General features: G+C 44.0%; 1 protein-coding gene across 2 annotated transcripts; it reads right to left on the reverse strand.

Annotated features, from left to right (window-relative positions):
- Positions 1 to 15,487: 15,487 nt before the first annotated feature.
- Positions 15,488 to 47,300, reverse strand: LOC144681671 (uncharacterized). Of its 2 annotated transcripts, none has more exons than XM_078543489.1 (7): positions 47,247 to 47,300; positions 31,059 to 31,201; positions 25,993 to 26,146; positions 25,767 to 25,841; positions 23,815 to 23,954; positions 18,602 to 18,754; positions 15,488 to 18,201 (listed from the first exon to the last, which is right to left on the reverse strand). In XM_078543489.1, exons 1-7 carry the CDS (start codon positions 47,251 to 47,253, stop codon positions 18,190 to 18,192), a joined length of 684 nt encoding a protein of 227 aa, XP_078399615.1. In that variant the 5' UTR covers positions 47,254 to 47,300; the 3' UTR covers positions 15,488 to 18,189. The 2 variants fall into 2 exon arrangements, with proteins under 2 accessions (XP_078399615.1, XP_078399614.1); XM_078543488.1 differs by lacking the exon at positions 47,247 to 47,300 and adding an exon at positions 33,375 to 33,567.
- Positions 47,301 to 60,581: the final 13,281 nt, after the last annotated feature.

Below are 60,581 nucleotides of genomic sequence, written 5' to 3' on the forward strand. Positions count from 1 at the left end.
TTAAATTAAAGCCCCTCCTGTACTGCGTCCGAGGACCTTGGAGCATGCTCACTACTCTGTTATGCAATATTCACTCTTCTTGCAGCTTATCTCTTCTCCATCCACTTGCAGTACCTGCTACAGCCATAATGATACTCTCGTTTATGAGGTGCAGGCTCGCTTTAAGTAGTGCTATTGTTGCCCAACTGGAATAAAACAAGAACAGAAGATGCGAATAATACACAGTAGGTTTCAAAGTATTTGTACAGGAAAAAGAAAGGCTAACATTTTGGGCAGAACATCAATTCAGAACCAAGAAAACTAACAGCTAGGCACTCGTCAGACAACAGAGGGGTACAGTGCCCCGCTGCCCTACCCTCCTGCAGCGACCTGGGGAGCCCTTCTGTGGGCCACGATGAGCAGAATTTGCAAGGCTGCCTGCACGCTATTTGAACAGGCCGCCAGGTCGCCGTTGGACCCAGTGGTCATTGCACTCCTGCCGCCGCCCGCCCACTCCCGCTATCCTCAGGGGCCGTGCTTCATGCTAGGCGGGTCTTAGTTGGCCCACCCATGTAAAATGGCAGCACGGAGCCTATCGCAAGTGGAGATTGACTCCACGCCCGCCCATGCCCGCTCCCAAACAGCCCGCCCGACGGGGAGAAAATTCCCCCCAAAATATTTCATTTAGTTTAACATAAAACCTCAAGAACTAGTGGCCTGATTCCTGAGTTTAGAGTCGCATCTCAAACATAAAATTATTGGTTATGACAGTTGTTTAAATTTTCCCTCTGGAATTTTAAAAATAACTCCACTTTACCAACTGCATCGGCCATAACAAGAGGGAAAACAAGATACTTCAATGAGGGGAACTCATGGCTTGCAGCCTGCTCAAAAACAGATAGTTTCATTAAACAAATGTTACGATGACGTTAAGGAAACAAAGATCGTGAGGGAAAGAAAATGAGGTAGTTGAAGGGGGAAGAAAACAGAAATGAAATTAAAATACTGGAAGCAGAGTTGTATCAGTTCTGCAAGGAGTAAAAGCCACAGTAATACTAAAGATGCTGAGAATCAAAGATCTACATCTTTCCCATCTCACCAGATTGTGTTTTGAGGTAAGATTAACAATCAGGCTGTCAATCCTCATTCCCGATACGCCACCACCCACACCCCCCTACCTCCCCACATCACTAGAATAACTTGTAGTATCACAAATGATTGCCACAAGTATGGTCGTGTTAATAAAATCAATGTTTCAGAAAAGGCTGTACCTCAAGAGAAAAATTTGAATTATAATTCCCGAAAGATATGGTGGAAACAGTGTTGCTAGATAGATCAAAGTAGAGATGGAAGGGGCAATTAAGGCGGTGAGGACAGGATGGCCAGGGTAATACTCAGCTGGGCGGGATGCTATGTGGTATCTACGATAGGCTCAATTGCATCAGATGCTGTGCAGTCTAATTCGTGGTCCTACTCAGTGCCCCACAAAGCTGTAGTGGCACACTGCCAGAGTTGGATTCTCAACTGGCACCAACTGCCCACTGGTTCTGTGCAGGTGTCAGGTGAATTTTGGCCTTCCAATACTGGCAACTGCAGCAGAGTTCAAACGAGGCCTGAATCTGAAAATGGTTCAGATCTCCTGACAATATAACAGTGGTTATGGACAGGCACCATGGACACACCACCAACTTCACGTCCATTTTGGGCCAAAGTTAACAATTACCATCAGCATCTCATCTTTCTCCTGGCACTCTTCAGCCCTCTGCTCTGACCTGACTTCAACATTAGCTTTCTCTCCTATTCCTTATACTGCAAGGGATGTTGGTGGCTGGGGAGATGGGTCAACAGCCTAGGTGAAACCTTTGGCAGAACACATTTCTTGAGGGGGGTGGGTGGGGGGAGAGAGAGTGGGAAGTCTATGCCTTTAGTATTTCTGTCCTTTTCGTCGAATTATTGCTTCAGTTGTGGGTTTCTAACATTCTAGTAATTTTTATCTTTCAACTTCCCCATTTTCTTTCCTTTGTGTTCGATTTGGATCTACTTATACTGCGCTATGGAGATGATCTTTTGTAACACTCTCTTTCTAAGCAAAATACAAATAATTCAACCCATTAATTTGCTGAGTGACTTTTTTTTAACTCTGCTCTTCTTCCTCTCTTTTTCCTGATGTGTTACTTCCCATTTTCTCAGCATTGAAGGGTTCTGCTTGAAATGTTAAACTTTCTTCTCTCTACAAATGGTAACTGATTTGTATTTCTCACATTTTCCTTTGTTGTGTTAGACCACTGGCATTTCCAGTGCTTTGTGCTTTTGTTGTATTTGTTGATTTAAGTGTTCCAGCTGATTAAAGTGAAATATATGCTTTCCTATCCCATATCTACCCATTTATCTGCCGTATTAAGTTCATGCTTATTCAAAGAATCTTCAGATACTAGTTACATAAATTTAACACGTAAACAGCAACCAACAGAAATGGAAAGCAGTCAATATGATGCTACTTGGGATTTTCAAGCTTGAAATTGCATCTATTTTTTATTTCTATCATCCCCAGGACATGTAAACATAGATTAAATTATTTTGGCATGATTTAATACTATGTTCTAGTTTCAACATTCAGTCCATGTCAACTACAATTACAATGTCAACAGCTGTGTGTACCACAGTTTTCAGGCACAAATGGACAGTCATGCCCATATCCACGAATCAATAAATAGAGTCATTCACTTGACTGATAATATGACAAATGGGAAATTTGAACTGTCTTTCCTGAGGGGACACACTAGGGCTATAATAAGCTGCACCATGAACTGGTTTGCACTTATAACATCTAACACATGAATCAATGACCTTGACTATGCCACCTTAGTGAGGAATTGGACAAAAAATATCAAATAAGTCTTCCCAGGTTGTTCTCTAACACCTCATGACCATCTCAAAAATAGTGCTGGTTGAGAACAGGCAGCAAAGTTCTTTCCCAATAAGTGATGCTGCATGGAAGAGAGAACAAAAACAAGAAAATAACATTTGAAAAAAGAAATTAAAATTAAATTTATCCCCCCCAAGATAAGGTCAGAAGTGGGGATGTTTGCACAATATTCAACTCCTCAGATATTGAAGCAGTGCGTGTCCATATGCAGCAAGACCTGGACAACATTCAGGCTTGAGCAGATAAATGGCAACTAACATTCGCGCCACAAAAGTGCCAGGCAGTGACCAGCTCCAACAAGAGAGAACCTAATCATCGCCCCTTGACATTCAACGGCATTACCATTGCTGAATCCCTCACTATCAACATCCTGGGGGGTTACCATTGACCAAAAACTGAACTGGACTAGCCATATAAATACTGTGGCAACAAGAGTAGGTCAGAGGCTGGGAATTCAGCGGCGAGTAACTCACCTCCTGACTCCCCAAACCTGTCCACCATCTACAAGGCACAAGTCAGGCTCCACTTGCCTGGATGAGTGCAGCTCCAACAACACTCAAGAAACAGTCCACTTGATTGGAACCCCATTTGCCACTTTAAACATTCACTCCTTTCATCACAGGTGAATAGTGCAGCAGTGTGTACCATTTACAAGATGCACTGCAGCAACTCGCCAAGCCTCCTTCGACAGCAGTCTCCAAATCTGCAACTTCTACCACCAGAAGTGCAGCAGAGGCATGGGAACACCACCACCTACAAGCTCCCCTCAAAGCCACACATCATCCTGACTTGGAACTATATTGCCGTTCCTTTACTCTCACTGGATCTTTGTACCTACAACACATGGACTGCAGTGGTTGAAGAAGGAGGCTCACTACTATTTTCTCAAGGGTAATTAGGGATGGATGACAAATGTTGGCCTTGCCAGAGAAGTTCGCATCCTATGAACTAATAAAAAGCTAAAAACTGGTTTAAAGAATCATTGATACACAAACATTAAGTGTGTCATGAAAATAATGTTTCACTCTAGTCATGACACCCTTATGATTTCTTTACTGTCGACCTTCAGGGGCAATTCTGACATCCTAAATAAATGTGAGCAGAAAAAATGAACAAGATAAACAAAATTCCTGACTCCGTCCATTGGGTCCGATTCCAGTTTGGATGTCAATGCCAATGTCTGTTACATCTGGTTAGAATTTGTGCAGTATTAACTGTTCTTAGGAAGCCTTCTGTCTGGTGTGGATCTTAATGTAGCTCTGTTCAAAAATTGGCACGACAGCCATAACTGTTTGGTCAGACTGGAATTTAGTGAAGCAGCAGGCCTAACAGAGCTCTCCAGTATTTCTGCAACACACCTTGTGGATTACTAGAAGTGGATCTTCTCAAAATATTTTATACACAATTGAGAAAAAGACTTGATTTTCCCACCCTCTTATATTAATGTAAACATATATTAATGTTGGCATTTCTATGGTTACTCTGCTGCAGTGCTCATTATTTTCTCTCTTGATTTGAATATATATTGCTGATCTATTGCAGGAGTAAATAGCAAGTGCTTAGGGGTCTGATCTAATGGAATTGTAAAAGTGAGTTACATGGGCCATCTGTGTCACGTAAAAAAAATACAACAGAGAATTCTCCTATAAACTAACAATAAAGTGTCGACAGATCTAACATCTACGTGAATTTTTAAAAGCATTCATTTGGAATTTGTCATTTCGCCAAAGCTGCAGCTTGAAGGAAGGCTAGGGCAGGGAAGGGGCTCTTAGTTTTAATGTGTCAGCAAGCTCGGTGTCATTATGGTTGGAGAAATGGTTCAAAGCCAACCTCAAAGAAATCAAAAATAAACTACCACCCACAAAATGCCACATGAAGACTAATTGAGAGAATTTCGGTACATTTTATGTGATTCCTTTCAGTAGAGGAGAAGTCTATACAGCCTCACGTATGAGATATCAAAGACTGTGACCTGGGCTTTCCGTGTTAAGATGTTAGCAGTGGCCAACTTAAAAATCCCATATTTAAAGCAGGTAAAACTTCAGTACTCGAGCACTATAGTGAGTGACCAAATAGCCTGTCATACTAATGGGATCTGATTTGTCACTGTGGGGTAATGATTCTTCCCACATGACTCCAAGTAGTCCTCCAAAGCAATATGCCAACTGGTAGGGTGATATCTTTGATGTACAAGCTTTGGTTAGGCTCCTGGATGGTATCATGTTTCTTGAGTTGTTGTTGGCAAGTGGGGCATATTCCATCACACTCCTGGCTTGTGCCTTGTAGATGGTGGACAGGCTTTGGGGAGTCAGGAAGTGAGTTACTCGCAGCATGATTCCTAGCCTCTGACCTGCTCTTGTAGCCACAGTATTTATACAGCTGGTCCTGTTCAGTTTCTGGTCATTGGTAACCCCAAGGATGTTGATAATGGGGTTTCAGCAATGGTAATGCCATTGAATATCAAGGGAAGATGGTTGGATTCTGTCTTGTTGGAGATGAGCATTGTCTGGCACTTGCCACTGGTCAGCCCAAGCTTGGATATTGTCCAGATCTTGCTGCATGTGGGCATGGACTGCTTCAGTATCTGAGGTGTTGCGAATGGTGCTGAACATCATGCAATCATCAGCAGACATCCTCATTTCTGACCTGATGATGGAAGGAAGGTCATTGTTGAAGCAGCTGAAGATGGTTGGGCCGAGGACACTACCCTGAGGAACTCCTGCAGTAATATCTTGGGAGTGAGATGACTGACCTCCACCAACTGCAACCATCTTCCTTTGTGCTAGGTATGACTCCAACCAGTGGAGAGTTTTCCTCCTGATTCCCATTAACTCCAGTTTTACTAGGGGCACACTCAGTCAAATACCACATTGATGTCAAGGACAGTAACTCTCGCCTCACCTTCTGAATTCAGCTCTTTGGTCCATGTTTGGACCAAAGCTGTAATGAGGTCAGGAGCGGAGTGGCACTAGCGGAACCCAGACCGAGGGCGGAATTGTCCCAGATTTGCACTAAGTGTGGTAATGGGCACGTAAAACAACGTTTTACCCACCGGCCATGATGGCGGGTTTTCACACCGTATTGTCACAATCCTGCCACATTATTTATGCATTCCCAGGAAACATGCTGTTTCGATGGGGGGCAGGCTCTCATTCACCCGCCTGCCCGCCTTCACCTCGCTGCTTCATCACTTTGGGCCCCATATTTAAAGTCCAGTTGCATGCACACATCTCAGAGCTTCCTGGCTATGACTGCTGCAGGGAAGATGTCCAAGAAAGGCAAGAAGACTGCAGCCCCCAGGTTTAGCGACACATCACTGGAATGCCTTTTGGATGCTGTGGAGGCCTGCCGTGAAGTCCTATACCCCCACTCTGGCCACAGGATGGGCAGTGGCATTACCAATCAGGCTTGGGAGGCGGTGGCAGCGGTGGTCAGCGCCAATGCCCTGCAAAAGAGAACAGCTGCCCAGTGCCACTACAGGATGAATGGTCTCATCCATTCCACCAGGATAACTTACTCTTCTCATCACTCTCAACTCACACACTCACAAACCCATCACACATCCACATGGATCTCATACCTCAAGAGACAACACCACTAAAACACACACAGACCCTCGCCTCTCCATCAGGCTCATATCCTCTCCAGCTCACATCCTCAATCCTATCCATGGCTCTGCTCACCACATAAACATTCCACATAGTGCCACGCCTCCTGCTCTCACACTCTCCATCTGTTTTTATGCAGGAAAAGCTGGCTCACAACAGCAAGGAGAGGTACTAGACCAGGGGTAGGGTGGACTACATTAGACCCCTCACTCATTTTGAGGAATGTGCCATCGTGCTGACTGGTGAGGATGTGGACCGTGCCTGGGGTGTCGGTGAGGTCGGCGGCGAACACCCATGTGAGGGTCCTGCACCACATCATCCCTCCCTCAACACAACTGTGAGTGCTCTCTCTCCTACCACCATGCACTACCTATCTCTATTTTGGTTCACAGGGACCGCTGCTAAGGAACCAATGCCCTTAGCCAGCCAGTCCCTCAGCTCCATCCACATCCTCATCTGCAGCCAAGAGGATTCCTCCTCCAATGAAGAGGTGGAAATAAGCAGCCTGAAAGACCTGTCACCACAGAGGGAGCAGCTGGCCCACGAGTGATTCTGGAGGGAAAAGTGTGTGTGTGGCAGGGCCTTTCAGAACCTCATACAAGCACTCTCATAGGCACGCGGATCCTTCACATTTCACCCTCATCTCAATATCCTGAGCATTTTGAATGCTGCTTGCCGGGATTCACTTTCAGTTGTCCATCTGAGCTGCCCTGCATCTCCGTCCGCCCACTGATCACATTCCCATGTAGCACATGATCTCACCCACCACGACTCTCGTTTCACTTTTGATTTAGTAAGCATGGTCTGGCTTCACTGCATTGTCCGCTCCCCCATTTTCTCCCCTCCCCTGGTCACCCATTTCCTCTCCCCCATCACAGTTGACCGCCCCCCAGCATCACCTTCCACCTCCCATCCGTGTCCTACCAGCCTCAACCCTTTCCCTTCAGGGATGTCCAGGTGAACGTGTGCATTCCCTTGCTTCCCGAAAATCCCATCCCCATCCACATTCATCTCCCCGACCTCCTCCTTCCCACCCCCAGGGTCTGTTTCTGTCTCCAGTCCCCGCCAACCACCCTCACCGTCCCTTCTATTGCTACTGTCGAACTCTCACCCTTCCACTCTGCTCTTGGTCATTCTCACCCCCACCTCCATACCACATCTAACCTCAGTTTGCTCCCAGGATGCAGGCATGGACCTATCCAACCCCTCCCATGCGTGTTCACCTGCACATTGCCTGCCTCCGCACCCCTTCCACCCTCCGCACTACTTCACCTTCACCCTTGGAACCCCTTCCCCCCCTAGTCCTACCATCCCCCACTCCACACCCCGGACACCTTCCCCTCTCTGCACCCCTTTCCCCGCTGGACACTCTCCCCTCTCTGCACTCCTTCCCTTGCACCTTCCACTCCCTTACGCCTACCTCCACAGTTGCCATCTTCACCCCATTAACCCTTCCTCCCCTGTTCTCCCTGCCTCCCAATCTCCCTTCCTGACACCTTCATTCCCTCTCCCATCCTCACCCTCCTGACACCACTTCCTCTCCCACCCCCTCAACCGTGTTGTGAGCATCAACGGTGACTTTCCAACTTCCATGAGCTGCTTCGCGGCAGAGCCATATCCATGAGAATCCACCCAGCATGCCATGGACATTCCTCCAGTGTGCCATTGGTGTTAGGCTCCAGCATCTTCTGCTCCTCGGATGTCCGCAATGTGAGCAAAGCCCTGCTGGGTAAATCCTGACTTCTGCACGTCACAGTTGTCAAGACGTGCTCTACACCGGCGTGCTTTCCCACCGACGTGGGCGGACGACCAGCGGAGGGGGAGATGAGGGGGAGGGGATGATTCCGGAGGGCAGGCCTAATAATGATACGCTGATGTATTACGATGAGGCTCCAGACATTCAATGGCAGAGAACATGGCCTGCCATCGGTGGGCTGAGCGGACGATTGCAAACTAGTTTCCCAACATCGTGAAACCGATCGCACCATATTGTCCGCTCAGGCCACTGAACACGCCCGATGCTGGCAGGCACAGAAGATCCCGGTCTGAGTGTCAGTCAGCCAGTTATTGCTATGTAAGTGCCATTTGATAATACTGTCGAGAATATTGTCCATCGCTTTGCTGATGATTGAGAGTTGACTGATGGGCGGTAATTGGCTGGGTTGGATTTGTTCTACTTTTTGTGGATAGGACATACCTGGGCAAATTTTCACATTGCTGGGTAGATGCCAGTGTAGTAGCTGTGCTGGAACAGCTTGGCTAGGGGCACAGCTAGTTCTGGAACACAAGTCTTCAGTACTATTGCTGGAATTTTGTCAAGGCCCGTGGCCATTACAGTATTCAGTTGCTTCTTGATATCATGCGGAGTGCGAGTTGGCGGAAGACCAGAAATAAATTTGCAGGGCTAGGGGATCGAATGGGGGAGCAGGACTGACTGGATTGCTCTACAGGGGGCTGTATGGACTTGATGGGCTGAATGAACTCCTTCTGTGCTGTAAGTGAACTCTATGACTAAGAATACGAATGGTTTGAGCTAATAAGTTGCATACAATTAACACCCCAAATCAAATCTGCTTTTGCGGGGTTTGGTGGCGGTGGGGGGTGGGATGGGATGGGAGATGTGAGGGTGCGGGTGCAGGGCAGTGTCCTCAAAGTTTGGCTTTTTCAACCTGCATCTAAGCTTTCTGCATTTATTATCATGGTCCACATTTGGGGGAGAATGTGGCTTACATGGGGAAAATACAGACTCTAGAAGGATAATTTTCACCTCCATTGCTTGGACAGTAATCTAGCGGAAATAAAGGTCAACCAGGTTCCATAATGGACAAAAGTCCACTCTAACAGTATTACCGCAATGAAGGCAAAAGTTACCCCCATTTCTCAGTGCAGGTTGGAATTTCCTGCTTTCAATGTTCTTTCATGATCAACAGTCAAAACTTCACTGGAAATGAAAATAGGGCAGCCATCTAGCAGGGAGCTGCTCCACAACCACTTATTTTGCACTCCTCCTAAAGTTGATCTTTATTTCCAGCATACCTGTCTGTAAGAGAAGCACATTACACCCTGCTTATCCCCACACAAACTCAATTGATCCTACAGCATAGGGCTCTAGTGACTCAGCCATAAACTGAAGCAAATAGTGACAGATTTGGGCATCTGATGGTTGTGAAAGAGGCCACTGATGACCCCTTACCTTATACAAACTCTTTCAAATCTCAGATGTGATTAAACTCAGTGAATTGGATTTAAAATATTTTCCCACCCTCAGGGCATATTTTGCAAAGTGAACACAAATCCTATTCATTGAACAACATTGCCAGAATTAGAAAGAATGCTCTTGGCTGTGTTATTTAAGGCAGTTTGTTCAGACATAAGGACCAGGCACATCAAGCGTTCGCTTTTCAATGAAATTCATTAGCAGATAAAACTAGATGATATTCAGAGCAACCTAACCTGCAGGGTATCTTTGGTAAAGTCTACAAACTGCAGTAGATTCTGAAGAAGCAAGTTAATATAGACATATAAGGTCATAGAAGCACTGTATTTAAATTAAGTTCAATAAACTTGCTGTAAACCTATAAACAGAATGCACTATTGTGAATTTATTTGTCCTATTTCCTTTAAAAGTGCCATTTTGAGGTAATAATTGCCTATTCTCGAGGAGCTACACCCATCCTGGTTTCCACAATGCCACATGGCATCCCTGGGCAAAGGAACATACAAGGAATTAACTTTCATGCATCTACTAATGCTGCTTTGAACACCAGAGCTTGGAAGTTTACAGTGATGGCCCTTTCCTGTAGGACAGTGTAGTTCTCCAATGTATCAGGGTTGAAATTGGGAGCTCAACGTCTCTCATTGTTGACATGGGTGCCCCACGATGCTGCATGCACAAACAACTCTTCCTTCTAACTTGTAAGAATAGGACCATTCTCATTATGTAATTACCTACAATTCTATTTTAGTTACGTGGAATTAGGTTACACAGAAACACTGGTCCATGCTGTTGTTTGGGCCTCCCAAGAACCTCCTCCCACTCTATTTACCTTCTCCCACTGGACTCCTGCATCCCTCTATTCCCTTCTCTACGCATGCACCAAGCTGTCCAATGACTCAGTGGCCTCCTTATTCCCACTACCAAATGAACCATCTCACAATTTGTTACATTGAACTTAATGTCATCTATTCACCCACTCTCTGAACCTGTTTATTCTAATCCAGACCTCATATATCTGAGTCCAGTGGCAGACACAGAACAGATTTTTGCAGAAAACCATTTTCCAGTTCAAGAAATTTTCCTTAGCTCCTGTCCTTTGATTTATATTTCTAAAGCTACCTTTCAATGCATTCTTCTGGCCGGTCCCTGGCTCCACACGTCCTGAACTTGGTCGTGATTCTCTCATGTGGCACCTGATCAAAAGCCTTCTGAAATACCAAGCACACCTTATTTACTCTTGCTATTACCTCTTCAAAGAATTCAATAAAGGTTAATTAAATATGACCTTCCTTTTGGAAATTGGAACTCAACTTTGATTTCAATAATAGCCTGGATTTTATGGTCAGTAGTGAAGGAATGGTGCTTACCATTCATATTGCTGACAGCTACCCACAAATTGAAAAAAAAACCTTATTTTTTATAAAATCTCCAATCCTAATTAACTTGTCAAGGAATAATACTCCATTCCTGGTACAAGTTTATTTTCAGGGTCAGAGAGGTTGTTTGTTGCTAATTATCACTTATCACACTGTTAAAAATACACATACTCCTGAATGCACCAGCACTAACTTGTTTTGACAGGTTTCATAGCTAACTGGTCGGTAAGTAATACAATTTAATGCCAAGTCAATTTCAACGTTGAGCCTATTGACAAGGTACTGTTAAAGGCCAGTCCATGGAGCAGCAAGATAACCCAAACCACAACGCTGGACTCCTGTGTTTAATTGCACATGTGCCTATGCCAGAGGTTGTTAACTGATTTACACCATAATAATGATGGTCACTCTTAATCTCAATATTAGTATTAAAGCAAAATCCAAGGCAATAGTTTTTTTTTAATACATTCATGGGATGTGGGTGACGCAGGCGAGGCCAGCACTTATTGATCATCTCTAATTGCCCTTGAGAAGGTGGTGGTGAGCTGCCTTCTTGAACCACTGCAGTCCCTGTGGTGTAGGTATACCCACAGTGCTGTTAGGGTGGGAGTTCCAGGATTGTGGCCCAGCGGCAGAGAAGGAATGGTGATATATTTCCAAGTCAGGATGATGTATGGCTTGGAGGGGAACTTCCATGTGGTGGTGTTCCCATCTATCTGCTGCCCTTGTCCTTCTAGATGGTAGCGGTCGTAGGTTTGGAAGGTGCTGCCTAAGGAGCCTTGGTGAGTTCCTGCAGTGCATTTGTAGATAGTACACACTGCTGCTACTGTGCGTTGGTGGCGGGAGTGAATGTTTGTGGATGAGGTGCCAATCAAGCGGGCTGCTTTGTCCAGGATGGTGTCAACCTTCTTGAGTGTTGTTGGAGTTGCACCCATCCAGGCAAGTGTAGAGTATTCCATCACACTTCTGGCTTGTGCCTTGTAGATGGTGGACAGGCTTTGGGGAGTCAGGAGATGAGTTATTCGCTGCAGGATTCCAAGCCTCTGACCTGATCTTGTAGCCACAGTATTTAAATGGCTAGTCCAGTTCAGTTTCTGGTCAATGGTAACCCTCAGGATGTTGATTCTGGGGGATTCAGTGATGGCAATGCCATTGAATGACAAGGAATGATGGTTAGATTTTCTCGTGTTGGAATAGAATGAATCTCTTGCTTTTTTGCAGCAAGAACTTGCTGCCCCATTTTATTCAAGCATTACACTAAATAGGTGGAGATATAGCATTAATTTTCTGATCAGGTTAATCCACTTTATGTCCGGCTGTCAGATGAATCCATTGGAAGATATACCCTTTTATCTCCTGCTGATGAAGGCCCTTGTCCACTGAAGATGTCCCATGACTATTAACTGTCAACTTTTAGACTTTCCCTTCGATAGCAAGAGATTATTCAACAGCTAATTTAAAGAACAGTTCACTGTCGCCCAATGAAAAGTTAATGAGCTCTGTTAGAAATAGTTGCAACATCACACGGGGAAGAACACGAAGATGGTTTTACCAGAAAACTGTTCTGATTACTTACACGCAACAGGTATTAGCCAATCTAAGCCCTGGCCTGTCTGTATTCTGATTATTGCACATTCATAAGTCATAGTTGAAAATGTATTTTCTTCTCTTTAAAGTGCAGTGGATCTTTGGTATTGCAAGATTAACAGTGTAATCAATTGTTATATCATAAGGTAGATGTGAAAATATTCACTTACAATAACCACCATGTGTTAGTAACATAGAGGACACTGGACTGAGGCAGCATCACAGGATGATGAATTGCACCACCTAGTGGCACAAAAAAGCAGCAACAAGATCCTCTCATGTGAAGCCCACAGACAGCACGGCCTCCCAGTCCTTCCTGTCCTCTATCACGGAGGTCTTAGACGACAGTACACGGGAGAGCCTGGACAAACCGCTAACTCCTGACGAACTGACTAAGGCCCTTGAGTCCTTCGAGAAGAGTAAGACTCCCGGAAGTGACGGCTTGCTGGCAGAGTTGTATTCGGCTCTGTGGGACTGGATCTGCCCAGATCTGCTAGAAGTGTACGAGAGTATGCTCCTGGCCGGCATCATGTCAGAATCCATGAGGAAAGGCATCATCACCCTCATCTACAAGCACAAGGGGGGAAGGGAGGAAATTAGAATTTGGTGACCCATTTCACTGTTGAATGTGGACTATAAGATTCTGTCCAAGGTCATCGCCAATCGGGTCAGATCCACTGTGGAATTGATGATCCACCCTGACCAGACCTGCACTGTGCCGGGCAGGAAGATCTCTGACAGCCTAGCGCTGCTCAGGGATACGATTGCCTATGTGCAGGACAGGGGTGTGGACACCTGCCTCATCAGCCTGGATCAGGAGAAGGCCTTTGACAGAATATCACACACCTACTTGGTGGATGTGCTCTCCAAAATGGGGTTTGGGGAGGGAATTCACAATTGGATCCAACTGCTCTACACTAACATCAGTAGCGCAGTCTCAATCAATGGGTGGGAATCAGATAGCTTTCCTATTAAATCTGGAGTCAGGCAGGGCTGCCCTCTCTCGCCTGTTCTTTTCGTGTGTTGCATAGAATCCTTTGCTGAGTCCATCAGGAAGGATCCGGGCATAAGAGGAGTGACGATCCCAGGCAGTGGAGGCACTCAGGTCAAAGCCTCCCTGTACATGGACGATGTTGCCATCTTCTGCTCGGATCCGCTGTCGGTGCACAGACTGATCCACATCTGCGACCAGTTCGAACTGGCCTCGGGAGCCAAGGTAAATCATGGGAAGAGCGAGGCCATGTTCTTTGGGAACTGGGCTGACCGATCCTTTGTCCCCTTCACCTTCAGGGCTGACAGCCTGAAGGTGCTGGGGATATGGTTCGGAGGGACCGGGGCATGTGTTAGAAACTGGAAGGAGCGAGTGTCTATGGTGAAAAGGAAACTGGGCATGTGGGAGCGACGCTCCCTCTCCATTGCGGGTAAGAACCTGGTCATCAGGTGTGAGGCACTCTCGCTGTTGCTGTACATGGCGCAGGTCTGGCCCATTCCACACTCCTGCGTGGTGGCGATCACTCGAGCCATCTTCTGCTTTATCTGGAGGTCAAAAATGGATCGTGTCCGCAGGGATGTGATGTACAAGCTTCTAGATAAAGGGGGAAAAAACGTGCCCAACATCGCCCTCATACTGATGGCCACCTTTGTGTGTGGCTGCATCAAGCGGTGCGTAGAACCTCGGTACGCAAACACCAAGTGTCACTACGTGCTGAGGTTCTACCTGTCCCCGGTGTTGCGAAGGATGGGTCTGGCCACGCTGCCGCGGAACACTCCAAGTAGTTGGACCGTGCCGTACCACCTGTCCCTCGTGGAAAAATTTATGCAGAGAAACACCTTTGACCACAAATCCATCAGGCAGTGGTTGGCACGTAATGTCTTAGAGGCCCTGAGGGAAAAGGAGAGGGTGGATCCTGTGGGTTGGTTCCCCGAGCAGACTGTCAAAGTCATTTGGCAGAATGCCTCATCGCCAGAACTTTCCAACAAGCACCAAGATGTAGCTTGGCTGGTGGTGAGAAAGGCCCTCCCCGTCAGATCCTTCCAACGCGCCAGGAGTCTCACCCCCTCCGCATGTTGCCCTTGAGGTGGCTGTGATGGGGACGAGACCGTTGTTCACCTCCTTGTGGATTGTGCCTTTGCAAAGAAGGTCTGGAGAGAGATGCAATGGTTTCTGTCGAGGTTCACCCCGAGCAGTTCTGTGACACAGGACTCTGTGCTCTACGGGCTGTTCCCAGGGACACGCACCGAGACAAACATCAACTGCAGCTGGAGGATCATCAACTTGATGAAAGACGCTCTTTGGTCTACCCGAAACCTATTGGTCTTCCAGCACAAAGAGTTGTCCCCGACCGAGTGTTGCAGACTGGCACATTCCAAAGTCCAGGACTACGTGCTGAGGGACGCACTAAAGCTTGGGGCAGCCGCCGCAAAGGCGCAATGGGGAAAGGTCGCTGTCTAAGACCTTTCTGCCACAGTGCACCGAGGGGCTGGGAACTGTTGAGAGCCCCTCGGGCTGTACAGCTCAAAATGAATGTATGCAGTGAATACTAATTGTATTATAATTGTATTGAAGCACCTCAGAGTGCAACATGATGTATGTTGATAACTCCAATCCCATTGTCTGCATTGACCATACTGAAATGATTGTAATATTCATTGATTGTATTGATGCACCTTGTGATCCATGTGTAAAAGTTGAATCTGATTGCACTTATGTAATGGTGATTTTGAAATGGTTTGGAATGTTCTTCCAGGTATTTTATGAATAAAGTATATTTTTCAAAAAAAAAACAAGATCCTCTCATCGATATTTAATCTTTATTCTACATCACAGCATTCAAACACAAAAGCAGATGCGAGTGTCTAAAATGGCAGCCAAAATTTAAGGAATTCTGCTTATAATTTGAGCTTTGAAAAAGAAAATACAGCTTTTTTTCACTGGCAGGTGACTGAATACTACATGGCATGTTGTTAGTATGATCACAGTAAAAAATAATTCAAACTCAAAAAGAGTAAATGCAACCCGAAGAGGGATTGAAATGAGGAACTGTAGTATGGGCTTACATGGTTACCAATAGCTTGTTAAATGTTAAATGTAAACTGCATCATGGTAAAACATAAAATACAAAGACCACCAATGACTCCGGTTCCCATTGAACAAAATGACAATAACTGCTAAAAATCGAAAATTCATTATAACTTCTGTGTTCTCAACCGTATCTCTCAAAACTGCATAAAAAGCATTTCGTAGAGCACAGTATATGAGCTGACACAAAAGCCAAGGGGTTTGAAACTTTCTACAGCCTGGATGGTAAGGGTTTAATCGTCTTTTGACACAATGTGCCAATAGGGTTGAACCCAGAACAGAACAGCTACCAAATTAATTCCAGTTACCTGGTCGACATTTTGTATTGTTTGGCTTGATTCCAAACCAGTGAATCTGTCACCCACAGTAAACGAAACACCTGCGTCCTGAAGTTGCTCCACTGCAGGGTTAAAATGATCTCACAACTTGATCAAATGTCAGGAATTTGAGGCCCAAAATTCCACTGGAAGTGGGGGTGGGTGCTTCGTGCAGCCAACCACTTCTATGTAAACACCAGAAAAAGTGGTGGAGCTTGCGGGCGACTTCATGGGGATGAAATTATTCTTGGATTGCCCTCAAAAGAAAATTGAGTGGAGTGTAAAACACGCGACCAAATCACTGGCGCCTGTTTTGCATTACTTCCTGAGAACAATCTGACCCCCAACGTGTTAAAAGTCCCACCAGCCCAATCGGCATGGCCCTCAATCCCTTACCCAGCTGCATGAAGCAGGCAAACCACAATGAGTCAGCAAGTGATTGCGGCCAAAGTCGGACTTGCTGGCATTTCAACGTCTATTTTTCGTCGATGGTAAAATAGTCACGGAGCACTGGGAAAATTCAAAATCAGATGTGTCCAATTTGTCCTTTTAAAAAAAAAGTCTTGCACGTCACGGTCCCCGGCTTTTACTGCGGCGAGGTGTCGCGGCTATTTTTCCCCAATCTGCTGAAATAAAGCACGTACCTACCAAAAACACGTTAACGACTCCGATGCCAGGAGTTTGGATGGGGTCAAAGACACAGGTCTCAGGTTTCCTGATCACACAGAGATTTTGTTATTGAGAAACCAAGAGGTCAATAGATAAAAGCAAAATACTGTGGATGCTGAAAATCTGAAATTAAAAGCAGAAAATGCTGGAAAAGCTCAAGCAGGTCATTCTTCATAGATGCTGCCAGACCGGCTGAGTTTCTCCAGCATTCTCCGTTCTTATTTAACCAAAATGTCAAGTTACCCCAACTAATTTCCCTTTGGAAACTCTAACAAAAGTATGAATGAAGCAAATCTGCCTGTTGGCAACTTTTCCAACCTCTACTCAGAGTTTATAGGTATTGAATCACATTGTGACGGAGGGAACAATCCAGTAGCAACACCACGTCACTGGGTCTGTTTTGCAAACCAACAGCAGTGAAGATGATCCTATCACTGTGTTTAGATCAGATTTACTGTCACTAAGCCTTAGCAACAGAGGGCGGAATTTTACAGCCCCTCCCGCCGGCAGGTTTTCCGGTCCCACTGAAATCAATGGGCTTTTGAGCGGCTCATCGCATTTGACAGCCCCGCCCCCACCATGATGGGGCCATAAAACTCCGCCAGAACCTTCAGTGACATTTCCTGGATTTAAGCAGGAAGGCTTGACGGGCTAATATTTCTGGTTCCTGGGGGAGGCGGTATCGTCACTGGACTGGTATTCCAGAGACCCAGGGTAACGCCCCCGGGACCCGGGTTCGAATCCCGCCACTTCAGATGGTGAAATTTGAATTCAATAAAAATCTGGAATTAAAAGTCTGATGATGACCATGTCACTAATTGTCGATTATTGTAAAAACCCATCTGATTCACTAATGGGGAGGAAATCTGCCACCCTTACCTGGTCTGGATGACGTGTGACTCCAGCAATGTGGTTGACTCTTAACTGCCCACCGAACAAGGGCAATTAGGGATGGGCAATAAATGCTGGCCTAGCCAGTGACACCCACATCCCACGAATGAATAACACCAGCAATTTACTCAAATTTCAATCACAACTTTTCAAGCAAAAGCTTTTTATGTACAGAATGTTACTCATCCATCAGATAAATAAGGTTCAAATAACAGATTTGTGCAATTAGTGAAGCTGGTGAGACAGATAAGATGACATTTGGGAAAGATCTGGAGATTTTTTATACTCAGAACATAAATCAGCTGCTTCTGTTCATGATTTAGAAATGAGACTTTAACATAGTCATTTTAATTGTTATGAGGCAGAAAGAAATTGTCAAGTACAAGAAAGTTGGTAAAATGCATAAAATTATTTGAGATATCATGCACAGGTCTTCAAATGGTAATCCACAGTGATCAGTAAAGGGAACATAATACTGCACTGAACACAATTATAACAACTCTTAATGCAAAACGGGGTCCTCTTGGAGAAGTTAGACTTCTAGTTCTGAAGCTGTAAAGAGAAAGATGACATTACATTACCTGGTAAGAAAACAGGCATAGACACTTGAGTAAATTCACCTACAAATCACTGCACAATAAACAAGCTGCAGAGATCAGTCACTATTACAGCAAGGAAGTGATGACCTTGCAGCATCTTCTAGAAACACGAGGAATTTTAGCTAAGTCATTACGGGTGAATATCGAGGACCACTCCCTAATTGTCTAATTGCTATATTCTCAAACTGGGTTAAAGTAGTGAACGACAAGTATTCAATTTCTTGTTAAAATATTAGGTTCCCAGCCAACAAAATGCATCTTTACGTTTTTGGATCTTAGATAACTTCTGCTGAACTGATCTAAAAAATTAGACTGTTGGGAGGTTTTCACATTTTAGTTTGAAAAAGGGTTACCTCTTTTTTAGTGCTTGGTAATTCCATGTATCCCAGCGGATTCAGTTTCTTGTAGGCGGCATAGAAGAAGACACAAGCTTCTTCTCCCTTATTCACTAATCCATTTAGCATGTCTGTAACCCGAAGGTGCAAGTCATGAGCATCATTTAAAAACTGTGGAATAAAAAGATTTCATACAATAGCTACAGTCATAGGGAACACTGCATCAGGAAATTGTACAATAATTGGTCGAGATAAAGCTTTATTTGTATTGTGCAAAATATATTCTTCATGGTTCAACTGATACTGAATACTCAACCGATACGGATATTAAAGCAGACCATGCCCATAAGCAGCAAGACAACATTCAGGCTTGGGCTGATAAGTAGCAAGTAACATTCACACCACACAAGTGCCAGGCAATGACCATCTCCAACAAGAGAATCCAACCATCTCCCCTTGATATTCATGGCATTACAATCGCTGCATCCCCCCAAAATCAACATCCTGAGGGTTACCATTGACCACAAACTGAACTGGACCAGCCATATAAATACTGTGGCTACAAGAGTAGGTAAGAGTCAGGGAATTCTGCGGAGAGTAACTCACCTCCTGACTCCCTAAAGCCTCTCCACCATCTACAAGGCACAAGTCAGGAGTGTGATGGAATACTCTCCACTTGCCTGGCTGAGTGCAGCTCCAACACACTCAAGCTTGACACCATCCAGGACAAAGCAGCCTGCTTGATTGACACCCTATGCGCAAACATTCACTCCTTCTACCATTGATGAACAGTGGCAGCAGCATGTACCCATCAACAAGGTGCACTGCAGAAACTCACCAAGGCTCCTTAGGCAGCACCTTCCAAACCCACGACTGCCACCATCTAGAAGGACAAGGGCAGCAGATAGATGGGAACATCACCATCTGGAAGGTCCCCTCCAAGCCACTCACCATCCTGACTTGGAAATATATCTCCATTCCTTCCCTGTCACTGGGAAAATCCTGGGACTCCCTCTCTAACAGCACTGTAGGTGTATCTACACCATAGCAACTGCAGCGGTTCAAGTAGGAAGCTCACCTCCACCTTCTCAAGGGCAATTATGGACAGGCAATAAATGCTGGCCTAGCCAGCGACGCCTAACTGAATTTTTAAAAATTTCCACAACAAGATAACTCTAAAATTTCTAAGCTCTGGATTTTCAGCTCGATGGGCCTGAGATCAGCTTCCCAGCGACTGCGATCAGCCTCCCCACCGCGATCTGCCCTCCACTGTGATTTCACACTGGCTGGCCAATTAACAGCCAGCCAGTATAAAACGGAAGCCGAACAGCTCAGCGCTGCCCGGGTGGGGGGCGGGAGGAGGGCGGGCGATGATGTCGATGTCGGCGAGGGCGAGCGCTGACAGAAACCTCCCTGAAAGCAGAGAGCTGCCTCAGGGAGCTGAAGACCCAAAACCCAGGAGATAAAGTCTTTAAAATCAGGAAAGAAATGCCCAAGTATCACAATCAGGCACCTGAACATACAGATTATAAAAGTGCTGCCCACAGATTTCTATTTCTATTTTATTTAATAGCGGAAACCTCATCCCGCCCATTTTGCTGATAAATGTAAAGGCCGCCTGGCCGATTCGCCCGTCCATCAATCGTAAGGTTGGACGGGCTACATAAAATGACAATTGCACCCTTAATGGGCTTAATTGCCGTCTTAATTGTTGGCGAGCACGCTTCCGACTTTTGCGCGCTCGCTGACTGAAATATTGCGCGATTTCACGCCCGATCGGGTCGGCGTCGCCTGCCTGATCAACGTAAAATTCAGCCCTAAACGTCCGATTCCTGTCTGGGGCCTCCCAAAGATGAAAAAATTCTTTAGAGTGGAAATGCAAGTGAAAATTAATCTATTATTGCTGGACGTGTAACATTCAGTGATCCCTCACATCGAGCCACCAGCCCAGTCCTGATTCCACTCATCGTTCAGTCAGGTCAAACAAGAATCAACCTTACTCCCCACAAAGTGCAGGGGGTGCTTCACAAAATGATTCTGTAAATTTCTCTTTCCTCACATGCACCACAAAGAAAACAGCAAAGTTGTTCCATTATTTCCTTACTCTGATAAAGATATTGATAAAGATATTAACATGTGAGTTTTCACACGTATCATCCCAAACTCACCACATTACTCATGCATTCCTGGAAAACATGCTGTTTCCATGGGAGGTGGGCTCTCATTCGCCCGCCCGCCATCACCTCGCCGCTTCATCACACCAGGCACCATATTTAAAGTCCAGCCACATGCACACATCTCAGTGCTTCCAGCCCACGATTACTGCAGGGGAGAGCCCACGAAAGGCAAAAAGACTGCAGCCCGCAGGTTTAGTGATGCATCACTGGAATGCCATTTGGACGCCATGGTGGCTTGCCGTGATGTCCTCTACCCCAGCTCTGACCGCAGGGCGGGCAGTGGCATCACCAATCCAGAATGGCAGGCGGTGGCAGTGGTGATCAGTGCCAATGCTGCACAGAAAGAGATTGGCCATCCAATGCAGATAGATGATGAATGATCTCATCCGTGCAGCCAGGGTATGGCAACCATCTCATCACTCTAAACTCACACACTCAGTGGCATCTCACTCACTGCCAGCTCAAGCGACATCACCGCCCAATCTCACACACACATCCTCACATCTCCATCTGGCCTCATCTCTGGAGGCTGCCTCCTCAGGCATCACCATCTTGAGGCCACTTTCATAGATCAATACGTGCCCCCCACACACACCCTGGGATACCCTGCTTCCCCAGTGCAGCTCTCGTCCTGCAGCCTCTTCCCTTGCCTGAGGTATTTCTCCACCTTCCCCAAGCAAGGCCCTGCCCTGCCCTGCAGCCATTAAAAAGCCACCCACATGTGGCTGGTCTGGTACGTAGAGATGTGCCCATGAGCCCCCCTAAAAGTGATGTGGTGCTGTCTGTGAAGCCTGGTGCTGATGACTGTGCATGCTGACCGAAACAAGGTAGGAAAACAAACCTTGAAGTCCCGAGCGAAGTGCAGGCTGCCAGGTGCACGTCACTTATGTGCTATTGTGAAACATGTTGGTGTGTTTTCCCGCCAACATAGGTGGACGATCCAGCGCGGTGGGGGGGTGTAGGGGGGGAGAGTCTAGTGGGCTGGTACATGCTAATGTATTACAATGAGGTTCCCAGCATCCGATGGCAGGAAACACAGCCCGCCATTGGTGGGCTGAGCAGATGATCGCAAACTGGTTTCACGCCGTTGTGCATGGGCCATATTTACACCGGACATGCCATATTCTCTGCTCAAGCCACCGGCCATAACTTTTATTCAGCAACCAGATCAAGTACTTTCACAAAGATAAAAACAAAAAGCTAAAAGCTACTGCGGATGCTGGAAATACAAAACAAAAACAGAATTACCTGGAAAAACTCAGCAGGTCTGGCAGCATCGGTGGAGAAGAAATCAGTTAACATTTCGAGCCTTCGCTTCGTTTCGAAGGCTCGAAACGTTAACTGATTTCTTCTCTACCGATACTTTCACAAAGATCCTAATTAAGCAGAAAGGACTTTTCTTCAATCACAAAAGGAAATATCATTTTCGTTAATGCAATGCAATGTTACATGTTCCATTTATTTCTTTCTATATGTGTCTTATTTACCTACCTGCTGTGTATGCGATGTCAAGTGTGGCCATGTTGGCACACTGCTCACTAAGAGTACTTTGCTTTAACCAAACTCTGTACCAAACTGCAATGGCAGAAAGACAGAATCCAAATTGTAGAAAACATTGGTTTACAGCATGGTTTTTGTTGGACAATCTCATCCATACTGAAGAGAGATTTGACAGCAGAAAAACACCATTTGGCTTGTGTTAGGCACACATGAAAGCTAACATTTTTCATGGTCAGAAAGGAATTTCAGGGTAAATGCCTGGAAATGTGAACGCACAGGTGGAAAGAAAAAGGAAACAGTCCAAGAACTTATAAACAGGAAAACCTTATTTATCATTTATATACCAAGCTAAGGATGGAAATATTAACACTCATAATATTTGGACACTTGTAAATAATCTTTCCCAGTGGGTCAGCTGGTTTATTCTGTGCAAACATGAGTCATACAACCGGGAAAGTCCCAAAATCATGTCCAGTTTGTACTGATTTAATGGAGCTTAACTTTCCACTGTAAATTGGCCCATGCACGCTCAGTGAGATCATCTGTGGCAGGCCTTGGGACCTGAGAGTGGGGGAGGTGCATTAGGGGAATGCAGGGCAACTGAATAGTGGAGTCTGAGAGGATTGGAGTGTGTGAGCGTTAACAATTGGGTCTAAAACTGGTGAGGGGTATGAAATGTGGAGATGCTTGGGAGTCTGAGGTCTGGCAACCTTTTGATGGATGGGTTGCAGGAGAATGAAAATAAGTCTTCATTAATTTCCTGCCTGCCATCCTCTCTCCAAACTTTTCCAACAGTGAGGTTTCTCAAATTTTGCTGGGAATTCAATCACGGATTTTACGATTAGAGGCTCCTGGGCCAGGTCAACATTAAAGTGGAAAATAATCATGGCAGGCATCCCAGAATCCTATTGGAATTCCAGAATATTGCATAAAATTGGAAACATTCCTTTCCCACCAAACCTCCCCCACCCCTCCGGCCACTCCCAGCCCACCACCATTTTGTTTTCTTTCTTCTGGAATTTGTACATGGCAACGCTCGGACAGCCACAGCACAGGCCTCCACTGCAATCGGAAGGTGCATTTCTCCCACATCCATGTCATTTACATCAACCCGCATGGAACTGGGAGAGCAATTTTCCATTCTGTCTGTCCTAGATCCAGTGAGAACACATCTGGAGCTAGCCAGAAAATATAGCCATCTTAGCCCAATTAGTGTATTTGGACTGAAGTACAAAAGCAAGGCTTTTTAATGCTGAGAAAGCTGTTGATGTCCATTCACCTTGCTCCTATAAAGGCATAAATAGCTCTTTTTAGGCCAAGACATCAGGAACTGGCTATTTTTTTTTCTTAAGTGCTTACTTTACTTTCTTTCAGTTCCTGGCTCACAACCAACACAAGGCAATGTGCAAGTATAGGGCCAGTGGAAACCTGAATTACTGAGCAGGGAGGAGGAAATGGTACTAGCTCTTGAGTATAATGCTCCTCTCTTTATGAGCATTGCATCTCCTGATTTTCTGTGACCAGTAGCACAGGAAATTCACTAATCCATTGTACCTTGTCGGCCTCGGTTCTGTTAAGTACTGGTGGTTTGTGATTTCGAAGTTCATTTATCACTTGAAGCAAGTTTTCCTCGCTGAAGCACCCATCATTTGTAAAATGTAAATGATCAGCTTTTAATTTTTTTACGTAGATGTCTAAATAAAGTAAATAACAGACAGCAATGTATTAGCATCGAGTTTCATTATTCAAAGACACTAATTTTACATTTCAGGTTGAGCAGACCCATTGGGGAACAGTGTTATGTTCGCTATCTTTGCTAAGCATGTTTTTAAAACATCTGAACAGGCATCTCCCAACCCAGATAGTGTCAGACAGAGCCATGAAGGCTCACACAGTAAACTTGTATCATCTAATATTTTCTCTTTTCCCTTTGATGATGCTTTATTAGCAAGGTAACACTTTTTATTTATCAAAGATAGGGATATTTGTTCTGGAGAGTAATATACTTGCCTACTTTAACATCTAGTGTCAGAATCAGCCGCTGCCACACTGGGAAGAACATAACCAGGTCTAACATACTGGAAGAGCCCGACACCTGTAGGACACTCCAGTTGCCCACGCCGATCCTCTTTGTGCCAATCATGACCAGCGTGGTGTGATAGGCAGACAGCTGTAAGGGACTAGATTAAATTTTGGGCAATATCAATTTACTTTGGGCCTTTCCAGCCTTGGAACACTGGGAAGGTTTATGAATCCAATGGCAAGGCCCAGCTCGTCATGGTGAATTGATCACTTTTTTAATCTATATAAATAATAGACTTTGAAAAAAATGATTGAATATAGGTTGGCATCTCATCTGTCTCTTATATTAAAAACGATGAGTGGTCCAAAGGTGCTGTGCCTGTAGTTAGTGCTGCGAGTACAATACTATGTACCTAATTTAGAATAAAGTGACAGCAATTAACAGAACGTGACAGCGCCAAAAAGCGGCTTTGGCAGTCCCAGGAAATGACTAGTGACAGGAGAGAATGGCCCGGAATTTCCTGAAACAGTATAACCAGCACGCTCAGCCAAACTTTATGCCAGTCTGTACATCAAAATCTCTACACTGCACTGGTTGGCTGGTACTTCTGCCAAAATTTTCTATCAATCTAATTAATTCTGGCAAAAACATAAAAATCAGTGGAAACAATTGTGATCTGAGTGAAAGCACTGAACTTACACTTTCTTTAAAAGCATCTTTATATATGAAAATTAAATTCTGAAGCTATCAAACAATCCTTTATGCACATTATGCACAGCATATCTAAAAAAATGCAATCATGGAAACTTTCAATTTTAACACAATTCTTTCATAAAAATGCAAAGATGCAAAATATAAAAAGCAGATCTTAGTGACCAAAAAAATCAGTACATAGCACCAGAAATGTGACTGGGTCCCACTGCACCTAACATGTTGAGTGTAAATTTACAGCCCTTTAGGACTGGTGTAAATACAGGAAATTCTCATTCTCTTGTCTTCTGGCTTCCTTTTGCGCCATAACAATTCTGTGATACTGCATGGGGAGGGGCTATGCTAATGAGTGGCTTTAAAGTTTTGGGCAGAGTGATCAATGCAAATAAGGTCGAGGGAGACATGGCATAACAAATGGCAGAAGTTATTCAGGTGTGAATTTCCTGTACCTTTTCACTGAAAATCAGCATTAAGTCACTGTTTCAATGTAAGTTTCATAGAAATGTGAGGCTAATAAATCCACGCACTTTTGCACTACAACCAACATGTTCACTACAAATCCTAAAGGTTGTGAATTTGTGTTACATTCCCCTACATTTAGCATGCACTAGCAGACTGAAACGTCTAGTAGAGACAGTGCAGGTTACCAAATCCACTTTGACCAAATAGACAAACCAAAGAACTGACTAGTATGATTGATCGAAAAATTCTGTAAAATGTGTGAAGCTACCATAAAGGATCAAACTTACAAAGACTGCACAAAATCAAGTACCTTCTCTTTGCACAGGGTGAGGACATTTTTCAATTTCTGCTGCACTTCGCTTAGAGACATAATTAAGCTCATTACCTGCAATGACATTGGATGGCCAAGAAATAGTTTTTTCTTTAATCTCCACAATTTTCAAATACAACAGATAACATTTCCACAATAAATCATGCCCTTGAACAGTATGTTAAAAATAAATATAGTTTCTTGTTCAACATTAAGAGCATTTTACCTGTCCTTCTTTGGCTTGGCAGCTGTTGGTACACATATGAATCATACATTTTTAATGCTGTATAGAAATGACCACAGCTTTCTTCACCTTTTTGTGACAAAAATTGGAGGAGTGTGGCTGAGCGATTGTGCTTTCCCATTTTAGCGTTTTGTAACTGTAAAAATACAAGAGACAACTTTACAGGTCACTTATTAAGTTACTTAATATCATTCATACTCACTTCCCCACTCACCTTGTTGGTGAGCAGTTGGAGAGGCGGACACGCGGGAGATACACGGAGCGGGGAGAGAATAAATACAGCCCGGGAACCTGTCAGCTGCTCGGAACCAGCCCACGCTGAGTTCCAAAGGAGAATGAAAAAAAAATTGTGACATCACAGGAAAGATTGGTTGAAGAAGCTAGCTGTTTGGTGAGTATCTAATAGGTGTTTAAGGTTTATTCTATTCCTAAGGTTTAGAATAAAGTAAGAACTGTACTTTTTGGTAAGGTTTATTAAGTAGGATTTAAAAGTTTAAGTGATTTAAAAGTTTAGGGTTAAGGCATGGCAGGGCAGCTCAGCCAAGCGGAATGCCCATCCTGTGGACACTTCTCATGACCCCGACTTGACCGTGTGCAGGAAATGTCACCAACTGCACAAGCCTGAGCTCCACGATTCAGAGCTTGAGCAGTGGCTGCAGTTACTGAGGTGCATCCGTGAGGCAGAGAACTGCATGGATAGCACGTTCAGAGAGGTGGTCACACCGCAAGTTCGGGGAAAGCAGGCAGATAGGGTACGAGTGACAACCAGTCAGTCCAAGAGAAACAGGCAGGTAGTGCAGGAGTCCCCAGAGGTCCCTAACCGGTTTTCCATTCTGGATATCGGTGAGGGCGGTGGATCCTTGGAGGGGTGCAACAAGATCCAAGCCCAAGGCATCAAGGGTGGCCCAGCTGTACAGGAGGGGAGGAAGAAGAGCGGGAGGGCAGTACTGATGGGGGATTCTTTAGTTCGGGGAGCAGACAGGTGTTTCTGCAGCTGTCAACGTGACTCCAGGATGGTTTGTTGCCTCCGTGGTGCTCGGGTCAAGGATGTCACAGAGCGGCTGCAGGATATTCATGTGGGGGGGGTGGGGGTGGGGCAAACAGCCAGAGGCCGTGGTCCACATTGGTACTAACAACATAAGCAGCAAGGGGGATGTAGTCCTGCTTTCGGAGTTTAGGGAGCTAGGTAGAAAATTAGCAAAGAGGACCTCTAAAGCAGTCATCTCTGGATTACTCCCAGTGCCATGTGCAAGTGAGTACAGAAATAGGAAGATAAGATGGATGAATGCTTGGCTGGAAAGATGGTGCAGGAGGGAGGGCTTTAAATTCCTGGGACACCAGGACTGGCCCTGGCGGAAATGGCGCCTGTACAAGCCAGACGGGCTGCATCTGAACAGAGCCGGGACTGAGTTCCTTGTGGGGCATTTTGCTAGTGCTGTTGGGGAGAGTTTAAACTAACTCAGCAGGGGTGTGGGAACCAGAAAAGACTATTAGAAAGTAACACCAGGGTAAATGGAATGCTGGGAGAGGCAGATAGCACTAAAATAGAGGATAGTAAGTTAATAGATGGAGTCAGAGTAAGGGAGCAAGTAATGACGTCTAAATCAGGATCACACTGCATGTATGTGAATGCACGGAGTATAGTTAATAAAATTGGAGTTACAGGCACAGATTACCTTGTGGGATTATGATGTTGTGGCGATAATGGAGACCTGGCTTAAGGAAGGGCAGATCTGGGTGTTAAATATTACTGGTTACAGTGTGTTCAGAAAAGATAAGAAAGGGCAAAAAGGAGGAGTGGTGGTGTTTTTGGTTAAGGAGAGTATTGCAGTACTGGAGAAAGAGGATGTGTCAGAGGATTCAAGGATAGAATCAATTTGGGTGGAGTTGTGGAATAAGAAGGATAAAATTACATTGCTCGGTGTAATATACAGGACACCAGCTAGTGGGAAGGATATAGAGGAACAAATCTGCAAGGAAATTACAGAGAGGTGTAAACATCATAGAGTAGTTATAATGGGGGACTTTAATTACCAGCATATAGACTAGTAAGTGTAAGGGGCAGTGAGGGACAATCGTTCCTAGATTATGTTCAGGAGTATTTCCTACAGCAGTATGTGTCCGGTCCAACAAGAAAGGAGGCACTGCTGCACCTGGTTCTTGGGAATGAAGTGGGTCAAGTAGATCAAGTGACAGTAGGGGAACATTTAGGGGACAGTGATCATCGTATCAGAAGGTTTAGGATTACGGTGGAAAAGGATATTGGTCAATCCAGAGTAAGAATAATCAACTGGCACAGAGCAGACTTCAATAGGGCAAGAACAGAGCTGGGCCGGATAGACTGGAACCAAAGGTTGGCGGGAACAACAGTAGCTGAACAATGGGCTACCTTCAAAGAGGAGATAGTTTGGGAACAGTCAAGGTATGTTCCCTCAAAAGGGAAGGGTAGGATAAACAAATCCAGAGCTTCTTGGATGACGAAGGAGATAGAAATTAAGTTAAAGAAGAAAAAGTGTGCTTACGACAGGTGTCAGGTAGCAAATACAATTGAGAACCAAGCTGAATACAGAAGGTACAGAACGGATGTGAAAAAGCAAATACGAGAAGCAAAGAGGGATTATGAAAAAAGACTGGCAGCTAACATAAAAGGAAATCCCAAAGTATTCTATAAGCACATCAGTAGTAAAAGGGTGGTAAAAGGAGAGGTAGGGCTGATTCGGGACCAAAAAGGGGATTTACATATAGAGGCAACAGGCATGGCTGAGTTGTTAAATTAATACTTTGCATCTGTCTTTACCTACGAGGCAGATGCCATGGTGACAGAGGAAGAAACTCAGTCACTAGAAAGGTTTAAAATTGATAAGGAGGAGGCATTCAATTAGCTGTTGGTACTTAAATTTGATAAGGCACTAGGACCGGATGAGATGTGTCCAAGAATATTGAAGGAAGTGAGAGTGGAAATTGCAGAGGCACTGGCAATAATCTTTCAATGCTCCCTGGATTCGGAGAAGGTGCCGGAGGACTGGAGAATTGCAAACGTTATGCCTTTGTTCAAAAAAGGCTGTAAAGATCTGCCTTGCAGTTACAGACCAGTCAGCTTAACTTCGGTGGTGGGGAACCTTCGAGAAACAATTATTCGGGATAGAATTAATAGTCACATGGAAAAATGTGGATTGATTCAGAACAGTCAGCATGGATTTGTTAAAGGAAAATCGTGTCTAACCAATCTGGAGTTTTTTGAAGAGGTAACAGAGATGGTTGATGAGGGAAAAGCTGTTGATGTGATGTATATGAACTTCTAAAAGGCATTTGATACAGTGCCACACAACAGACTTGTGAAGAAAGTTATAGGTCATGGAATAAAAGGGACAGTAGCAACATGGATACAAAATTGGCTGAGGGATAGGAAACAGAGAGTAATGGTTAATGGGTATTTTTCAGGCTGGAAGGAGGTTTGTAATGGAGTTCCCCAGGGGCCGGTATTGGGACCCTTGCTCTTCCTATATTGCGAGGAGGACAGTGTAAAACTTGAAAAGGACATTGACACACTGGTGGAGTGGGCAGATAGGTGGCAGATGAAGTTCAATGCAGAGAAGTGTGAGGTGATACACTTTGGTACAAAGAACCTGGAGAGACAGTATAAAATAAAGGGCACTATTCTAAAGGGTGTGAAGAGCAGAGAGGCCTGGGTATGTACACAAGTCATTAAAGGTGGCAGGACAGGTAGAGAGAGCTGTTTCTAAAGCATACAGTATTCTAGGCTTCATTAATTAGGGGCAAAGATAACAAGAGCAGGGAGATTATAATGAATTTATATAGGACATGGTTAGGCCTCAGTTGGAGTATTGTGTACAGCTCTGGGCGCCACACTATAGGACGGATGTCAACGTATTGGAGAGAGTGCAGAAGAGGTTTACGAGAATGGTTCCAGGGATGAGACACTTCCGTTATGAGGAAAGATTGGAGAAGTTGGGACTGGTTTCCTCGGAGATGAGAAGGCTAAGAGGAGACTTGATAGAAGTTTTCAAAATAATGAGGGGCCTGGACAGAGTAGATAGGGAGAAACCGTTCCTGCTTGTAAACGGATCGAGAACCAGAGGGCACAGTTTTAAAGTATTTTGCAAAAGAAGCAAATGTGAGGTGAGAAAAAACTTTTTCTTACAGCGAGTAGATAGGGTTTGGAATGCACTGCCTGGGAGTGTGGTGGAGGCAGGTTCAACTGAGGCATTTAAGAGGGCATTGGATGATTTATTTAAATAGAAACAATGTGCAGGGTTACGGGGAAAAGGCAGGAGATTGACACTAAGTTAAAATGCTCAGAGAACCGGTGCAGACACGATGGGCCGAATGGCCTCCTTCTACACTAACAATTCTGTGATTCTGTCAATCGAAGGTAAATATTAATCCACTGCATCTGATTTTTCTTAATCAGTTTCTTTATCAAAGAATGAATTGAGTGCATACACAATTCTCCTTTACTTATAATCCATAAAGAGAATTTTTACATAGTCAGGTTGCTTATATAGCATTCCACATAGGACACCTGACACTACACTGCTATTAAATAATCAGTGTAATGTCGTATTGCTTTTTAAATATTAACTGGATTAACATAAGTGCTAAATGATATGATTATACTGAGTTGGATTTTGTACAATGAAGAAATGTGAATGTTTTATATTTGAACAATCAGGTAAGTAAATAATTTATGTACAAATTTATTTTCAAATGATCTTAATTTTAGTGTACAAGCAGCCGGGTGGGACTATAAACACAAGTAAAATCAGACACAGAGCTGGGTTCCATTGGGTCCTTATGCAATGTACAGCACAAGAAATAACATCTTGTAAAATAGCACTAAATCTGAAATTTCTAAAACAATAAGCTTCATTTTCTTCATTTATTTTAGCTCAATGAGTTTAGTATAATATTTCACCCAAGGATAGGGTTTAAAAAGTGGTTGCACTGACCCTTAGTGCATTGGTGTCGCACAACAATAACAATATCTGAGAAGCGGTCAAAAAGGATATAAAACTGATGTATCTTACCATGTCATATTCTCTATTGTTCAGAACAGGGGGGTCTGTTTTAGCCAAATAAATAACAATATGATTTAACAAGATTTCGTAGAGACCTCCCTCATTTGTAAAAAATAATCTGTCATTTTTTAGTGCATCTTTGCAGCTTTTTCCTGCAACGGAAACAAAATAAATTGAGATTGTATAATAAACGACATCACATTCCCGGTCATCAGCAGACAATTAAGAAGTGTCATGTGATTATCATTAGCTCCATTGTAAAATATCTCATCTTCACTAATCACCAATTAGTCAAAATATTTTCTATTAATTGCTGTTAGACCATATGTAAAATATATACTACAGCTATGACTTGACAGCTGTTTACTGAAACACATTTTTTAAATGATATCTCAAGAGAAATTTCCTCTCTTCCTCCCATTATCACACCATTCTAATGTAACAAACGTGTTAAATTGCACTTTCATTCTTATTTCCATCTTCAGAACAATATAAAAATTCTTCCAGAGAGTTCTGACACACGGAGGTGATTTTTCAACTGTTGCCTCCCATTTCACACAAGACAAACGAGCAACCGGTAACTGAAAATCGGGATGGCACATCGGGCACTCTGCTGATGCCCAAAGCCCACCTGACGTAAGCCTGTAAATGGACAAGCAGCTGGCCTGCCTTCCTGAAACAGGCAGGGGTGATTTATATATGCAGGTCAGGGACCTTAACCGGCAATAGAACTTTGATTGCAATTTTCAAGTGCAAATGGGCAGTGTGTAAGCAGTAGTCCTCAGAGACTGCTGGACACTAAACAGACCAGGAAAATAGCACCTCCTGCCTGCTGTGCCCCATTCAAGGCAACCCCTGTTGGTCATGTCAGCATGGAGCTTGGCGATTTCTCACCATCCAACAACGCATTTGGCGACTGTCAAACGAGGTCTGCACCAAAAACGATTCTGCCATTCTGGACAAAAGTTGAAGGGAAAATTTCTCAAAACTTCTCTCAGTTTCAGTCTCCATATTAAATTTGCAAGGTTGGCGAATGTGGTGGCGCAAAATATCTTTCACTTCACTGACCTAGGTTTGAACCTTTGTATTTTTAAGCATTCTAAGTAAAATATGTGCCAGCAGTAGCTCCACCTCCTGTGGAAGAGAACCAATCCTGGTTCTACTTTACTACCAGTCTGAGATTAGCAGGCACAGAGTGCAATTCTCAGAAGGCATGATCCCTGATTGCAATGCCTCAATGCAAACAGGAACATAACTCATCAACTCCACCATCCAGAGAGATCACAGCTGATCTACATCTTAACTCCATTTACTAGCCTTGGCGTCATAACCCTTAGCAAAACATCTATCAGTCTCTGATTTAAAATTAATTGAGCTAGCATCTCCTGCTTCTTTGTGAGAGAGACTGCCACACTTCTACCACCCTTCGTGTGAAGAATTGTTTCCTAACTTCTCTCCTGAATGACCAAGCTCTGATTTTAAAGTGCAAAGCCAAAATACTGCAGATGCTGGAAATCTGAAATAAAAACAGAAAGTGCTGTAAATATGCAGCCAATCAGGCAGCATCTGTGGACAGCAGAACAGAGCTAACATTTTCTGTTTTTATTTTTGGTTTTAAGGTTATGTTCCCATATCCTAGATTCCCCCACTAACAGAAAAAAATTCTATCTACCCTTTTCCTTTTCCTTTCAAAATCCTAAAAAAAAAATCAATAAAATTACCCCTTAACTCTCCATATTTCAGGAATACAAGATTAGTTTATTTAATCTCTTCATAATTTAACCCTCAGAACTCTGATAACTTTCTAGTGAATCTACGCCGCATTGCTTCCAAGCCCAACACAGTAATTCCTTGTTGAACATTGCAGTTGTGTTTTGACTCCCCTCTTTCCTCACTCTTCATTTGACCACAACAGTTTTTTTACAACAGGATATGCTTGGCAATTCAGTGAATGTTTAACTGTTTACATGCTCTGACTAAAAGACTCAGACAGGTTGCCTGGAGTTTTTTTTAATAAAGGAACAAGAGGATAGTTTTTAATGTACTTAACCTGGTCTAAGAAAAATAAAAATGCTCCACCCTTTACACACACACTCACAGTTACCTGAAATCTCTGGAAAGTTCTTAATTAAATGACCCTGGGTGGAGGTGCATTCCCTTGAATGAAAATGCTGAGATTAAACCAGTTGTGGAATTCACACTCATATTGTCTGTGCACTTGCACAAAACTCAAAGTCCAGATTCTGCGCCTGTAAGCAATGCTCAGCAAAGAGAGCTGCAGAGGAGCCAGTTCATCACACATAGGTGTGAACAGCCACCACCTACCCCATTGTGTAGCAACGGCTTCTAACTTCGAATCATTTATGTGGACAATGGAAGGATTAATCATGTGGCCATATGACCAAAACTGGCTTCAGACACGCTGACACGTAAAATGACGCATGATGACGTCGGGCGAGCGTCCCAACGCCATTGCGAAGTCCCCCAAATTTCATCTGCTGGGCACACACCAGAATTGGCTGCACGCTTGCCGAAACGTAAATGGCCTATTAAGGCCATTAAGAAATTAATTGAAGTACTTGTGAACGCTGTCCATCCAACCTTAAGGTTAGCGGGCAGGCAAAAAGCCCAAGCGGCCTTCACATTTTTTAGGAAACCTCATCCAACAGCGGGATGAGGCTTCCTAAAGCTTTTAATAAATAAATACATTTTCATAAATATAGAAACATGTCCCAACTCATGTGACACAGTCACACGAGGGGACATATTTAAATAAATTTTTACACCTTTTATTTAATAACTTAAATATCGATTCAATCTTCCTGAGGCAGCTCCGTGCCTCGGGGAGATTGAAGCGCTGTTTCGCATGCATGTGCGAAAGAGCACTGGCCCCGACTCTCCCTCCTTCCCCGCCCGCACAGGTAGTGCTGAGCGCTACCGGTTCCGTCTTACGCTGGGCGGGCCTTAATTGGCCCACCTGCACAAAATGGCAGCGTGGAGCCAATCGTGGGCGGCCATTGGCTCCGCGCCCACCCCCACTTGCTCCCACTGAGCTGCTGGTCATATGAAAAATTCTACCCAATATCTGTTGTTTTTGACTATCATGTGCCACAGGCGGAGATTTTAAAAGAACTCGACCCAGCAACTGCTGCCTCCAGAAGAACAAATAAATCGTCCATCTACATCTTTACACCACCTCTACACTGGAACCAGAAAGATCACTGAGCTCAGCCTCAATCAACCCAAGTAATAACCTCTCCTTTTGAAAACACTTTAGTCGATGTATTTTTGGTACAAAATGGAGGGCCTCACACTTGCAACCCATATCCGTCAGCTCTTCCTACTCACTTAATTAGTCTCGGTGTAACTTTATGCTCCTGTCCAGACTACATGCTATATCACCCATCTTTGCATCATCAGCAAATGTGAATCTATTGCTCATGTGTGTCATCTAATTCATGAATAAATATAGTGAACATTGAGGTCCCAGCAGATCCTTGTGGAACACCATTAGTCACTTACTTCGATTTAGAGTAAAAACAGACATTGTTGCTAATTTTTTTTGAAGTGCACGGGCAATTTATTTAGGTGCATTGTCCCTTTAAACTTTTACACAACCATATATGCCAACAACTTAAAAGGGCCAACTTGAATATGGCCTTTGTGGGAGTTTTGAGGTTGTTGTGTGCTTACACAGCTTAGGAGAAACATTGCATACAAATTATCCCTGACTAACCAATCTTTTAACCAGGCAAATTACTTTCCCTCAATTTCATACCCCTAATTTAACATCAGTCATAGGGAAAATGTTAGAAGCTATTATTAAAGATGTTATAGCAGGGTGCTTAGAAAAATTCAAGGCAATCAGGCTGAGTCAACATGGTTTTGTGAAAGGGAACTGATGTTTAACCAATTTTCTGCAGTTCTTTGAAGGAGTCACATGTGCTGTGGATAAAGGGGGACTGGTAGATGTACTGTACTTAGATTTCCAGAAGGCATTTGATAAAGTGCCACATCAAAGGTTATTGCAGAAAATAAAAGCTTGTGGTGTAGGGAGCAACATATTGACATGTATAGAAGATTAGCTAGCTAACAGGAAGCAGAGAGTTGGCATAAATGGGTCTTTTTCTGGTTGGCAGGATGTGTTGAGTGGTGTGCCACAGGAATCAGTGCTGGGGCCTCAACTTTTTACAATTTATATAAATGATTTGGATGAAGGAAACAAAGGAATAGTTCATAAATTTGCTGATGACACAAAGATAGGAAGAAAAGTAAATTGCTAAGAGGTCATATGGAGGTTGCAAAGGAACATAGATAGTTTGAGTGAGTGGGAAAAGGTCTGGCAAATGGAGTATAATGTGGACAAATGTAAAATTGTTCATTTTGGCAGGAAGAATAATAAAGAAGTTTATTATCTAAATGGTGAGATTGCAGGGCCCTGAGACTCAGAGGGATCTGGGTGTCCTAATGCATGAATCACAAAAGGCTAGTACGCAGGTACTGCAAGCAATTAGGAAAGCTAATAAACATTATCGTTTATTGTGAGGGGAATTGATTACAAAAGTAGGAGATTATGCTTCAGTTGTACAGGACACTGGTGAGACCACATCTGGAGTACTGTGCATAGTATTGATCTCCTTTTTCAAGGAAAGATGTAAATGCATTAGAAGCAGTTCACAGAAGATTTATTAGACTAATACCAGGAATGGGCGGGTTGTCTTATAAGGAAAGGTTGGACAGGTTAGGCTTGTATCCATGGGAATTTAGAAGAGTAAGAGGTGACTTGATTGAAACCTTTAAGATCCTGAGGGGTACTGACAGTGGATGTGGAGAGGATGTTTCCTCTTATGGGAGAATCTAGAACTAGGAGTCACGGTTTAAAAATAAGGGGTAGCTCATTTAAGACAGAAATTAGGAGAATTTTTTTCTCTCAAAGGGCTGAGTCTTTGGAACTCTCTTCCTCAAAAGACAGTGGAAGCAGAGTCCTTGAATATTTTTAAGGCAGAATTAGATAGATTCTTTATTAACAAGGGGGTGAAAAGTTACGGGGGGGCAGGCAGGAATTTGGGGTTGAGGTTACTATCAGATCAGCCATGATCTTATTGAATGGTGGAGCAGGCTCGAGGGGCTGAGTGGCCTACTCCCAATTCATATGTACATCTGTAATTTTAGCTAACACTATCACTGTGAGCATAGAGTTTCATTCTCAGGTGGTACATTTTTAATATTTGAGGGCATGGACAGAAGTACCTGCTTTTGAAAAACATGAAAAACTACAGGTGAGTGGATGAAGTTCACAGGGAATGGAGCTGACCACCTGACCAGCATTTAAGCCCAGCTTGACACCACATTGGAGTTCCAACCTGCAGCACATCAAGTACAAGTAGGGTGCGACACTATTTGTGAGGGCATTCCACGCTGTGCATTCAGTAGTCAGATAAGGAGTTAAATACGAAGTTGCATGAACACTTTTATGTCACTGAAGCAAAGCAGCAGTATAAAAACAACAAAAGTAGAAAACGTTTCCATTTGCCAGTGTTGGCCTCATGAGCCCCCAACCCAAAATCTTAATTACATACACTTATGTCATAAAAACTATTTTACAATTGTCAAGGACTCAATATGATTATAATGTGAATGTAACAAATACATTAAGTTCATGTCTGGTGATGTGTGAGTTCAGTGTGAAACTGATCATGTAGACCCCACTGAATATATCATTCAGTGTGATTATCTTGCTGCAAATCATCAGAATACAGATCTGCAACAGCAAATCACAAATCAACTGGTTCTGACTACGTCACAGCAGCCTTGCTGGAGGTTGCCAATGCATTAACATGTTATCTCACGTGCTGAATTGTTATTGTAATAACATGATCTCTCAGCCAAGGAGAGAGAGAGAGAGCGCACAAAAGCATAACCCGCAAAGGATGACTAAACAAAGAAGGGAGAAATTGGAGTACATGAGAGAAAACTAGCAAGAAATATATAAACAAACACTAAAACCTTCTACAAATATATAAAAAAAGGAAAAGAGTAACTAAAGTAAATATTGTCCTTTAGAGGGTGAGGCTGGGGAATTAATAATGGGAAACAAGGAAATCACAGAGACTTTGAACAAATATTTTGTCTTATTTGTATCTTCACAGTAGAAGAAATTAATCTCAAGAATATTACAAAGTCAAGAGGCAAAAATGGACTTAATCATGATCACTGAGAAAAAGTACTAAGTAAAAGTAAACTAATGGGAATTAAGGTTGACAAGTCCCCTGGACCTGATGGCCTGCATCCTAGGGTCTCAAAAGAAGTGCTTGCAGAAATAGCAGATACATTGGTTGTAATCTTACAAAATTCTCCAGATCCTGGAAGGTCCGAGCAGACTGGAAAACTGCAAACAGAACATTATTCAAGGGGGGGAGACAGAAAGCAGAAAACAATAGCCCAGCTAGTCTAACATCTGTCATTGGGGAAAATGCTGAAATCCATTATTTAGGAGGTAATAGCAGGATATTTAGAAAATCATTATTCAATCAGGAATAGTCAACATAGTTTTGTGAAAGGGAAATCATGTTTGACAAATTTATTAGAGTTCTTTGAGGATGTAACAAGCAGGGTGGATAAAGGAAACCAGTAGATGTAGTGCATTTAGATTTCCAAAAGGCATTCGATAAGGTGCCACATAAAAGGTTCCTCGTGGGGCAGCATTTTCCCCCCGTTTGGGGGGGGGTGGGGGGGGGGATTGTGCGGGTGTGGGCAGGCAGATTTCCAATCAGCGCCCGCAGTTGGGTGGGCGCCACCATTTTACGTGGGCGGGCCAATTAAGGCCTGCCCAGCGTGGCGTCTGCCCAGAAGCTCTGTGCGCTCCCTGTATGGGTGGGGGGGGGAATTCCCTTAGCCAGGAGTGGGCTCTTTCACGCACATGCGCAAAAAAGCGCAAAGATCTCCCTGAGGCAAAGTGCCGCCTCAGGGAGCTTGGCTCAAATTTGAAAACTTTATTAGGGGAGAAAAAAATGTTCCTGACATGTGCCCCTCATGTGACACTGTCACATGATCAGGGACATGTCAATTATTTTTATTTTAAAATTTTATACACATTTTAAATCCCTCACGAAACCTCATCCTGCCCACGGATGAGGTTTCATGTTTTTTCTGAAGGCCGCCTGGGATCTTCGCCTGCCCAGTCAACCTTAAGGTTGGACAGGCAGGTTCATTAATTGGTTTCATTACTGTTTTTAAAGGCCTTAAGTGACCGTTGACAGTTTGGCGAGCGCGCAACCGAGTTGGCTGCCCACCCGCCGAACTGAAAATCTAAATGACGTGCAGTGACGTCGGGACGCACGGCTGACATCACTGCGCATCATTTTACGCGTCAGCAAGCGGGCCCCACGCCCCCGCTCGCCGACGGGAAAATGCTGCCCATGGTGTTCGGGGTGATATGTTAGCATGGATAGAGAATTGGCTAACTAACAGGATAAATGGATCATTTTCAGGTTGGCAAACTGTAACCAGTGGAGTGCTACAGGGGCCTCAACTAGTTACAATCTATATAAATGATCTGGATGTAGCCAAATTTGCTGACTACACAAACATAGGTAGGGAAGCAAGTTGTGAGGAGGATACAAAGAGTCTGCAAAAGGAAACAGATGGGCTAAATGAGTGGGCAAACAAATTGGCAGATGGAGTATAGCGTGGGAAAATGTGAGATTGTCCATTTTGGCAGGGAGAACAGAAAAACAGAATCTTGTTTCAAGGCTGCGTTTGCTGCCAATGCGGTGCATGTGCAGTTGGACCGCTTTACTCAGTGAAGTCATTGCACGCGACGGAGATCAGAATCAAAACCAAAAAGAAGTTAAGCCGATTTTCCAAAATTAAAAAAATCAAGCACACAGTTTAACAGAAATAGGTTTGCAAAAAATAAAACTTGACACAGATGTGAGCCAGAAACTTGGTGCGTGTATCACATTCCCCTCAATCTCCAACTCAGTTCAATGCAACAGGCTTGTTGCAGCTGTATATACACAGCCTGCGTCATTCAGGGTTTTTTTTTTAACTCTTTGCTTATGTTATCGGGAAGGGAAAACAACATTTCTTTTATTGTTTTAATATTCCCTTCCCCTCTATCACAGAAGCTTTTCTAGGACGGATTTTGCTGGCACTGTGTCTCCAGCCACTGACGTCATTGGTTTTCAGCAGCAGTCTTGTGTTGGCAGGCGGCCCAGTGTTGTTTAAATTGAGGGAGGCTGCAGTACAGAGGGATCTGGGTGTCCTGGACATGAATCACAAAACATTAGCATGCAGGTACAGCAACTAACTAGGAAGGTAAATGGGAAAGTTGCCCTTTATTGCAAGGCTAATGGACTACAAAAGTAGGGAATTCCACCTTGCTACATCTGTACAGGGGATTGTTGAGACCGCACCTGGAGTACTGTGTACAGTTTTCGTCTCCTTACTTAAGGGCAGATATTCTTGCATTGGAAGCAGTTCAGAGAAGGTTCAGTGGCCTGATTCCTGGGATGAAGAGTTTGTCTTACGAGGAAAAGTTAAGCAGGTTGAGCCTTTACGCATCAGAGTTTAGAGGAATAAAAAGTGTTCTTATTAAAAGATATAAGATTCTGTGGGGGCTTGACAGGGTAAAACAGAGAGTGGGTGAGCACAGACTTCATTTAAAGCAGAGAGCGGGTGAGCACGGACTTCCTTTAAAGCAGAGAGCGGGTGAGCGGGTGGACTTCATTTAAAGCAGAGAGCGGGTGAGCGGGTGGACTTCATTTAAAGCAGAGAGCCGGTGAGCGTAGACTTCATTTAAAGCAGAGAGCGGGGGAGCGTAGACTTCATTTAAAGCAGAGAGCGGGTGAGCGCGGATTTCATTTAAAGCAGAGAGTGGGTGAGCGCGGATTTCATTTAAAGCAGAGAGCGGGTGAGCGTAGACTTCATTTAAAGCAGAGAGCGGGTGAGCGTAGACTTCATTTAAAGCAGAGAGCGGGTGAGCGTAGACTTCATTTAAAGCAGAGAGCGGGTGAGCGTAGACTTCATTTAAAGCGGAGAGCGGGTGAGTGGGTGGACTTCATTTAAAGCGGAGAGCGGGTGAGCGCGGACTTCATTTAAAGCAGAGAGCGGGTGAGCGCGGACTTCATTTAAAGCAGAGAGTGGGTGAGCGTAGACTTCATTTAAAGCAGAGGGCGGGTGAGCGCGGACTTCATTTAAAGCAGAGAGCGGGTGAGCGCGGACTTCATTTAAAGCAGAGAGCGGGTGAGCGCGGACTTCATTTAAAGCAGAGAGTGGGTGAGCGTGGACTTCATTTAAAGCAGAGAGCGGGTGAGCGCGGATTTCACTTAAAGCAGAGAGTGGGTGAGCGCGGACTTCATTTAAAGCAGAGAGCGGGTGAGCGGGTGGACTTCATTTAAAGCAGAGAGCGGGTGAGCACGGACTTCATTTAAAGCAGAGAGCGGGTGAGCGCGGACTTCATTTAAAGCAGAGAGCGGGTGAGCGCGGACTTCATTTAAAGCAGAGAGCGGGTGAGCTGGTGGACTTCATTTAAAGCAGAGAGCGGGTGAGCTGGTGGACTTCATTTAAAGCAGAGAGCGGGTGAGCACGGACTTCATTTAAAGCAGAGAGCGGGTGAGCGTAGACTTCATTTAAAACAGAGAGCGGGTGAGCACGGACTTCATTTAAAGCAGAGAGCGGGTGAGCGGGTGGACTTCATTTAAAGCAGAGAGCGGGTGAGCACGGACTTCATTTAAAGCAGAGAGCAGGTGAGCACGGACTTCATTTAAAGCAGAGAGCGGGTGAGCGGGTGGACTTCATTTAAAGCAGAGAACGGGTGAGCGCGGACTTCATTTAAAGTAGAGAGCGGGTGAGCGGGTGGACTTCATTTAAAGCAGAGAGCGGGTGAGCGTAGACTTCATTTAAAGCAGAGAGCGGGTGAGCACGGACTTCATTTAAAGCAGAGAGCGGGTGAGCACGGACTTCATTTAAAGCAGAGAGCGGGTGAGCTGGTGGACTTCATTTAAAGCAGAGAGCGGGTGAGCACGGACTTCATTTAAAGCAGAGAGCGGGTGAGCGGGGACTTCATTTAAAGCAGAGAGTGGATGAACGCGGACTTCATTTAAAGCAGAGAGCGGGTGAGCACGGATTTCACTTAAAGCAGAGAGCGGGTGAGCGCAGACTTCATTTAAAGCAGAGAGCGGGTGAGCGGGTGGACTTCATTTAAAGCAGAGAACGGGTGAGCGCAGACTTCATTTAAAGCAGAGAGCGGGTGAGCGCAGACTTCATTTAAAGCAGAGAGCGGGTGAGCGGGTGGACTTCATTTAAAGCAGAGAGCGGGTGAGTGCGGACTTCATTTAAAGCAGAGAGCGGGTGAGCACGGATTTCATTTAAAGCAGAGAGCGGGTGAGCGTAGACTTCATTTAAAGCAGAGAGCGGGTGAGCGTAGACTTCATTTAAAGCAGAGAGTGGGTGAGCACGGACTTCATTTAAAGCAGAGAGTGGGTGAGCGCGGACTTCATTTAAAGCAGAGAGCGGGTGAGCGCGGACTTCATTTAAAGCAGAGAGCGGGTGAGCGGGGACTTCATTTAAAGCAGAGAGCGGGTGAGTGCGGACTTCATTTAAAGCAGAGAGCGGGTGAGTGCGGACTTCATTTAAAGCAGAGAGCGGGTGAGCGCGGACTTCATTTAAAGCAGAGAGTGGGTGAGTGCGGACTTCATTTAAAGCAGAGAGCGGGTGAGCGGGTGGACTTCATTTAAAGCAGAGAGCGGGTGAGCGTAGACTTCATTTAAAGCAGAGAGCGGGTGAGTGCGGACTTCATTTAAAGCAGAGAGTGGGTGAGCGGGTGGACTTCATTTAAAGCAGAGAGCGGGTGAGCGGGTGGACTTCATTTAAAGCAGAGGGCGGGTGAGCGCGGATTTCATTTAAAGCAGAGAGCGGGTGAGCGTAGACTTCATTTAAAGCAGAGAGCGGGTGAGCGCGGACTTCATTTAAAGCAGAGAGCGGGTGAGCGCGGACTTCATTTAAAGCAAAGAGCGGGTGAGTGCAGACTTCATTTAAAGCAGAGAGTGGGTGAGTGCAGACTTCATTTAAAGCAGAGAGCGCGTGAGCACGGACTTCATTTAAAGCAGAGAGCAGGTGAGCGGGGACTTCATTTAAAGCAGAGAGTGGGTGAACGCGGACTTCATTTAAAGCAGAGAGCGGGTGAGCGGGTGGACTTCATCTAAAACAGAGCGACCAGACTTCATTTAAAAAGAGTGTGGAGAGCAACTGATTGGTGAGTTGGTTTGGTGAGTAATTTCTACTATTTAGATTAAAATTAAGGTCTATAGTAAGTGGTTAGATCTCTAGTCTTTATTTTCTCTTTCTTAAAAATAACTTGTTAAGTATAAGATTGATACTGGTGCAAATAATTAACTTCAATAAAGTGTAAAGAGCAGGGACACTAGAGTAATTAATGAATAAATTAAATAAGATAGCGATGGAATGACGGACGATGTGCTGCTGCTGCTGCAGCATGTGGGAGCTGCTGGACACTAAGGTGATCCAGAGCAAACACACCTGTAGTAAGCGTTTGCAGCTCAAGAAACTTCAGATCCAAGTTAAGGAGCTGGAGTCTGAGCTGCAGACATTGCGCCACATCAGGGAGGGAGAAAGTTACCTGGACACTTTGCTCCAGGAGACAGTCACACCCCTCAGGTTAGATAATTGGAATTTAGTCTGTGATCATGGACAGGAGGGTGTGACTGCAGGTGAGGCTGGTATGGAGACCCAGGGGGTAGAGTTCAAGGAGCCTCAGACCCTGAAATTGTCCAACAGTTACAAGGTTCTTGCAAACTGTGTGCACGAGAGCAGGGACTGCAGGGGGGATGAACGAACTGACCACGGCACCGTGGTACAGGGAGACATTCAAATGGGGGAAGGAAATAGGAACGCAGTAGCGGTAGGGGACAGTATAATTAGGAGCATAGATACTGTTCTCTGCAGCCCTGGGCTTAAGTCCCAAAGGCTGTGTTGCCTGCCCGGTGCCAGGGTTAAGGACATCTCCTCAGGGTTGGAGAGGAACTTGCAGTGGGAGGGGAGGGATCCAGTTGTCGTCATCCAAGTTGGTGCCAACGACCTTGATAGGACCAGAAAGGAGGTTCTGCTGAAAGAATTTGAACCAGTTAGGAGCTAAATTAAAAAGCAGAACCTCCAAGTTAATAATCTCGGGATTACTACCTGAACCACGGTCAAACTGGCATAGGGCAAATAAAGTCAAGGAGTTAAATGCTTGGCTCAAAGATTGGTGTGGGAGGAATTGGTTTCAGTTCAGGGGACACTGGCGTCAGTATTGGGGTGGACAGGAGCTGTTCTGGTGGGATGGGCTTCACTTGAACCATGTTGGGACCAGTGTCCTGGCGAATCAAATAGCTAGGGCTGTAGAAAGGGTTTTAAACTAAATAGAGGGGGGGAGCGCACGACGGGGTGGGGGTACTGGAGAGGGGATAAGTAGGCTTATAAAGCAAAGGGATATGGTGGCATTGCAGGGCAGCTACTTAGGCAATGATACCCAGAGTGTGACAGGGAGGGACAGAGTGAACAAACATTAAAAAAAAAGCAGCAATAGGGTCAAAGGGGGAGAAAATGGTGAAAAGGCAAAATTAATGGCTCTTCTACTTAAATGCATGTAGTATTCAGAACAAAATAAATGAATTAACGGCACAAATAGAGGTAAATGGGTATGATATTATAGCCATTACGGAGATATGGGTACAAGGAGATCAAAGTTGGGAACTAAATATTCAGGGGTATGTGACTTTTTGGAAGGACAGGCAGGCAGGAAAGGGTGGTGGGGTAGCTTTATTAATACGAGATGGAATAAGTATAATAGCAAGAAATGATCTTGGATCGGGGGATGTAGAATCCATATGGGTGGAGGTAAGAAATAACAAGGGGAAGAAGGCACTGGTGGGGGTAGTCTAAAGGCCCCCTAACAGTAGCTATGCTGTTGGACAAAGAATAAATCATGAAATAATGAGGGCACGTAAAAAGGGCAGTATATTAACCATGGGTGACTTTAATCTCCACGTAGATTTGGAAAATCAAATTGACAGGAGGTAGCCACGAGCAAGAATTCATAGAGTGTATTTGGGACAGTTTTCTAGAACAATATGTTGTGGATCCAACAAGGGATCAGGCTATTTTGGATCTTGTAATGTGTAATGAGGCAGGTTTAATAAATGATCTCAGAGTAAAAGATCCCCGAGGAAACAGTGACCATAACATGGTGGAATTTAGCATTCAGTTTGAGAGTGAGAAACTTAGTTCTGAAACAACTGTGCTAAGCTTAAATAAGGGCAATTACAAAGGAATGAGGGCAGAGTTGGCTGGAGTGGACTGGGAAAGGAGTTTAGCAGAAAAGATGGTTGATGAACAGTGGCAGACATTTAAGAAAATAGTTCATGACTCACAACAAAGATATATCCCAGTGAGGAAGAAGGATTCTAGGAAACAGATAAATCAACTATGGTTAACCAAGGAAGTTAAGGATAGTATCAAAGTGAAAGAAAAAACATACAACGTGGCAAAGACTAGCGGTGAACCAGAGAATTGGGAAAGCTTTAAAAACCAACAAAAATGACCAAAAAACTGAAAGAGAAAATAAACTTTGAGGGTGAGCTAGCAAGTAATATAAAAACGGACAGTGAGAGCTTCTTTAAATATATAAAAAGGAAGAGAGAAGCCAAATTCAATATAGGCCCTTTCGAGAATGAGGCTGGGGAAATAATAATGGGGAACCAGGAAATGACAGAGGAGTTGAATAAATACTTTGCATTAGTCTTCACAGTAGAAGACACTAATAGCATTCCAAAAATACTAAATAATCATGGGACAAAAGGCGGGGGGGGGGAAGAAATAAATACAATAACTATCATGAGAGAAAAAGTATTAGGGAAACTAATGGGGCTAAAGGCCGATCTGATGGGTTGCATCCTAGGATATTAAAGGAAATAGCTGCAGAGATAACGGATGCACTGGTAGTAATCTTCCAAGAATCCTTAGATTCTGGAAAAGTCCCAGAGGATTGGAAAAATGCCAATGTAACATCCTTATTCAAAAAGGGAGGAAGACAAAAGGCAGGTAACTATAGGCCAGTTAGCTTACCATCTGTCAAGAGGAAAATGTTGGAGTCTATTATAAAGGAAGTAATAGCAGAGCATTTTAGAAATGCATAATATAATCAAGCAGAGTCAGCATGGCTTCATGAAGGGAAAAACATACCTGACAAATTTATTAGAATTCTTTGAGGTAACAAGTAGGATAGATGAAGGGGAACCAGTAGATGTAATATATTTGGATTTCCAAAAGGCATTCAATAAGGTGCCACACATAAGGCTACTTAGTAAGATGAGAGACCATGGTGTTGGGGGTAGTATATTAGCAAGGATAGAGGACTGGCTAACTAATAGAAGACAGAGAGCTGGGATACGGTTGGGGGGGGACATTTTCAGGAATGGCAACCTGTAACTAGTGGAGTGCCACAGGGATCAGTGTTGGGGCCACAATTATTTACAATATATATTAATGACTTGGATGAGGGAAATAAATGTACTATCGCTAAGTTTGCAGATGACACAAGAATAGGTGGGAAGGCAAGTGGTAAGGATGACACAAAGAGTCTACAGAGGGATATAGACAGGTTAAGTGAGTAGGCAAAAATGTGGCAGATGGAATATATTGTGGGAAAGTGTGGGATTATGCACTTTGGCAGGAAGAATAGAGGGGCTGAATATCATTTAAATGGAGAATGACAGAAGAAAGCTGCAGCACAGAGGGATTTGGGGGTCCGTGTGCATTATTCCCAAAGAGCTAGCATACAAGTTCAGCAGGTAATAGACAAGGCAAATGGAATATTGGTCTTTATTTCAAAGGGAATGGAGTATAAAGGTAGGGAAATCTTGCTAAAACTATACAAGGTACTAGTTAGACCACAGCTAGAATACTGTGAACAGTTTTGGTCCCCTTATCTAAGGAAATATATACTGGCATTGGAGTCAGTCCAGAGAAGGTTCACTAGGTTGATCCCGGGGATGGAGGGATTTTCTTATGAGGTGAGGTTGACTAGGTTGGGCCTGTACTCATTGGAGTTTAGAAGACTGAGAGGCGTCCTTATTGAAACATATAAGATTCTTAGGGGGCTTGACAGGGTGCATGCTGAGAGGTTGTTTCTCCTTGTGGGAGAGTCTAGGACCAGAGGGTATAATCTCAGAGTAAGGGGACGCCCATTTAAAACAGAGATGAAAAGGAATTTCTTCTCTCAGAGGGTAGTCTTTACCACAGAGGGCTGTAGAAGCTGGGTCATTAAGTATATTCAAGGCTGAGATAGACAAAATTTTAATCAGTAAGGGAATCAAGGGTTATGGGGAAAAGGTAGGAAAGTGGAGTTGAGGATTAGCAGTTCAGCCATGATCTCATTGAATGACGGAGCAGATTTGATGGGCCGAATGGCCTACTTATGCTCTTGTGCCTTATGGTAGATGCTGGGAGAATGTTTCCTCCTGTGGGGGACTCTAGAACTGGGGGCACAGTGTAAAAATAGTCTCCCATTTAAGACGGAGACGAGGAGGAATTTCTTCTCTGAAGGCCATCGGTTTTTGGAATTCTCTTTCACAGAGAAAGTGGAGAAGGGGGTCATTGAATATATTCAAGGCTGAGTTGGACAGATTTTTGATCGGCATGGGAGTCAAGGGTTATGGGAGGCTGGCAGGAAAGTGGAGTTAAGGCTACAGCCTAGATCTTGTCAAATGGTGGAGCAGGCTCGATGGGCTGAATGGCTTACTCCTGCTCTGACTTCTTGCTCTCTCAGGGTGCTGACATACGCCAGAGTTGTGTTTCTGCTGTATTAATATATTCTCTCAAGGCGTTGACGTTCTACCTGAAATACTCGGGGATTTGGTCGAGCCCAGAGAAAGGGGGCTCTTCACAGAGAGAGAGACAGACAGAATATGAGCCAACGACAATTGGAATCCCAGTCAAACGTTTCAAACATTGTTTACGGTACAAACATCAAATGGCAGCAGGAATATAATTTCTGCCCCTCTACCGTGCATCTATTTTAAATTTCATACCTGCCTTAGATCAGACCAGTCGTGATCTGATGAACATTGCACTTAGCCGAGCTTTCTATTGGTGGGTACAGGTCAATGACTTAGCCTTGCTGTTTCCAGTTCTTACCCTCCATTTGTTCCACAGCCTCTCGTAAATTTCCCCCGCGCTTCCTGCTTTTCACTTTAGCCTTCGGACCGCCCACAATCCCCAAAACAGAGCAAATCCGTCCACAGGCTCAGGCCGGGTGACATGCAAGAGGAGCGTGTCCCGGAAAATACAGACATTCCGGCTCAGATGAAGCGGAATTTGGGGCGATCCTCGCGGGCGGAGAATTCCTCTTTGCGCCCCCAGTGGAGGAAATGCGAACTCTTTCACTTTTTTTTTACACAATTTGTTACTCCGTTTTTGTTAACCTGCCCAGCAGATGAAGTCTCTTAAAACAGACTCATCCCCATTGGTAAGAATTCATGCCACTTTAAATTGCCTCTCAGCATTTAAATCAGCTCAGGTAAATTTTGTAAATGCTCAGGAGGTCAATGAGGAAAGGGGATGGGGGTGGGGGAGGGCACACAAACTTTTTAAACCGGGTACGAAATGCAATGGGACGAATGGCCGGCGCCTGTGCTGATTGTATGAAAATGCTTTCTACCCCGATAGGGCCCTTACTCTCCAGGATCAGGTCAGACGTTGATAGTTAAATTGCAGTATGACATACAGTCCTTAATTATTTCAATTGGTGAAACAAAAATAAGAAATAACTTGCCTTTAGCACCATTTACATCCCCAGGCTGTGCCAAAGTGTTTCACAGCCAATTAATTAATTTTTAAATGTAATTGCTGTGTTCTGCTGATGGGCTGCTGCAGTAATTATGGTTTTATTTAGTGCGAATTGTACCTTTAAGAATAATATGGCAATATCACATGATCTATAGTAACCAATAGGAGAGTGGTGTGGGCTTCCACAGCAGCCAGTTTGAGTTGGAGTTGAAAGCATATGTGTTGTTGCTGCTGAGTATATTGTAAATAAATTTAATGTTTCCACCTAAGACATGCCTGTCGATCAACCCTATCATTAATAGCACAACTAGACCACCCCACAACAAACTGACGACAGGGATAAAACAGGACTGAACAGAAGAAATCAAGTTAGAAAGAAATTGGCACTGTACTACACTCACAGTGATTGTAAGTAGCCAGCTCTGTCAGAATTGAAGAAGTTATCCTCTCTTAAAATGCCACAATTTGGGAGAATTCATCCTTTTGAACCTACCACTCAATACATAGAACGACTCATTCTTTTTTCAAGCAATCCTCTTGAGTACTTGTGGGAGCAAAACCGACAGTCTGATTTGTAGTTTGGTGGCACTCAATGCCCCAGATTTGAAGAATTTTGATGAATTGGTGGATCTCGGGAAGGGTCATTTTCAACCCAAGCCCTCAGTCATGATGCAGAGGTTCAGGTTTCATATGCGAAATAGAGCCCCAGATGAGACAATTGCATGCTATGTGGCAAATTTGAAGCAGCTAACAGAACATTGTGAGTTCGGTACAACTCTGAACGACATGTTTAGAGATCGTTTAGTGTGTGGTGATGTGAAAGAGGACACTATTCAGAAAAGCTTATTGTCTGAAGTGAATCTGGATTTCAATAAGGCACCAGAGATAGCGCTGGCCATGGGAAGTGCAGTAAGAGATTCAAAAGCAATACAGGGTGCGCAAAATGGCACCATCCTCCACACCAGGTGGGAAACTTCAACCGAAAAGGGTGCAAGAAAGCGAGACTCTGCCAAGAGGCGGGAACCAGTCCCCACTAGCTGATGAATAAAGAAAAATAACTTAGCAGCGAAATTGAAGAATAATTTTAATAGAGGTGGAAACAATCAGTTTTTTTGCGATTGGCAGTTTAAAAAAATCAAATGCTACTATTGTCACAGAAATGGACATGTGATGATGTAATGCAAGGAAAGATTCAAGCAGGCTTGTAAATAAAAGAAGAAGCCCAATGAAACCTACAATGTAGAAGAGCCTGAAACAGCAAATTCAGGCATTTACTCGTTGTTTAATCTGAAAGACAGAACCAATATTTGTCACAGTGAAAGTAACTGGCAAACCTGTTAGAATGGAAGTGGACACAGGAGCTTCCACTACAGCAATTGGGCAACATACCTTCAGATATTTGAATAATGGTGAAGATCGATTAAGTTTAAAAGAAAGAGCCGCCAAGCTAAAAACATATACGGGTGAAAACATTCAAGTAAAAGGCATAAGCAGAGTAACTGCCTATTATGGAAGCCAATCGGCCAAGCTACCCTTGATGGTGGTAGCAGGTGAAGGGCCAAGCCTCCTGGGACAAAATTGGTTAAAGGAGATTAAGTTTGGCTGAAATTTTCCACTTGAGAGCAAGTGGGCTACCAGAGTTACTTAGAAAGTACGCCACTGTCTTCAAGGACCAACTGGGGAAAATCCAGGACCTGCAGGCCAAGATTCACGTCATGAAGGCGAGACTGATGCCATATGCCCTGCGAGAAAAAGTCGACATTGAACTGAACAGACTAGAGAAGCTGGGCATTATACAACCTGTTCAGTTCTCAGAATGGGCAGCACGTAGTCCCCGCCCTTAAACCCGACCAAAGTGTCCAGACCTGTGGAGACTACAAACTGACGGTTAATAAAGTAGCTAAGCTAGACAGGCACCCTATTCCAAAAAATGGAAGACCTGTATGCTAAGCTGGCAGGAGGGACAACGTACACAAAGCTTGACATGAGCCATGCTTATCAACAACTAGAGTTGGATAAACCCTCCCTGGGATCTGTCACAATTAATACCCACAAAGGGTTGTACCAATATACACGGTTGTGTTTTAGTGTCTCCTCTGCTTGTGCCATCTTTCAGAGAACAATGGAAAGCTTACTGCAGAGACTACCCCAGGTTGAAGTCTATTTAGACGATGTTTTGGTGACAGGATTCACTGAAAAAGAGCATTTGGCAAACTTAAAGTCTTAAAACATTTCTTGCAAGCTGGAGTGTGTTTAAAAAAAGGAAAGTGCACATTCCAAGCGAGGGAGGTAATCTATGAGTCACCGGGTAGATTCACAGGGCCTCCACCTGGCTGAGGAGAAAGTAAGAGCCAAGAGAGAGGCACCTGCGCCAAAGAACACCCCAGAGCTCAAATCATTCCTAGGAATGATCAACTATTATGGGCGGTTCTTAGCCAATTTGTCTACAGTGCTGGACCCCCTGAATTCTCTACTCAAAAAGAACCAACATTGGTCTTGGGAGGCACCCCAGAAAGAAGCTTTCATAAAGGTGAAACAATTGTTGTACTTGTCCAATCTATTAGTGCATTATGACCAGACGAAAGAATTGGTGCTGACATGCGATGCATCTCCCTACAAAGAGGGAGCAGTGCTCTCTCATCGGATGGACGACGACATGGAATAGCCAATAGGTTAGGCACAAAGAACACTCACCACAGTGGAAAAGGGATAATTGCAGTACGTACACAGCAGCCATTTTACAATCGTTTCAGACCACAAGCCATTTCAAGGATTGTTTAGTGAGGACAAGGCTTTACCATTCATAACCTCACAAAGAATATAATGATGGGCTTTAATTCTGACAGCGTATGAATACACTTTCGTACATAGACCTGGCAATTAAATCTCAAACACTGATGCTCTTAGTTGTTTGCCTTTACAAGAAAATGTTGAGCAAGTTCCACAGGAACTTGTTTTACTATTAAATTTCTTAGATTCCTCGCCAGTATGTGCTCGACAGATCAGAGACTGGACAAGTCGGGGCCCAGTCCTATCTCAAGTACGAGAACTATGCTATATGGTTGGTCTCAGGAGCCCATATCTGACTAAATGAAACCCTATTTCAACAGAAGACGCAAAATAACCAGCCAGGATGGCATCTTACTGTGGGGACCACAAGTGATAGTTCCTCTAAAGGGGAGGGAGCCACTTTGAATTGAACTACACAGTGCCCTTCCAGGAAATTCCTGCATACAGCTATCTATGGTGGCCTGGGATGGATGGCAAAATAGAGAGTTTAGTAAAGCACTGTGTGCAATGTCAGCAACCGCAAAAGTTGCCAGTGAAGCTCCATTACACCCATGGGAGTGGCCAGGTAGGCCCTGGGTGCAGTTACACATTGACTACATTGGACCTTTCCTGGGAACAATGTTTCTGCTCATTGTCGATGCCCATTCAGAAAGGTTGAATGTATAAGAGGTGAATTGACCAACATCGAGTGCTACAATTGAGAAACTATGTCAAAGTTTTGCCATTCACAGACTGCCAGAAGTAGTTGTTTCTGATAACGGCACAGCATTTACAAGTGCTGAGTTTCAATGGTTTATCAGCCTCAATGGTATCACTGATGTGAAAACTGCACTGTACCACCCTTCCTCAAATGGACTGGCCGAAAGGGCGGTTCAAACATTCGTGGCAGGCTTGAAAAAGCTAACTGGCGATTCCTTGGCAACCAAGCTCGCACGTTTCTTTTTCATTACAAGACTACCCCTCACACAACAACAGGCGTCATAGCTGCAGAGTTATTGTTGAAACACCGTCTCAGGACAAAATTGAGCTTAATATTGCGGAATTTAGAGTGGAATTTGGAAAGGAGTCAGGGAAGCCAGAAAACTAGACATGACTGGCATAGTTGCGAAAGGAAATTTACCATGGGAGAGCTGGTATACGTGAAGCATTTCAGAGAAGGACCAAAGTGGTTACCGGGTGAAGTAAGTGCGGTGACTGGACCTCTATCTTACCACGTGGAGTTGGAAGGCCAGATCTTTCGTAAACATGACCATTTAAGGAAGAGAGAGACAAATCATCAAGAGACAAAAACAGAAAATGCTGGAAAAACTCAGCAGGTCTAGCAGCATCTGTGGAGAGAGAAACAGAGTTAACGTTTCGAGTCCATATGACTCTTCTTCAAATCACCAAGATTTGGTTCCACCAGTGACCATGACCGGGTCTGTGTTTCCTGTTGAGGATTCTCAACCCAGGACAGACATGTCTGATGCTCTTGTAAGAATTGAGGATACAGAACTGCAAGGTACAGCCACAGTGCTGTTAGGGAGGGAGTTCCAGGATTTTGACTCAGTAACAATGAAGGAACAGCATTACAGTTCCAAGTCAGGATAGTGTGTGGCAACTTGCAGGTGGTGGCATTCTCATGCACCTGCTGCCCTTGTCCTTTGAGGTGGTAGAGGTTGACGGTTTGGAAGGTGCTGTCAAAAGAGCCTTGGTGAATTGCTGCAGTGCATCTTGTAATGGCACACACTGCTGCCACTGTGTATCAGTGGTGGAGGGGTGAATGTTGAAGGTGGTGGATGAGGTTCCAATCAAGCTGCTTTGTCCTGGATGGCGTCAAGCATCTTGAGTGATGTTGGAGCTGCACTCATCCAGGCAAGGGGAGAGTATTCCATCACCCTCCTGACTTATGCCTTCTAGATGGTTTACAGGTTTTGGGAAGCCAGGAGGTGTATTTATATGGCTAGTCCAGTTCAGTTTCTGGTCAATGGTAACCCCCAGGATATTGATTGTGAGGGATTCATCAATGGTAATGCCACTGAATGTCAAGGAGAGATAGTTGGATTCTCTCTTGTTGGAGATGGTATTTGTCTTGTGTGGCGCAAATGTTACTTGCTATTTATGCAGCAAGACCTGGACAACATTCAGGCTTGGCCTGATATGGACACAGACCGCTTCAGTATCTTAGGAGTTGTGAATGGTGCTGAACATTGTGCAATCATCAACAAACATCCCCACTTCTGACCTTATGATGGAAGGAAGGTCATTGATGAAGCAGCTGAAGATGGTTGGGCCTAGGACACAACCCTGAAGAACTCCTGCAATGATATCCTGGAACTGAGATGATTGACCTCCAACAATCACAACCATCTTCCTTTGTGCCAGGTATGATTCCAACCAATGGAGAGTTCACCCTGATTCCCAGTGACTCCAGTTTTGCTAGGGCTCCTTGATGCCACACTCAGTCAATTGCTGCCTTGATGTCAAATGCAGTCACTGTCACTTCACCTCTTCAGTTCAGCTCTTTTATCCATGTTTGGACCAAGGCTGTAATGAGGTCAGGAGCTCCCCTGGCTGAACCCAAAGCGAGCATCAATGAGCAGGTTACTGCTGAGTAATTGCCGCTTGATAGTACTGCTGATGACCCCATCCATCACTTTGCTGATGATCGAGATTAGACTGGTGGGGCGGTAATTGGCCAAGTTGGTTTTGTCCTGCTTTTTATGTTTAGGAGTCTGGGCAATTTTCCACCTTGCCGGGTAGATGCCAGTGTTGTAGCTGCACTGGAACAGCTTGGCTAGGGCATGGCTAGTTCTGGAGCACAAATCAAGAAATCTTAACATTTTCAAAAGCAACCTATGATTTATTTTTCTTCTGGGTATGATAGTGTAGTGGTTATTAATGGACTAGCATTCCAGAGGTCTGCACTAATAACCCAGACTTTGGAGTTCAAATCACATGATGCCAGTTTGAAAATTTGAAATTATTTTTGAAATACTTCAAATAAAATGTTGGTACCAGGAAAGTAACTGTATGTCCCCGTAAAACCCAACTGGTTCATTAATATCCTTCAGGGAAAAGAACCTGTCCCATTCTGGACTATATGTGATTCTAATCCACATTTGCATAATTGACTATGAAGTAGTCTGGTAACTACTGCGTTGTATTACACCATTACAAAGAATAATTCAACACAGACTACAGTGGTTCAAGAAGCAAACCCAAAAGCAACTTCTCAGGGCAAGTAGAATGAGTAAAAATGCCAGCATTTCCACTGAAGCCAACAAAGTGAGAATGTATTAAAAAATTCGCTCTCTTGTAAATCCCTGCTTTTCAACATTCTTACTACCAAGTTTCCTCCTTTTCACAGAAAGTGCAGGTTGGAAGGAAGGCAACTTAACATATAATTATTGCACATTATTGTAAGCAGGAATCACAGCTTGTCCTCACCATGAATATTCTGCCACAAGACAATTGTAATTTCCAGCAGCCTGCAAAAAAAAAAATCAGGAAGATTTGCTTAGGGAAGATAACCAAGCCTGATGCTGTTGCTGTGTTAAAAACACCATCCAAAATTCACCACAGCTTTGGGTGTAAGTCAGTCAGCAAGTTCCTGGTGCACCATAGGGTTTGCTGGAATCTCCCCATTTTATTTTCTTCTACATCAAACAAAAATGAGACCCTAAGTTCACCTTCAAATTATGTCAACTACATACAGTAGCTGGAACTGGCATACATCAATCCTGTGTTTGGTGTGTTAACCTGATGTTCGTACTGGTAGAATGAGATGACAAAGTAGTTCTGTACATCATCAGGGATAGCAAGGAGCACAAAACACACTGTGGTTCCACTAATTACATAATTGCACTAATAAATTAAAGTAAAATTAAAAGCACATTAAGCTGCATGTAGCAGAAAGAATAAAGTGACACTGTTTTAACAGTCATTTCTTGGAATCAATGTTATGATTCTGTTGTTGAATTGTAACAAACACATTAATGCCTTTGGAGCCCATGATTCATACAAAGGCTCAAGTAAGAAATGGAATACACTAGTGCCAATGCTGTCAAACCTGAAATAATTAAGTTGTTAAAAAGTTAGCAGGGAAAGGTTAGCAATAATAGGCACAGGGCCTTCTGTGATTCAAACATTAAATGAAAAATATACACTGCAGTTCTTTCTTTCACTTTGATGAGTACAGATTTTCTCCAACAAATGTGTAGCATTTGCAATATGGTCAGCATGTGAATAATATTGTAATTTTGTGCTTTGAATTCACTGCCAATTTAGAAGAATATTTGCATTTAATTGCGTTACAAAAAATGAAATATCACAAAATATGTGCATAGATTGGTGTACATAAATCATTAGCTAGGAACTGCTAACAAAAAGTGACAAATGGATTACTGAAAACTAAAGTTTGGCTAAACGAAATTCAAAAACTGAATTTCAAGAAAGCTGCAATAAGCAAGATACATGGGCATACAAACAGTACAGAAGCAGGGAAGTTAGCAGAACCTTTATTAAGTTCTGGTTGGACCACAACTAGATTACTGCGTCCAGTTATGGTCACCACACTTTAGGAAGAATGTGAAGGTCCTTGAGAAATTGCAGGGGAGATTTACTAGAATGGTTCCAGGCATGAGGCAATTTAGCTACAATGTTAGGCTGGAGATACTAGGGTTGTTTCTGCTTGGAGCAAAGGAGGTTGACGGGAAATCTGATAGGTGTGCAAGATTATAACAGGTTTAGATAAGGTAGACAAAGAAAAGATGCTCCCATTAGCTGGGAAGTTATGCAGAACCTTTTTAAAGTCCTGGTTAGGCCACAACTGGAATACAAGGACAAGGGGACTCAGATTTGGGCAAGAGAAATGTGGAGGATGTGAGGAAGAAGTTATCTTACACAGCAAGTGGTAATGACCTGGAACTCGTTGCCTACGACTGTGGTGGAAGCGGAGCCACATAACGATTTCAAAAGGAAATTGGATAGACAGTTACGGGAATTAAACTCGCAGGGCTACAGGGATAGAGCAGGGAATAGAATTGACTGGATTTCTCCACAGAGAGCCGGCATGGACGCGATGGACCAAATAGTCTCTATCTGTGCTATTATGGCTCGAGGGGTAGAATCTTATGCTGCTCCCAGGGGCAGGAAGCAAGGCGGGCGGGAGTGGGAGGCCAAAATTCTGCTTCCGGACAGCAGGATGAACTTTTGCAGTGAAGTTCTTGGAACTTTAAAGGCAGGTCAAGCTAAATTAAGTTCCCCCTCCCAATTAAGTTATCAGTGAGTGTGCAATACATGCCATTAGATTTACAACAGCAGGCAAGGTAGTCAAATTGCTGGAATTGGAGTGAGTAGCCACTGTACTTTTCCTCTTGGGGGTGGGCATTGTTCAACGAGGCGATGGTCGGGTGGTGGCAGCCTAAGAGACACGGCTAGGGAGGTTGGCCGAAGGAGAGAGGGAGTCTGGGGCAGGGATGGAGTCAGGGAAGAAGAGGGTGGGGGAAAGGGCCTTCATGTTGGATATGAGGTCATGTCAATGTGTTGGGGATATTTCCGGGAAGGGATGGGAGAGAGATGGTCCTCAAGGGCAGGATCAATGCTGTCTATGGTGGGGTCCTGGGGGTTGAACTGAGGGTACTGCGCACCAGAGGGAACTGTCCCATTGAGAGTGGGTAATGGGACATGGTAGGGTACCGGTCAGGTATCGGATGGTCTCATAGAAGGGGCTAGGTCACAGAAATGGATAAAACAGATGGCATAGGTAATGGGTGGGATCAAGGTGGGCATGGGGACGGTAACAGGTGTAGGCTCAGAGGGGAAAGAAGGCATAAGGAGAGCGATGGTTATAGACTGAAGGGTAATGGAGGTTCAAGGGTAACAGTAGGGAGAGGAATGGTTTTATTGGGTGGGTCAAGAGCAATGGGGGAAGTTGGTTGGTTACAAGGGGAGGGTAGAAGGTGGTGGAGCATATCTGGAAAGTTACGCACACCATTTTCTCAAGGCTCTTCTTCGCAACACAGTTGCTCTGTACATGTGAATCCTTGAAGTGGGGGAGGGTCTCTTTGGGTGGATGGAGTTAAAGGTGAGCACATCTGGCCGGCTAAAGGGTCACCCTAATAATGTGTCCACTACATGAGAACCATGCTCAAGCGTGTTCTCTTCTCAATGGTGAAGCCCACATGGCAGCTAATTTTCTCCCTGACTCATGGGTCTCATAATACTGAGGGCCCAGCAAGGTGAGGAGCTGCAGTAAAGACTGTGCTGAAGGGCAACTCAAGCGGACCAGGGGTGGGGTGGTGTAGGGGAGGGTGGGGGGAGGGAGAGAGGGAAGCAAGTGTTAGCTCCCCAAAAGGGGTTGGCGTAGGTGGGGGTAGTGACAACAATATGCTGGTTTAAAACCTCAAGGGTCCCAGGTAGTTGGTCATGGCTTATAATGGAGTGAGTGGTACATCTATAATGACAAGGCAAGGGTCTCTAAATTGTGCCTTGAGGGTGATGGATGGAAGCCCAATAATATTTAAGGGAGGGTGCACGGACATGGCTTCCGTTACCTGGATCCACGCAGCAGTCTCCATGCACATGGATGTACAAACAAGAGATCTCATCTGTGGTCCTTCAGGATGGGCTTCATCATGGTCGGCTTGGGGGAGGCCAGGGGTGGACTGATGCTATCTACATGGCTTCCCATTGGCTGAAATGCTCAGGGCCAGAAAGACAGCTTCAAAAAATACACTGACTAGATGGATCATTGCAGTTTGTTCACAGATCACCTCAGGCATACATGATGCTGGCTCCAGGGAACCCTGCACTTTTACTAGATATGGTCCAGCCGAGGAGGAAGTGGCGGGGGCACCGCTGCACCACAAGGTCTGCCGTGCTCCCCACACATGCATATCTAATGAGCTGACCAGCACAAACTACTCGCCTAGCCAGCCATCCCGGCCCCTGAGTGGAAATCACTCTCACTTCCGTGTCCACCTCCCAATTTATACTCCAGACTGGAAGATTCCACCCATGACTCTATAAACACCGACAGACAGACATGACCCATTAGTTCATTTAGGCCATTCCACATCGTGTGATGTCGTATACATCACAATGTTTATACTCCTCGTGTCATCCAAAAGCCCTGTAATCTGCTGGACAATACAAAAACCCAGGTTAAAAAACTCAGGCCAAGTAGAGAGTTAAAAAATCTGGAAAATTTGTCTTTGACCCATTTAGGCAATTGAAACTAGTCCAAGAGTGCACTCTGGCCCTGATTAATGTTATACAGTACATTACATGGTGTGTACAGTACATTACATGTACATGGTGATCGCGCCCCAGCTGCAAACAAGTTTGGCTCTTACTTGAAGAAATTCTGGGAATCAGCATTCCCAGAAGAGCCGACATCCTGTTTCACAGATCTCTGGGAATAAAAAAACACCTCCGAACATCGAACCTAGATTTAGCCTCGAGTAATTTGAGAACCCTGACACTTCCTAACCCGTTTAATTGAGATAAACTGCTGTTTGCCAAAACAGATTGGAAAACCTTAGATTAGGTATGAAAGTTAAATATCAAGCAAATTATCCAGTGATGGGAATTGCTTTTCACCTAAATCTAGAGATTGGGGTGGAATGCTTGAAGAAAGGAAGCTTTACTCAGGAAAAAATGACATAGTTGGGATAAAAACCCATAGCAGTTAAGATAAAAATAATAGTGCAACCCTCCAAATATTCCACCATGACTTAGTATTTCCTCTTTAAAATGTGAAAAACTCAACCAAAATAATTTGTTTATAATTTTAATTAAAAATGACCATTCATGTATGAAATCTTCTATTTTCATTTGAGCATTTTTTCTTGACAATGTATATATTTCAGCTATTTTTTTTCTCTTTCTATGAGGAGAGGCTGCACTCTCAATGGCATTTTATAAGCAGAACTGCTAGGCCTGGGGTCCTGCTAATGCTTTTCCACGTCAAGATATCCCAAAGCCAAGGTGAGACTGTGTCTGTAACTGACGTACTAGTTTTATCTCACGACACAATTTACCCACTTAGCCAACATGAAATATGTAATTGTTCAGGTCTCATAGAACCATTGAATATGAAACAGATAGCTTTGTCCTTAAAAATGTTTCCTGTGCCTCATCCCCACCGCAAGTGCTTTGGGTTGATCAAGGAGACAGAAGCTAACCCTGGTGAGTAGAACATTTTACATGCAGGTATTGAATGACTATCCCAAGACAGAAAATGTTTATCTGTCAGCAGTAAGATTCCAGATAAGCAGATGTTGCAATTTGAGTCTACATACATAATAAATGAACATCTGAAAAGTTTCTGGTGTTCAGATCTGCTCATTTTACACATTGATTTATTTTTTCTTATTCAGCAATCTTCCTCCTTTTTCAAGGGATTGATTCCGTAACTGAGGTATAGCTCAGCAGGCGCTGACATCAGCTGACACCTTGCCAGAGCCATAATGGAAGAACAAACAGGAGTGGGACCGGAACCTTTGCCAATTTTCCCTTCCTTAATCTTGGCACCAAGTTCAACTGCTTCACCCCTTACAGCTGCCTGGCTGAAATAAGCTAACTCACCTGTCAGGCAGTTTTCACGCCTTGAATACGCCTTTGATTAGGAGTTTTGTGTCACTATGATGGTGACCTTTTGATCTCTTTATTTCTGTCAGACTTTGATGAGGGTGAATTGTTGTCCATTGTCAGGACTCATTCATCAAACCCCTGCTTTGTCAGGTAGAACACCAGCTGGGACTATAAAGTACTGTGAATATTTTAACTTCACTTATAAATTTTGCATTATGGATTCCGGAAAAGTAAAAACGTAATACTGCAGAGAACTGTTAAGAATTTCAAACTATTCTATTGTTTGTAACACATTTTGTGAATTAAGTGAAACACTGATATAACAAACTATCATTGTTTAAGGGCATCTGCGGAGAGAACTCTCTCCTCTATCCCCACCCCCTTTCCGATCCCCCTTTTTCCAATAATTTATATATATTTTTCTTTTTCCACCTATTTCCATTATTTTTAAATGTATTTCCATCCATTGTTTTATCTCTACCTTTTATCCTATTTGATCCCTTCCCCCTACCCCACCCCCACTAGGGCTATCTGTCCCTTGCTCGTCCTGCTTTCTATCCTTAATGTCACCATTAGCACATTTCTTAGATAATATCACCACCGTCAACACCACTTTGTCCTTTTGTCTATGACACCTTTGGCAATCTCCACCTATCACTGGCCCTCTATCCAGCTCTACCTGTCCCACCCCCCCTTAAACCAGCTTATATTTCACCTCTTTTCTATTTTTCCTTAGTTCTGATGAAGAGTCATATGGACTCGAAACGTTAACTGTGTTCCTCTCCGCAGATACTGTCAGACCTGCTGAGTTTTTCCAGCTATTTTTGTTTTTGTTTCGGATTTCCAGCATCCGCAGTGTTTTGCTTTTATCATTGTTTAAGTTTTGCTTCTGCAGTTTTGTTTCAGAATAAGTCTAACTAGTACTTCCTGAAGTGAATTATTTGTTTTCTCAAAGTTTTATTCCTCTGTTAGTAGAACATATGGTCGTATCCTGTATTATTTCCCACATGGACCTCAGTGTTCACCTGAGGCACAGTAAGGCAAATTACTTTGTGCATAAGCTACAACCATCATAGAGATACTTGTGGGAGTGAAACTATGCATTGGCTATGAAAAAAAAAGTATTTGGAGCAATAGTACTCAACTATTGGGACAGATTCTCCATGTACCTTCCAATCAATCCTTTCAAGATCCCCTCTGGAGCCACAGAAACCTACAATGCAAGACCTGGGGGCATCCATCGCCATAATTAGTTCATTGTTCAAAATGATGAGTAGATCTACCAACAGCACAATATCATTTAGATACCAAAATTCT

The sequence above is a fragment of the Cetorhinus maximus genome, chromosome 6 (genome assembly GCF_964194155.1).
Source record: "Cetorhinus maximus chromosome 6, sCetMax3.hap1.1, whole genome shotgun sequence".
Lineage (NCBI taxonomy): Eukaryota > Metazoa > Chordata > Chondrichthyes > Lamniformes > Cetorhinidae > Cetorhinus > Cetorhinus maximus.

What these genes read in the sequence shown, in the direction of transcription:
- LOC144681671 (XM_078543488.1), bottom strand. Translation starts at nt 33,438, where the DNA reads ATGATTAATCCTTCCATTGTCCACATAAATGATTCGAAGTTAGAAGCC. An exon ending in AGCCGTTGCTACACAATGGG is followed by an intron (nt 31,202 to 33,374) that starts GTAGGTGGTGGC and finishes TTTCCGTTGCAG; the next exon opens with GAAAAAGCTGCAAAGATGCA. An exon ending in TCACCCTGTGCAAAGAGAAG is followed by an intron (nt 23,955 to 25,766) that starts GTACTTGATTTT and finishes TACTTTATTTAG; the next exon opens with ACATCTACGTAAAAAAATTA.